General features: G+C 35.5%; 8 protein-coding genes and 1 long non-coding RNA gene across 25 annotated transcripts in view; 2 read left to right on the forward strand and 7 right to left on the reverse strand.

Annotated features, from left to right (window-relative positions):
* Window positions 1–1,032, reverse strand: part of LOC127062903 (vitamin K-dependent gamma-carboxylase) — a 3,971-nt gene extending 2,939 nt beyond the window's left edge. The window contains exons 1-3 of one of the 5 annotated variants that reach the window (XM_050991864.1): window positions 707–1,032; window positions 100–350; window positions 1–5 (exon numbers count right to left, since the gene is read on the reverse strand). The exon at window positions 1–5 is cut by the window's left edge and continues 317 nt beyond it. In XM_050991864.1, the coding sequence (XP_050847821.1) occupies window positions 1–5; window positions 100–331 (237 nt within the window). In that variant the 5' untranslated portion in view covers window positions 332–350; window positions 707–1,032. Of the gene's footprint in view, window positions 6–99; window positions 369–706 lie in introns of those variants that run through there. The other 4 variants (XM_050991860.1, XM_050991865.1, XM_050991863.1 and 1 more) reach the window with 4 other exon arrangements.
* LOC127062906 (uncharacterized) overlaps window positions 1–19,370 on the forward strand; it is a 24,368-nt gene extending 4,998 nt beyond the window's left edge. Inside the window, exons 5-8 of one of the 2 annotated variants that reach the window (XR_007781219.1) lie at window positions 2,160–2,412; window positions 8,599–8,769; window positions 18,153–18,300; window positions 18,467–19,370. This is a non-coding gene — a long non-coding RNA (uncharacterized LOC127062906). The remainder of the gene's footprint in view (window positions 1–2,159; window positions 2,413–8,598; window positions 8,770–18,152; window positions 18,301–18,466) is intronic. The other variant, XR_007781218.1, reaches the window with a different exon arrangement.
* Window positions 19,371–20,055: 685 nt separating this feature from the next.
* Window positions 20,056–23,465, reverse strand: LOC127062970 (basic helix-loop-helix neural transcription factor TAP). 2 transcript variants are annotated; one of them, XM_050992036.1, is made up of 3 exons: window positions 23,399–23,465; window positions 21,896–22,093; window positions 20,056–21,606 (listed from the first exon to the last, which is right to left on the reverse strand). In XM_050992036.1, the coding sequence occupies exons 2-3, from the start codon at window positions 22,079–22,081 to the stop codon at window positions 21,085–21,087; spliced, it is 708 nt and encodes a 235-aa protein (XP_050847993.1). In that variant the 5' UTR covers window positions 22,082–22,093; window positions 23,399–23,465; the 3' UTR covers window positions 20,056–21,084. The 2 variants fall into 2 exon arrangements, with proteins under 2 accessions (XP_050847993.1, XP_050847992.1); XM_050992035.1 differs by lacking the exon at window positions 23,399–23,465 and adding an exon at window positions 22,241–22,478.
* Window positions 23,466–29,801: 6,336 nt separating this feature from the next.
* On the forward strand, window positions 29,802–41,565 carry LOC127062969 (cadherin-23). Of its 2 annotated transcripts, XM_050992034.1 has the most exons (15): window positions 29,802–30,450; window positions 33,360–33,528; window positions 33,606–33,912; window positions 34,099–34,370; window positions 34,461–34,625; window positions 34,819–35,257; window positions 35,344–35,585; window positions 35,691–36,215; window positions 36,292–36,644; window positions 36,719–36,933; window positions 37,424–37,983; window positions 38,065–38,373; window positions 38,437–38,731; window positions 38,814–40,458; window positions 40,663–41,565. In XM_050992034.1, exons 3-15 carry the CDS (start codon window positions 33,615–33,617, stop codon window positions 40,868–40,870), a joined length of 5,526 nt encoding a protein of 1,841 aa, XP_050847991.1. In that variant the 5' UTR covers window positions 29,802–30,450; window positions 33,360–33,528; window positions 33,606–33,614; the 3' UTR covers window positions 40,871–41,565. The 2 variants fall into 2 exon arrangements, with proteins under 2 accessions (XP_050847991.1, XP_050847990.1); XM_050992033.1 differs by lacking the exon at window positions 33,360–33,528.
* Window positions 41,566–42,161: 596 nt separating this feature from the next.
* Window positions 42,162–46,939, reverse strand: LOC127063186 (uncharacterized). The gene is made up of 5 exons (XM_050992588.1): window positions 46,512–46,939; window positions 44,381–44,793; window positions 43,875–44,279; window positions 43,341–43,754; window positions 42,162–42,696 (listed from the first exon to the last, which is right to left on the reverse strand). Exons 1-5 carry the CDS (start codon window positions 46,689–46,691, stop codon window positions 42,162–42,164), a joined length of 1,947 nt encoding a protein of 648 aa, XP_050848545.1. The 5' UTR covers window positions 46,692–46,939.
* A 180-nt stretch (window positions 46,940–47,119) lies between these two features.
* On the reverse strand, window positions 47,120–57,007 carry LOC127062930 (uncharacterized). 10 transcript variants are annotated; one of them, XM_050991927.1, is made up of 5 exons: window positions 56,894–57,007; window positions 50,735–50,901; window positions 50,386–50,606; window positions 48,895–50,277; window positions 47,120–48,855 (listed from the first exon to the last, which is right to left on the reverse strand). In XM_050991927.1, the coding sequence occupies exons 1-5, from the start codon at window positions 56,894–56,896 to the stop codon at window positions 47,435–47,437; spliced, it is 3,195 nt and encodes a 1,064-aa protein (XP_050847884.1). In that variant the 5' UTR covers window positions 56,897–57,007; the 3' UTR covers window positions 47,120–47,434. The 10 variants fall into 10 exon arrangements, with proteins under 10 accessions (XP_050847884.1, XP_050847888.1, XP_050847887.1 ...); XM_050991931.1 differs by having other exon boundaries at window positions 48,895–49,701; window positions 49,966–50,606; XM_050991930.1 differs by having other exon boundaries at window positions 48,895–49,734; window positions 49,966–50,606.
* A 5,284-nt stretch (window positions 57,008–62,291) lies between these two features.
* Window positions 62,292–63,203, reverse strand: LOC127062964 (glycine-rich protein-like). The gene is made up of 3 exons (XM_050992020.1): window positions 63,131–63,203; window positions 62,580–62,733; window positions 62,292–62,503 (listed from the first exon to the last, which is right to left on the reverse strand). Exons 1-3 carry the CDS (start codon window positions 63,146–63,148, stop codon window positions 62,445–62,447), a joined length of 231 nt encoding a protein of 76 aa, XP_050847977.1. The 5' UTR covers window positions 63,149–63,203; the 3' UTR covers window positions 62,292–62,444.
* A 1,874-nt stretch (window positions 63,204–65,077) lies between these two features.
* LOC127063456 (uncharacterized) lies at window positions 65,078–67,696 on the reverse strand. Its single transcript, XM_050993283.1, has 3 exons — window positions 67,671–67,696; window positions 66,787–66,853; window positions 65,078–66,419 (listed from the first exon to the last, which is right to left on the reverse strand). The coding sequence occupies exons 1-3, from the start codon at window positions 67,686–67,688 to the stop codon at window positions 65,194–65,196; spliced, it is 1,311 nt and encodes a 436-aa protein (XP_050849240.1). The 5' UTR covers window positions 67,689–67,696; the 3' UTR covers window positions 65,078–65,193.
* A 547-nt stretch (window positions 67,697–68,243) lies between these two features.
* On the reverse strand, window positions 68,244–69,831 carry LOC127062925 (uncharacterized). Its single transcript, XM_050991911.1, has 3 exons — window positions 69,816–69,831; window positions 68,837–68,939; window positions 68,244–68,604 (listed from the first exon to the last, which is right to left on the reverse strand). Exons 1-3 carry the CDS (start codon window positions 69,828–69,830, stop codon window positions 68,363–68,365), a joined length of 360 nt encoding a protein of 119 aa, XP_050847868.1. The 5' UTR covers window position 69,831; the 3' UTR covers window positions 68,244–68,362.
* Between the last annotated feature and the right edge of the window lie 680 nt (window positions 69,832–70,511).

Raw genomic sequence — 70,511 nt, forward strand, 5'->3', positions numbered from 1 at the left:
CAAACCTATTTGAAATGATGTGATTTTGTATTTGAAAAAAATATATTCTTTGTCTTTCTTTTTCTTTCTCAGGTACATACATAAGTTAAGAAAACTTACCGAAAAGTGCTCTCGCTATACCCAAATTTGCTGGATCCGTCGGCCGATAGAGAAGCCGCACGAAATTTTCGAAACTTGATAATTCGACGAATTTAAAGCCGCAAGCGTCTTCGAATTTTTCGTACGACAAACGTTTCGATCTTATCCCAAATTGTTTTCTTTTCAACGTTTCTACATTCTCCTCGTTCATCGTTCGATCGGAAATTACAGATTTCGAATTAGTCGGTTCCATACCGATGTTTTTGGAAACTCTAAGATAATGGAAAATTTTGGCTATGTATAATAAAAAAATAAAGAAAACAAAGAAGAAGCCAAAAAGTTATCTAGATAATAAAAAAGTGAAATGTAAATTAAAAAATCTCACGAGTCCAAAATGATCACCTTTGGCTTTCGTGTCAAGTTCAAAAAACATCATTCGAATTTAGTGATTCTCGATGGAACGTATCGCACCGTGAGTCGAAGAGGAATTAATAGCAACGCGATTAGATACATGTAAATTATTGGAACGCGACGGAGTAAACAAGAATACGTGCTCGAGATTAAAATCGAATCCACTCTTTGAAAAGTAAAGTAAATTTATAGGGAAAGAAGTTTAGTAGGTACTTACATACTCAATACTCAGGTAGAATGTCCATTAACACGTGCTCGAGATGTTCCCAAAGAGAAGCCAGTGTGAAGAGGCTGATCTTTATCGTGATCACTCAGGTGAGATGAAAGCTGATCGATCTCGAGATCTATACCTCGAGAGATGTTCTTACAAAAAGGAAAGACTTTGCTGGGACTTGCTGGGAAAGGCCGGTGTAGACTTTGCCTTTTCTTCTTTGCTTTTTCTTTTCGCGTGCGTACCGAGCGCGAGTACGGTCAAAGAAGGAAGACAAGTTGATGTGCCGACCGTGTTCCAGAGTTCGAGAGAATACGAAGTGAGAGCGTCGCCAGGCAACGTGGCCGACTATTGACCCGCGCCCGCGCAATAATTATATATTATCGGCTGTCCTTCTTCAACGTGTGTGTATATACGATTTGCGCACCGCCACGCACCCTTTCACTCGACTTTCTCCACGTGCTTTTATTTTTCCCGGCATTTTCACAGATACGAAAAAATATCGATCTTAGCGAAAAGATCGTTTCTATTTTTATATGATATTAAAGTAGTTATTATTTGACTGATTTCAGATTCTATCTATCGGATAAGAAATAAGATTAAAGAGAGTGAAGGTGGTTCACAAATTTCAGAAAGTACGGAACATGTTTTATAAGGGATTTATTTGAAATAAGATCATTTGTTAGATTAATTATCGTAATTCTGGTATCTTATATATTATTGACTATCTTCTTTCAATGTGCGTGTATACAATTGAAGCGATGCTACGCACCCTTTCATTCGACTTTCTCCACGTGCTTTTATTTTTCCCGGCATTTTCACATATACGAAGAAATATCGATCCTAACAAAAAGATTATTTCTATTTTAATTTGATATCGGAGTAATTATTATTCGACTGATTTCAGATTTTAGAGGTTTAATAAGAAATAAGATGTGTGTGTATATGAATTAAGCAACATTACGCACTCCTTCACTCGATTTTCTTCACGTGCTTTTATCTTTCTCGGCATGTTTACATATACAAAGAAATATCGATCCTAACAAAAAGATTATTTCTATTTTAATTTGATATCGGAGTAATTATTATTCGACTGATTTCAGATTTTAGAGGTTTAATAAGAAATAAGATGTGTGTGTATATGAATTAAGCAACATTACGCACTCCTTCACTCGACTTTCTTCACGTGCTTTTATCTTTCTCGGCATGTTTACATATACAAAGAAATATCGATCCTAACAAAAAGATTATTTCTATTTTAATTTGATATCGGAGTAATTATTATTCGACTGATTTCAGATTTTATCGATTTCGTTAGAAATAAGATTGAGGAGGAAGAAAGAGGATTACTATCCTCGAAATAGCGGGGAAAATATTTTATAAGGGATTTATTCGAAATAAAGTCATTTGTTAGATTAGTCATCGTATCCTAACGAGACTCTCTTTCTATCTTTCTAAGAAAAAGGGAGAGGATGATCGTCAAATCCTGAAGGACATTCTACGATGCGCTAAATTCTTCCCTTTCATCGAACAACTCCTTAGGGATCGTGATCGAAGCCTAGGATTTCGTCGGACATTAATTCGAATCACTTCCAGTAGGACGCATAACGCTTAACCCCTTTACTTCATCAACGAGACGTCAACGTGATTGAACATCTAGAGAGAAGGATTTCGAGGATGCCAGATTGTTGTCCAGGATGAAATTTAATCGAGTACGTATTTGAATATTTCTCATTAGCGATGGTTTTCTATATGGGATTATTTTAAGAGATTATTTTTGCGAATATTATACAACACATAAGCTGTTAATTATTTTGTGTGACGTTTGTGTTGCAAATCTTGTTAAAAATAAATTGCTGACAATGAGATCAGTAGAAAGAATTGATATATAGAAATGTGACGAAGGATAATTAATAATAAATTATTTAAGTAGATATTTATTTTTATCTTTATGTTTATATATATTATATTATATTATATTATATATAATATATAATATATATAATTTATTACATGTATTATATATATATACATATACTATTTTATTAATATATATTTTATTTTTGTAATTATTGAATTCTTTGAAATATTTTTTATTTCCGGATATCTTTGTCCCATCGATCAGTTTCACGATTATATATATATGTATACATATATATAGATTATTTATATTATATGATATATATAATGAGAATGTTTTTTTTTACTTTTGTCAAGTAAAAGTAATTAAAATTTTCCAAGGAGATTGAACTTTCTAATCGTGTTGTACGTTCGAGAGAAGGACTATTCTAGAGTTTTTGAAGTAGCTACGAGGCCTTTTCGTTCTTGCAGCTGGGGTGTTCTTATGAATGGACGTCACTTCGCGCTCCAAATCTCCAACGGCCGTTTTAGGGCTGTAAAACAAAAGGCTGATTTATTTCAGCACGCCCCTCAATCTGTCTCCGCGGACCACATTCTGATCAGGGTTGCCTCTTCAAAATCAACTTCCTTGAAGTACGACACTATATATGCGTATAGATATCTAAATATACATGTGCGCGGGTGTGTTTGTCGGTGATTATGAATCATATTTAATATTTTTGTTTTCGTTATATATGATTTTTAGAATTAGAAGATAATATTGATTTGCTTTAACAGAATTCAGCTGTTAATATGCATGGGCAAGCGTTAAAATTAATGCTGATATTTGTTCGTCGAAAAAACCCATCGACTGAACTAGGGGTTTATGTTATTTGCACTTCGTATTTATTTGGGTATTTGAATCGTGCACCTGGATGTGCTAAGAGATGAAGTCTAGAGAAGGAGAGAGAAAGAGAGGGAGGAATGATAGCGACGGACATTTTTGGATTGTCCTGTGTATTTGCTTGGCTATTTATCACGGTTTATTATTTCCTATTGTTGGCACGAGTCACGCATTGTTGATAGAGTAGAAGGGCCATAGCGAATTTCTAAAACCGTGTCCGATCGAATTTGCATATTATATTCTGGATCGAATATCGGGACTCCGATTACAAGGCCCCCAGTTAATTGCGGTCCTTCATTGTTCTCTAGCATCTAAGGGTCGCTACACAATCTCTCTTTTTCTCTCTCTCTTTCTCTCGCGCTTATGGATATGAATATTCTTCGCCCTAATGTGGATCTGGTTACGGCTTTAATGCATTAATACGAATAATCCATTTTATTGCGATCTTAGTAATTAATACAAAAAATTATATATTTAATAGGATTACAATACTTAGTAGGTTAAGCTTCAAAAAGCTTTCATAGATATAATTAATTTATACTTTTTTTTTTATGACACTATTGCACACGAGACGATTTATTAAGTTTTGATAAAAGATAAACACTTTGTAATTTTTGCAAGTTATAAGAATGCTAAAAAAGAGAAGTAACGATCAACTTCTTATTTAAGATAAAACAGTCAGGATGTTTGTTGTTAAAAAAAAGGGGGTAGAAATATGGTAACGGCTCGGATGTAATACTTTCGACGTCTGTGTAGCAATAGTGGGGGTAAGATGGAGTGGACAAAAAATCGGGCATAAAATTAACAATATATACAGGCTGCAGAACCCAGTTTGTTGCTTGGCAGTAATATTTCACGAAGGTTTCACCCCGCGGGGCGAGAGGGTTCATTCTCCAGGGGGGTGTTCACAACAATGGAACCCTTTACTCAGCCCCTAGCGCCCAGCCAACATCCATACATCATCATTCATAGTGGAAAAAAGCTGGGGGCACCTTTGCAATGTACGTTGGAGGGGTCTCTGATGTTTCCAAGTGCCGAGTAGGCATCGAGTGCTTCCTGATACTTCCGAGAAATTTTATATCGCGTTTTCGAGCTATCGGAGATATTTTTTTTCACAAAATTTAAGCACTTGCTGAAGATTTTAGAACGAAGAAATTCGCTGATATGAATACTTATCGTTGATCGGAATAAAATTGAGACTAAATTTGTTTGTAGGATATTTGGACTATTGACTATGACGTAACATACAGTTGGTGAAGAAAGAGAGAGAGAGAGAGAGAGAGAGAGAGAGAGAGAGAGAGGCGGATCTATTTTATAGGTACAGAGACAAGCGTGACGGCTTTGCGGTCATTTCGTTTTTCGAAAGCCATTCGGGAACCCCTTCTTTAAATCGCCACGCCCCTTTAAACGTCGCAAGGGCCTGCTTTCGCAAACAATGACGAGTAAAAATACGAGGAAGGGTTGAGAAAAAAATATAAACGATGAAACCAACTTCCACCAGTTTCCACAAAGTTTATGAAGAATCTTTAGAGAGCATGGGTCATGATTTTTTCTGTTTCTTTCTTTTTTTTCGTGCGTTCGTGATCAACGAGAGGAGAAAAATGTTGTTTGATATTCTTTTTCTAAGATCATCGATCAAAAAACCTTGATCCCATACGTCGATTCGATATCGACTTGCTGAAAAGTGTAAAAAAAAAGAAGGCGAAACGTAATCCGCTTTAACGAAACGAGGCAACCCTTCGACGACCCATCGGCCATGTCACAGCACGGGTGACTGATTGTAAAACCATCGAGTAAGCCACAAAAGGGTTGCTGCAGGACTGAGAGAAAGTTATGGAGAACGGCTGAGTAGTGGAGAGATTTAAAATTGAGCCTCGTAATCGACGTGTAATCCTCTAAAACCGTGACAGTCCATAGATAATCGATGTGATACTCGATGACGGTTGGTCAATCCATTTCTTTCCACGTCATATCGCGTCTATGTCGTCTCAACGTCAATTTCAAAACGTCATTACGTTTAATCATTTTTAATTTCGATAAATTCCATAAACGATGACGATTCAACGATGTCGATCAGTTCAGACACTCGTTTCGTATCCAAATTCGATTTTAAAAGCATCGAAGTAAACACCTGATCGATATTCCATTCGGTTTGCATAACTTAAACCAGTCTTCCAGAAATCTGACTCTCCGTTAACTTATTATTTACGGTCTGTTAAATGCAGCTGCCGTAAGGATCGTTCTCAAAAGTGGTAGGATTTTTTTCGCGCCTCGTAGACGAGCCGGATTTGCGAGAGATGTTTTGTCAATAAACGGGGACGAGGATTTTCACACTCCTAACCTTTCTTTTCTTTTTTTCCCGTTTTTTCTTTTTCCTTTTCCCCCGAATCTTTTCATGCGCGAAACAAGAGAAACTACGCTCAGGAGAAATTTTCACTTCTCGAGTTCTTTTAATCGTTCTTAATCCTTAAAATATTCATCTATCCCAGGACTGCAGATTCGTCGGATGAAAAATTCTTTACGTTAGCTCGTTAGTCCCCTATTTTTTTTTTGTCGAAATGAATTAAAATGTAATTAGCATGGGTCGACATAGACCATGGGAGTTCATATTCTTAGGATAGAACAGGATTGACACACTCGCGATTCTTACGTGCGAGCAATTTTTATTCTTCTGACGCGTTCATCCGAGAGGACGTTTTCGTGAAAGGAACGAGAAGAGAGGGGTGGAAAAGGAGGAGAAGAGGAAGGGAGGGAGAGGAAGATAGATGAAGGGGGACAACGCGAGCTAGGGCTACAGGTACCCTAGTTACTTATGTTGGGGTAGAAATAGAAAAAAAGCATCCACGCGGCTCGATCGTCACTGCGAAGGGTCCTTGCCGTTACTGTCATTGCTGTTGGTGAAACGAAGGGGATGGGTTCGATGTACTTTCTCTTTCTCACACACACACACACACACTCTCTCTCTCTTTCTTTCTGCCTTATTTTCGAGCAAAACGTTACGATTTTTATCAGAACTCAGCATCCAGCTGGACTATATCTCTCTCTTGGGATTTCGAGCAAGTTTTTCGTTGATCGATTTCAATTGAAAAAGCGTCATTGTTTTCAAAGAATATCGACAAAATCCGTATTAATTTATTAGTTACAAAATTCTCAGATATTTCGAACTTAAAGGCGAATTTATTTTTGTCTTTCGTTCGACGAATTTATTCAAAGGCAAAACCTATTCTCTGTTTGTAATCGTTAAGTGGAATATCCATAGGGAAGCAATGGCGCGTGTGTATACTCTCTTTTTACTTCCTTGATATTATTTTACCGCGCATGGCAACTGTTTTACTTGTGCTCAAGCAGCGGACATAGTCGGTTGGCTTGATATTCGAGTGGTTAGGCTAAAGCATAGTCCGATAGACATCTGCGATAATCGTAGTAGGCTCAATGGATTCTTCGAATACTCCGCACGAGTTCTTCTTTTTATTTGAACTTGAAAAATTTAAGTATTGGTAAAGTTTCTAACATCGTTTAGATAGATTATGTTTTATAGGAAATAAGAGAATATATGATAGAGGATCGAAGACAATAGAATATGAAATCATCGAATTATCGAACATCCTTTCATTTATTTTCTAGAGGAAGGGAACATGAAAGGATAAGTAGAGGAGGATAGACTCTTAGATCTTAGGTTGCTAAAGAGATAACGATCGTTCCTGTGAGAGGGCTATGTAATGCCCTAAAATTCCCTTGGGACGCAAAGAGAAGACGAAGTTTCAGAACCGACGAACAAAGAGGTCTCCCTCGTTGCAATTTAGCTGCATGCTGAAATAAGATTTGGGAGCATTGAATTGAGTCGACCGATCGTACCACTATTCCTTGCGATTACCCGCAAAGGCGATTTTTATTTTACGAATACTGACTCATCGTTCTTTATAAAGACTATAAGAGCAAAAAAAAATATTATTTCTTTTAGTTACTTTATATCTTTATATTTATGTATACTTATATATATATAACGTTTATATAAAAAAATATATATGTAATATAACTAAAAGAATATATATATATATATATATTTATTACTAGTATGTACGCACACATGCGCGTATTATATATATATAATATATTATATATATATTATATATATTATATATATTATATAATATATATACATACTAATATATATACTAATATGTATATATATTTGTAATAAATTTTAACACGATTAATTTTAACATGATAACAATGTTAGTATGTATAAATTATATATATATATATTATATATATTAATTATATATATATAATTTATTACTAATATATATATAAAATATATATTAGTAATAAATTTTAAAGATCTTGCGAAAGTTTCTCGATACTTTTCGCGATAAGAGGTAGTGTCTAGTCGGTAGATCGGAGTGCAAACATAATGGTAATGGTCTCTGGATAACAGGGAAGCAAGGCGGAAGATTAAGATCTAAGCATTGTTGTCGAGTGCGTTTATGGTGCGCGCACACACAAGAGTACTGGCGTTAACGTCAAAAGGCGTTATACGCTCGAGCTGGCTCACCTGGCGGCCTCGAAAGGTATCTGATTATCCGACCTCGATGAGATTTACAATAGATTCTAATGTGTCGTCTTTGTTTCTTCTTTCTCCCCTTTCTTTTTTCTGCTGGTCGGATTCTTTATCGTCTGCTAGCCCTCGGTTAGATCATCATCAAAAAGAAGAACAGATATCGTTGCTATTACTAGCGAAAGGATACTACTTTATTTGTGTTTATGGTGTAGGAAATATTTTTCAAAGTATTGAGTAAAATAGGAAATAGAATAAAAGGAAATATAATTTAAGACAATAACAAAAATATGTATTAATGTACCTTTAGCATTTGCAGGAACTTGTATAGTAATTCCCACAAATTTTTTCTTTATTTCTTTTTTTATAGTATCCATACAAAATAATATATGTTTATATACAATGAATATATTTAAAAGTATATATGAAAGTAGAAATATAAAAAGAAAAAAAGAAAAGAAAAACAAAGCAAATTTTCTTTCTGCTCATTTGTAAAAAATTTTATAATAATTTTTACAATATTATAAAAATATTCAAAAGAAATAATATTATACACGTATATATTTTTAGATACTAAAAAATAAATTAATTTTGCAGGGTGGACAATCCATCGATGCAGTTGAATGAATTTTCCCTTTGAAGTTGGACGGGTCAATCGAATTGTCTTGTTCTCCATCAAGAACTCGTCTCGAAAGGAGAATACACTAACTCGTTCTACGCAGCACGTTGCAAGAGGAGATTTGTTATCTGGATCAGATTTAAGTGCGGGTGCGTATGATCATCTACATGGGGGTAAAGCGGGCACCCTTTTATAGGGGATTCGAGGACGAAACGACTGAACTTTTCCTTTGAAAGAAACTGAAAAGGCTTACATAGCAATGGCGAATCATTTGCATTCATTGCAAAAACGTTATTCCAGTATCCTTTCTAGGGTTCGATTGTCTGATCGTCTTTGTCGTCATACACGAGTTTTTGCAGAACCCCAATTTCTGATAGATTATCTTTTAAAAATCTGTTCTTTTACGTAACGTGTAAATCATTTTTACAGAGAAGTTTAAACATTCATAGGAATAAATTAAACTTTTCTTGAATCATCGTTTATGTTATTAATGTATTAAGTACGTACGTTGGTATACAAAATAAAAGATGCAACTCTTCCATAATTTTATTTCAGAGATAGACGTGTTTTAATTGAAAGGTAGTGCAAATCGCTACAGGCAATTCACGTGATGCAAACATTTACCAACAAGCAGTACCCGAATCAATATCCTCCGGCTGTACTTAACGTTTCGTTTAAATGGAACCCTCTCGGTACACACTACGCAATACTTCAACGTGCAGTTGCCGTTTTTTTCTTCTTATGTTTTTTCTTTTTTTTTTGTATAGAGTTCTTTTTATTTTTATTTATATTCTGTAACGATGAATCTTTTTTTGAAGAAAATATTTGACAGTCTATAATGTCGTGTAACTTCGAAGTTATATATTTTTATATGTATTCATATTTTTTAAGTTTTATTTCATTTCATGGTCAAAACAGTTCGAAGTTTTTATTGATTTAATATAAGTTAATATATGAATAAAAATATAATTGATATATTATATAAAATTAGATAAAATTCCATCTTAAATTGGACAAAAATAGTAAGTTTTTGAGAAATTATAAACTGGCAGATTAAGGCTTCTATATTAATAACAATATATAATAATAATAATAATATATATTATATCGAAAATATATTATATTAATATATATCTATGTAGTTTCATAATATGATATATATATATAGTTACATATATTATAGTTTATTAGCTGATATATCATATTTATATCATAATATATATGCAATATAATAATATGTATATTATATATTATTAATATTATATTATTATAATATAAATATATACATATAATGTATGGTTGATGGAATACTTACAAACATAGTTTATGAAAGATATATTTACAGTTGGAACGTGAGAAAACTTTCCGATAATTCATGATTTTCAGTGGGAAATACAAACAACCTGTTTTTTCCTTGATCATGTTAATTTGTATCGAGATCTCCGATTATCGATGGGTTTACCCTCCGTAGAAAATGCATCGAAGAAGAGGATAGAATTTATCACGCAAATATTAGCACGCGTGGGCGTTCGGTGACAAACGTCGGAGAACGGCACGTGTCGAGGTTGATATCGCACATCGGGACGACACGTAATGTTTGCCGTTTAGCCGCGGAGCGTCGCTTTCATTTTCCGCTTCTTTTCGAAACGATTGGATAATAATCGATCACGATTAAATGGCCTGCCTGTTTATATAATCTACGTCCGAATAAATTTCTCTGGAAATTAATCAATACTGTATCATCATTTGAAGATATTTCAAAAAAATATAATCGTTCAAGATCGAACTAGTATCTTTTTTTTCCTTTTTTTTTTCTTTTACATTTACAAACTAATTTATTTATATCATTGTACAGAAGATAACTGATAGATAGCTGATTATAATTTGACTAAAGATAACTAATAGGTTTTGCAATCGTTAAATTCAATGTAAGATAGGAAAAATAAAAGTTATACAACAGATATTTTTGAATAAATCTTGTGGTTGAAAAGAGGATTTTAAACGGAAGCACGTGTACTTATATTCAGGTGGCACGTGTCCTCGTCACGGAATTAGTTTAAGAATCTGTCGTTGGCGTGAAAGCGATCATGATATCTCAATTACGAGGGCACTTTTACAGCCAAGTCGTAGAGCACGTGTCGGTGGTGTGAACTCGGTCGAGCTATCAATTTCTCAGTAGGCTCGTCGAAAGGCGTTTTCCCTTCCGATAGTACATTGGGAATCACGTGCGTCGATGGATCATGCACGCGACCACCATCACGATGTTCAGTGTTCTAACTTTTTTCCTCTACGATTAAGGATCAAGCCCATGTAAGATTGATCGGTGATGGAAGTGGGTAAACTTGTGGGAAAAATTTTGGCATCGGTAGTTATTATAATTTATATGAGTATAAAAAACAAATTGTGTAATCATAAGAAGTTAATGTTAAGATATATAATATAAGAATTTAGTTTGAACTGATAAAAGTTTAGAAAACTTATTTGTATTTCTTTTCTTTAATTTTTAATCTCCTTTCTTTTTTTTTTACGATTTTTCTTAATCATTTTCATTGAAAAATTTCAATCTACTCGAACGATTAGCAAGTGATCATTGATAGTGATAATTTTAAAAAATTTTATTTTCGATGGATCAAACTATGAAATCGATCGCTGATGATAAATGGATACTCGCGGAAATAACTCAGAAACGTTAAAAATTATGCGATCGCAAAGAACAAACTGTTCGATCGTTTTTAAAATAAAATGTAAATTATAATAACTTTCAGATTTCATTTAAACTGTGATTTCAAATAACATGGAACAAATTTTACTTTCAATTCTTTCTCTTCTTTTCCTAGAATTCTTTGTTAACCATTTACATTTAGAAAGGCTTGATATCTTTGAATTAAAAAAACAAGAAAAACCATAATCTTCTTTACACGTACTATCTTTTCTAATGTTCTCTAAGCTACTCGAGTTAGCACGCGACTTCCTAGCGAACGATCCGATTATTATTTTATTGTTGTTATCTTTTCGAACAACGTTTTTTCGTTCCAAGTACAACGAACGAAGGACAGTTGTTTTCGTAGAACACTTTGCTCCTTTTAAATGCAGCCAAATGCGCATAAACGCGCACATGTGAGAGCCATCAAGGCGGTCACGTGACCGGCACGTGCCGAACGCGATACCTTGGGTGTATGCGAAACTACCCTGTAGTTGGTTTTTCATGCAATTGGTTGGAAAGTATCGAAGAGATACTTCGTTCGTAAATCGTTTAAACGTATCCGTAAATATAATTACGAGGGATAATTCCAATAGAATTTTTATCCGATATTTTCAATTAGTTTATAAGTAACAAGTGCCTAATCGTTAATATTGCGATTGATTTTTTCGTAATGTACTTGACGCTCTTCGACTTAGTGGTCGGATATAACGTCTTAAATCTTTAGACTTAGATCTTGTTAGATGTAACCTCAGGTTTCAGAAGCCCTAGCTTCGTAGTGGTGTTAGAGCAGCATTGATTATTATCGTGGCGAAGAGGTGTGATTTTATTTAAAAAAAAAAAAAAGGAAAGAAAGAAAGAAAGAGAAAAAAGAAAAGAGATTTTCTCTTTAACGATCTCTTTAAAGATTTTTTACTATATTTATTATTTCATTATTTCATTAATTAAATTATTTTAATTATTATTTAACTAATTAATATAACAATTAAATGTATGAAATATATAATTGAATATATGGAATATAATGAAATAAATTAGAAAATATCGTAAATGATTTCTCGTTAAAAGCGACACAAAGATCTGATAAATCTCTTTAGAACTGTTAAATAGCTTGAAATTACAGGAGCCGGTGGTCTAAACGTCTCTTACTCACCCTCGAAAGCGAACTTTTCGTAATGCATTAAAATCGATTCGTTATGGACGTCAGGAATAGACCGAGGTCGTTTGATTTTCCTATTTTCTCCCTGCTTAAGCCGATTCTTTGCGGTGCGAACAAATTCGTCGAGAGGATGTTGCGTTCATGGCTTATGATTTTTTCTTCTTTTACTTTTCTTTTTCCTCTATTTTTTCTTTTTTTTTCTTTACGTTACAACGACGACGCGGAAGAGTGAGTCGATAAAAAAGTTAGATCAATAAACATCGTGATACTAATCGATCGGTCGGTTTCCTATTTTTTTTTTACTTTTCTTTTTTTATTATTCAAAGGTTTTACCAACGATTAAGTGAACTTCCGGCAGACGGTCTTATTCGTCTGAACGATTTTTAATCGATTATTCGTAAAGAAAAAAAAAAAATGTTTTCACTTTCCCTCCTTTTTCATCTCCTTTTCTCCTTTTCCCTTTTCTCTTTTTACTTTTTTTTTTCTTTCCAAGTATCAGGAAATTTACCGTAGTCGGTCTCACGTTAGCGATCGTCAGATCGAAAGATCAAAGAAGCGCAGGAGGAATAACTTTTCTTTTGGGAAAGAGTAGAAGAGAAAAATGAAAATATCGTTTCGAGTGGATGGTAGCCTATTTGAAGGGTCAAAAGCGCGAAAATCCTAGTCTTTGCAACACCGACTAACCGCGATGTAGGTATCTTAGATGTTTGCCGCAAAGAGTGGTGGATTTCAAAGGGACCGCTCTGATTTTTTTCTCTTCTTTTTTCTTTTTTTCTGAACATTACTTTTGGAGAGAGAAAGAGAGAAGGGAGGAAGGAAAAAGAGAGAAAGAGAGAAAGAGAGAAGGAGAAGAAGCGTGAAAAATGGGCGCACGCTTCGCCGAGAATTTCGGGGTGGCCGATATATCCGCGTGGTGGTCCTTCCGGAAAAATTTTTCCGTGAAAACGTGCTTAAACGTCTAAGTCCCAACATTTTCTATGAGGCTCACGTGAGAAATTCGAAGTTCGTGTGAAAATTAAGAAGCAAACGTAACTGATTGATTTTATTTTTGAATTTCTTTCGAGTTTCAAGATATGTGTATAATGTTTACTCAAACGTAAATACACGGTAATACATGAAAACAACGTAAATACATGGTGTGTTTACTTTCAAGAGTTTCCTAAACGTGAAGTACAACGTCTTGTCAGTTACCCTTGAGAAATCGATAGAGACGGACGTATGGAGACGTACGTTCGTATAGAGAAGGTATCGTTCTTCGTCGAGTGGATTCGTTCGTTTTTTTTTCTTTTATTTTTTGTTGACTACGCAAGGTAAAGAGTTAAATGGAAATTAAAGTCGTTAGCAGATGATCAAACAGTAGAAACGGACCACTGGACAAACGGACGAACGAACCATCGTCCACCCTATCGTGTTTCTTTTGCATAAAAAAAAATAGAAAAAACAATGGATTGATTAAAACGGACGAATCTTCCAGTCAATGGGATCGTCTTTCATTTAGACGTATTTTTTTAATTCAACGTAACGTTTATCGTTCGTTTTAAAAGTTTTGAGTCAAGAGATGGATATCGACAAATTTTTTTAATCTGTTGTTAAGGCGATGACTTATCCTTCGAAGCGTGACGGCCATCGCGTGATAGACCATATATACTATAGTTATCATACCAGCTACGGTGCGATTGTTATGAAATAATAATGTACATGTAGGGTTTATGCGGAGTTGGAACGTGAGGTGGCCGAAAGTAGAAGGGGAAATGTTGAGTGAAGGGGAGGGGGTGGGGGAAACAAGGAGGAGTATGCTGGGGTTGAAACGATCACAATCAAAGCTGGTGTACCGGTCATAGCGGGACACGTCAATTCTTTCCTTCCGGTGGTGCTCAATATAACGAACGATTTCAGTTATAGTAATGATAAATCATGAGAGAAAAAGATCTCTCGTATACATAGTTTTGACTCGCACCTGCTTTTTATATAACATTATCTTTTATTTTTATGTTTAGATAGAATCTAATATATATATATAATACCAGGTGAGGCACTTAATTTGATCAGCTTGAATAACTTTTAAATTATGCAAAAAGACAAAATTATTTGTGATAAGTAATTAAAAAAAAATATAATTTATTTACTGAGATTACATGGTATTAAGAGAGACATCACGTGGAATATATAACTTTCTTGATAAGTAACAGCAAGGAGATTTGAAAGTCAACTTTGTTTTTTTAAATGTAATACTTTCTTAGATGCCTCATACTATATATATCACCTCCATCGTGTATATACATATATTATATGACAGAATACGTTCAAGAAACTTTGTTTTATTTATTTTATTTATGTATCATAGTGATTTAAGAGAGTTAGATTTTCGCACAGTCTCAATAGGAAATTACGAGAACTTGGATATTCAGTGAACGTTTTCTTAGTTTATATAAAATTCAAAGAAATCGAGTCGATTCGAGTGGAGAGCTTGTTAACGAATCTACCCCGAGGGAGGATACGACCTCAACAGACACGTGTACCCTCTGCATTCTCCGACTAAATCTCGTTTTCGTACCCCTCCTTCTCTCTCTCTATCTTTCTCTTTCTTCTCTCGTGCATCAAAGTAAGAACCACTGGCGTTCGTAGGTGGCTCTTGGAGTTGGCGCGAATCGAAATACGGACAGATGGTCGAAGTTGCCGTCCCTCGACGATGGCGAACGCGTTCGCCAGTCGAAGGTGCTGCCATCGTTGATGTCGACGACGATCAAGCATGTGTGTACATATGTGTGCGCGTGTGTATGTGTGTATGTATTTGAAGGAGCACGTACGTAATACACAGACAAATCGAACAATAGTTAAATCAGGGTGAGGGCTCGGCCCTGCCCGAGGGCTGCTGTGGGTGTTTAATGAGCTGCCAGCCAGTGTCCGAAGGGGGAAACGGAGGGTAGAAGAGACGACAAACCGAGGGATTTTTACTTGGGTGCGAGAAGGATAGAAAAATTCAAAGACACGAGCTTCACCGGCATTACCACTTGACTGCTTATGGGACCGGCACCGTGTAAAGTGGAGGAATAACATTGCATATATTTTCTCATCTTCTTGAATAATTATTTTTTAGAACGTTGACATGATTTTTCATAGTGATTTATATCTGTAATACATGAAACTTTAACGAAATTTTTACATGTTTGTGAAATTTTTATTTTACATTCGTATATATTATATGACAGAATACATTTGAGAAACTTTCTTTTATTTATTTTATCGTAGTGATTGAGTTAGATTTTCGTATGGTCTCAATAGAAAACTAAGAGTATATATATGTTTGTTATATATATATTTCATAGTAGGTGTATAAATTTTTACAAATGCGTTTGTTACATATATATATATCTTTTTTTGATTTTAAGAGGTCGTAACATTGAATGAAATTTATGGCGCGTACTCAAACGGTCCGAGCCCTCATTATTCCGTCATAAGTTCACCGAACGTCCTTCTCTAGCGAGTTTAAAATTTTACGGGCAACTGACCGACCGTTCGCCATGGCAGCGTACGATCGGTCTCGCCATTCACGTGAGTAACGCTTGCGTGAAATCATTCTACCATTCAATAGTATTTTCTTTTTTTTTGTCTTCTCTCGAGGAGAAGCTCAAGCGATATTAAATTACTATTTGCTGGCTCGCGGTTTGCTCATCAATTCGAACCGACCCAGTTATGATATTAAGTTACTCTTCGTCGACGATTTAGGGGATTATGCGAGAATAAATGTGAAATTCAATATTCATCGCCGTTACATTTAGCTTTTCAATACCTTTTTACGAAAATTACACTTTTTCAAGCTTTTCAAATATCAAATTTTTACGAGGTACATACTTACTTAAATTTCAAAGAGTCTTCGATTTTGCATTGAATTTGTATTTTTATTTATTTATTCTTATTATTTATTCGACCGAATAAATCATTTTCATTTGGATTCTTATAGACATTGCTTCACCTCCGTTTCCTCGTACATATATATAAATTTTTTTTTTTAGTTAAGTCCATACAAGGAACCAACTCCACCCCTGATTCAAATAAAACTCATACAAATTCACCGTTCGAGATCAAATGCGCTTTGAGGCACGCGTGTAATCCTACGTAAGCTCACCCCATAGACCCAATAAAACGCGTACTTCCGCGAACGATCCACAATGAAGCTAAATCAATGATTTGTCCAAGGCAGTTCCAACATAGACTCTAATCCATGCTCTTGTATGTGATTAAAGTCTGATTCGAGGGCGTCGATACGGCTCATTGCGATTAATAACATGTGCATGTACCATTCGAAGTTATTCAGAAATGTAAGAAGATTTAACAGAGATAGAAAGACAAAGAGAAAGAGAGAGAGAGAGAGAGAGAGAGAGAGAGAGAGAGAGAGAGAGAAAGTAAAAAAGAGTAAATAATTTTATATCCCTTATATCATATATTTTATCTTAATACTGAATTTCTCAATATTGTATTCTTTAATATATTTCAGTGATCAGTATATGCATTTCTATGTCTACGTTTGCAACTACTGTTTATTTCTTTTCTTCTTCTTCAAAAAAAAAAAAAAAAAAAGAAAGAAAAGAAAGAGAAAAAAGAAATAGAAATAACTGAACGAACAAAAGAGACAGATTTTATTGATCAAGAGAAACGCTAGTAAACGTCGATCGTTAATTCGTGGTGTTATCGCTTATGGTTTGCAAGCTAGGGACGAACGATCGACTCCGAAGAACTCGGAGGTTCGATGAAGCAGGGACCAGCTCGCGTCATCTCGTGATGAATGCCTAGCTAGGCCGGGCATTCTTCAAGTAAATTATAGTCTTGAATGGCAGCACAGTGGGGGGTTGGTTGGCACGCGTACGGTGGGGTACACCTGCCCCCCGTAGACATCTGTCCCCTATATTTCCATCGCGAGTCAAAGTACTCTGTATTCTGGCTCCAGTACTTGTATTTTCGATAGTCACTGTCAACTTTTTTCGATGTCTCTTCGATTTCGACGAAAACGCTGACGTTTTTGACATCTGACCGTAGGACGTTCTTCCTTGATATTGATTTTTTACCTCAATAGATTTTAATCATTTTCCTCGATGAAGAATCTTTTTCAAATAAAAGGGCTTTCCATATTTTAGCTAACCAATTCTCGTTAATATATATGTACATATATATATATATATATATGTATGTATGTATATCCGATGAGAGAAAACTTAGAGGACGAGTTCCATGACGCACTGTTCGAACGTCCATTGTTTGTGGTTTAGCACAAAAGCCTGCAAATGCCAACTCACAATGAAAAGCCGTCTTTCTACCCCACGCATATATGTACTACCAACAGCAAAGCAGTACTCTACGGTAGCTACGGTAGCACGAGCTAAACAGATGCCGAAATACGACGCTGAAAGATCTTTCTCGAGTTCTCTCTCTCCTTTTTATTTCGTATTCGTGTTGGCCGCCCGTGTCCGTCTCTATCGATAGTCTTTTAGGGTAAACACGTTCCCTATTCTGTTTTATTTTCTAAAAAAAAAGAAAAAAAAAAGACAGAAAGGAAGAGAAAAAGAATTATACCACCTAATAGGTATAACGTTGTAACCGATGAAATTTCATAGTTTTTTATTCAACAGAAATTGAATCGAACGAGCGATTGAAAACGTTTTCATTGTGCTTTTCAGATATTTAATATTGTTTAAAAATATCATCAGGGATCGAAGTTTTGTTCACGGACAGAATGGATTCCTTTCGATTAACAGCAGGGTGTACGATCCTGCTTCGCAGTCATGGCCATTAATCTTCGATTAAGTGCTCAACGATTCGGTCAAGGTAATTTCACGAATTTTCGTGAATTAGGAAAACGTTCCCCTCTCTTCTGTTTTCGGATTCGTAGCAGAGTTATCCTCTCTCTCTCTCTATCTTCTTTTATATAGTCTCCCTCTCTCTCTCTCTCTGTCTGTCTGTCTATTTCTTTCTCTCTCTCTTCTCTCAACAGGGGAGCCAAGGCTGTCAGCCACCAGTATGTCACCGTACAGACCAGCACCCCAACACAATGACGGCCATGCATGCGATCGATATGTGCACTCGACGGAAACGACCCAACGAAAGGTCGATTAAAGTGAAATCACGACTTGCCGTGAGTTGTCTGCGTAAGCTGAAAAAGGTTCTATACTTTTGTTATAAAACGATGTTCTCGCGATTGAAAAAATTGTTTAAACCGTTTCATTGCCTATTATTAAATTAATTTAAACAATCGCAGACTGCAATAGTTTTTCTTTTTTCTTTATTGATTCTTATCGATATCATTGTAGTTAGTTTGGATGTTGAAAGATTTGATTCGGGGAATGTTTGATTGGTTGTTGGGAGCGGGGTACATGTATCAACAAAAACCGATCGAATCCCCTAAAATTCTAGATCCCAATAGAATCTGTCTGGATCCTGAACCTTCTGTCGCGTTATGCACACAGTGATATATCGTCGACATAATGGTTCTATTGAAGCATTACCATTATTGGCAAGATTTGGGGAAACGATCGAGCGTGCTAACGGATTCGTCGCAGCTTGCTAGCTGTTTGCAAATAGCTTCTCTCTCTTTCTCTCTCTTTCTCTTTATACGAAATTATTGATCGAATGTTAAACTACGTGACGAATTTCTATGATGTATATCTAGTAAATTACCTGTAAAATATATTTCTAATTGTCTTTAAATTTACGCGAGCGTGATATCATTTTGAGGAATTTTCAAAATCAAAAATGGCTACGACGATAACGATAAGAATCAATGAAAAGCTTTCTAACAGACGATACAATACATTCTTACGTTATTTTAAAATTATTACCTACTTTTTCATTTTTGTTTGTTCGGATGGCACCATCAAATTCGATTAGCAACTGTTGTCTTAACATTTTCCAACAATTCTCTATCATATTATTCGACGTTAGAGAAACGAATGTTGCGAGATCGAAGCAAAATATTTTCCTTCGATACTGCGCTTTTCACGAATGTTTTGATAAAGCCACTCTCTCGGGTTGACTTTTCCATTTCGATGAAGTATTCCTATTCAGTTATTTATTTTTCTAACACTTGCCACTTGGATCACAAAGTGGGTGACGCCTACTTACTTTTATCATGGAAATGGTCTAACGTTGCAGTTGCCATTTTTTGAATAGAATAGATATAAAAGATAGATATTCTACGTGTTTTGCATAGTCGCTAGCAGTTTCGATTCATACATTTTACGTGAATTATTACGAATACCATTTTGTTGGGGAATCTTAAAGATGATTTTGCGGTAGGAAAATCTGTTTTTCAATTGTTGCTTTTTCTAAGCATTTCAAAGTCACGTTCCTGATGTAATCCGTTGGATTAGTTGGGTAGGTGTAATCTCAGCCACGATTTGTGATACATCTGCCCCATGCTCGTTCTTCTAAAGGACACGTGCCGTGGCACGTGTTCTTTCATTCCAAATAGGAAGCGATTTCATTCCTGCAAAGTGGTTCCTTGGCCAATTTGGATGGAGATTATCTCGTAACGTTAAATGAAGGATAATAATAACAATGCATAGGTATGTATATATGATAAAATATGATTTATTGATGTAAGTATAAAGTCTGTACAATATATATTCCCTGAATGGATAAAATTCCGTATTAAGATAAGGACACTGGCGTGGGGGAACATTATTTTATATCTAATTAATATAAAATAAAATAAAAAATTCGATCTTTCCCTCGATTATACGTTATGGATAAAATGAGATCAAGCGTTCGAGATCAACTTAAAAACATCGATGACTAGAACAATGAGGAACGCGTGTAAAGATGTATCTATGAAAGAAGTCCGATAAAAATGATAATTCGGAACTATCGAGACCGAAGGATTTAGAGGAGATTACTGATAATGGCGGCATGTTTATAATAATGATTAACTTATAATTAGCTTAAGCGTTCTAAATTCAATTTAAATAGATTACTCTCTTACAAAGTAGATAACGATAACCTTTTGGTATTGTTCTTTAATTTTTTTTTCTTCTACGACTTCTAATCGACTATCGACTTGAAGTCTCTCGATTAAACCGGTTATACTGATAATAGTTACGAAGGAGAAGAAATACGATAATAATTATCGCTGAGTTTTGCTTTCGTACGTAATAAATTTGCACTATTATTACTCATTGATTTTCAATTAACTGTTCGAAGTTGGACAACGATCGCAACAGTAAGAAAATAATTTCTCCATCGTATTTCTTCCAAACGTTTTCGTTATTGCATCGTAAATATATACCGACGATATTCTACGGTAAATTCTCTCTCTCTCTCTCTCTCTCTCTCTCTCTCTCTCTCTCTCTCTCTCTCTCGATTAAATTTATCGAAACGTAGCAAACACTTTGGTATTATTATCACGCGATAGAAAGTTCGCGCAAAGAGAACACATGATCGGTAGAACCATCCTAGTATTCGATATATTCAAATACGATAATGGCTCGATACATATATTCGTAAAAATACATTCGATGTCGATGGCACAGATAGATCAAAGGATTTCGTCTGTTATTTCGTTGAATGAAAATCTAATACGAAAGAGAACAGACGATACAATACGATGTCCAAATCTTAAAGGCACTGATACATGCTGTTGTGATGAGTCATGTGATGATGTGGCTGAGAAATTTGATGATGTGGATACATCCTTTGCTCGTAACATGGCTGATATTGTTGTGGTATCGGTGGACTGACACTCTGATCGCTATAGCAATCATATTCTTGCCATTCCGGCACGAATCTTTCCTGAGGATAGGGAAATGTCGCTGCGTGACTCGGTCCAAGTCGTTTTTGTGCAGCTACAGCACAACTTCCGGTCGAAGACGTGATCATGTTACCGTTCTCACTGATGCTGACTGTTACATTGCCGACGTTGACGGTTACCTCACCGCTTTCAGAGTTTCCTAAGGTTTGAGAGAGAGCCCATATGTAATTGTGAGCGAACCGAAGGGTCTCGATCTTCGTCAACTTGGTGTCTTCGGGAAACGTAGGTAAAGCCATCCTTAGTCTTTCTAGTGCATCGTTCAGCGTGTGCATTCTGTGCCGTTCTCGATCGTTTGCCTTTATCCGACGATTCCTTTTCAATCTGAGTACCTAAAGTATCAAAGAAAATAGGATTCTTTCACTTTTGCCCCTATCTCTTTATTTCTTTTTATTTTATTTCGTTTTATTTTATCTGTTATCATCCATGATCTTTCTCTTCTTCTCTTTTATCAGATTGTATCTTAAGATCTTACATCTTTTTTAACCTTTACGATTTTTTAAATGGCACCAACATTAATTGCGACGAAATAGAAAGATTCATTGGATACGATTGGTAAGTAAATAGTTAGTGAATTTGAATAGAGGCAATTTAGAATCGTCATTGTTTCGAAATATTTACCTGGGTTGGACTTTTGCACCGCGTATTCCGAGTTTTCTTCCGTTTGTCTTCCTTCGCAGGTGGAAAGAGACCATCCGCGGATAATTCGTGTTTCGGAGACTCGAAACTGACATCAAAGCCGGAGTCGGATGAACTGGATAGTTCGTCGAAGCCTCCCTCGCTACAGAATGAATATTCCGATGACATCGCGGTGATTCACTATAACACGAAGACAATCACTCTTACGTGATAATCGAGTAACCGATGAGTAATTTTCTTTTTTGGTTTTCTTTGTTACTTTATCAAACAATTATACACTGCAAAGCTTTTTATATTTCGAACAAACGATATATCTCTTCTGTATACCTTGAGTATATTATCGAAGATGACAATAGAAATGAATTATCCTTTGGAAAACACAGAGAATGTTTCACGAACGATCACACAGAATCACAATCGAATTGAAATAAAATTGATAATATTGCAATTAATGTTCGCGATCGTACGTTCTCGTCACGCCATCATCAAGTCGAAAGAGACGAATAAGAGAATAGGAAAGAACGCAAAAGCGAAAATAAGAATCGAACGAGCGGACTAGGCGGGGTACAATTTGGTACTGTGCATGTGAGAAGGGGCTCTTAGAGCATATATACTGTCCCGGGGGTATTTCGCCCCCTCCACAAGACCCGACGGCCACCGTCTATGGGGCACCGTACCAAGAGTTCACCCCATAATCACTGCGGAGGGGTACCTAACGTTCCTATCCCTTCGTCTCTCTCTCTTCTCTATACTCCTCCCATTTTCTCTCCCTTACCCCCACTTTTCTCTATATGCGTTAGACGCGTGCCATAGAGAAAAAAGGAGAGAATGAGAGAGAGATAGATAGATAGAAAGAGAGAGAGAGAGAGAGAGAGAGAGAGAGAGAGAGAGAGAGAGAGAGAGAGAGAGAATGAAAGAGACAGAGAAGTATGTAGCTGCCTTGTTAGAAGATTAGAGGTTTTTAGGGTGATTACACCGCTTTGAGATTTCGCGTACAACCGAGCCCTTCTTTTTAAGTCCGTCTACCGAGAAAACAAAACGATTTATCTCGAACCATAGTCACGGAGAATTTCATGTTTCGTTTCTGTTGTTTTCTGTTTCGGAGTCTTTCATAGTTTACTTTGTCCCGTTTACAGATCAGATCTGTCATACGTATCCCTTGTCTGTATGCTTACGATCTAAAAAGATTTTCTAAAAAATTGTTCTCAATTAATTTAATCGAGTTGAATTAATCTGTCTTTTATGTCTTAAAAATGATGTCATCTTTTCTTCTTTTTTTTTTTTTTATTAAATACGGCTCGTTTTCGTATCGTTTTATATAACTTTTTGTAGATTAATGTCGGATTAGCTGCACGGCATAAAGGATTGCCTATCATCAGGGGAAGTAGTTATTGCAAGAGCGAATCTTATAAGACCGCGGATCTATTTTTGTAGAAATTTACTTTGTAGATTTTGTAATAGATCAATTAGCGTTTGTTAACTTACCTGAAAAGGAAAATGAAAGTTTTGTCTATATATATAGAAATCTGCACTTTCAAAAGGTCTCGACTCGATCGCGACGTTCAATGTATAACTAAAGCATAAGTGGCAGGTAATCTAATAAAGCCAACTACGACCATATGTCGTATCCGCTAATCAGTTGATAATACCTATGACATTGCTATAGAAACCATCGGTTCGACGATGTCATACGACGTAAGAATGACGTCGAATTGCAAATTTGGTTGATCAAACAGATTTCGTGTCATTTCTACTTGCGAAAGGGTTTATTAGAAAACACCTGATAATTCGTATCTTTTGAAGGATACAAATTTGAAAACGTCATACATACATATACACGCACACACACACCCATATACATATATATATATATATATATATATATATATACACATGTATACATACATACATACACACACACACACACACACACACACATATATACATAATATAGATAATATTTCTTTAAAAAATTTTAGTATGGAATTTTCTTATTGGTTTTAAAGAAGATATGGAATTAGGATAGATTTATGATAGAAATTATAATAGATTTCTTTTACGAATTCGAAGTTAAAGTGTGTAAAGGGATCAACAGAAAGATAGGGCATACCGGTGACGAAGAAAACGTGTAAACGTCCATCAATCATGTTGTCAATTACGTAAGACAAGTAATTTAATAAAAAATTCGAAGATCGTGCCTTATGAATTCTAATAATTCTATCCTTACATCCCCGTCGTGTGTAGCTTCGATTAATCGTGTCTCTTTGAACCGTCACGAACAATATAAAAGACACCGAGGTGACATATATAGGAACGAAAAATATATCAGGACCCACGTGTGGTCTGTTTGCTTAACGATTTGTTATCATGACATATTCACGCTATTCTGAGTGCACTGTCAATAATTTCTTCAATGAGAACAAACAGAACTTCTCGCGCTGGTGGTGCAAATCACCGTCGACCCTTTTTTCACGTCGATTCGCGCTCTTTTCCCTGTTGAATCGATCGTAGCTATTTTTTTTTTCTTTTCTTTTCTGTTTTTTTCCTGAAAAATATTACAGCGAAATTATCGCTAAAATCCATATGATAATTCCTTTGATAGTTTCGATAGGATAATTTTTTTCTTTCTTCTTTTTTTATTTCTCCATCCGTGTTTTAAAATATTTATTTTGCTCGATGTAGCCATTATGTAAGGTCAAACTGACGAGGCTACGTTTCTTCGATTTTTTGATTTCTTTTTTTTTTCTTTTCTTTCCTTTTTCTCTATGCAATTTACTTTTACGTCCAATCGATCAAAAGAAACGACGAAACTACTTTCGAGAAAAGTTCATGCGGTTTTGTTAGGCCATTGGATGTAGCGAGTTTTCTTTCTCATACGATTTCTCGTTTAACGACTTTAGGTAAATTAGTCGTCTCGGAGAAAGTAAAAGAAACGTTTCCTCTATATCATCGAGACGAGAATTTACGTTCCAATGTCAGGGTTGGGATGGAGTATAATATAATTTTTGCGTAGAGGTAAAGAAAACTTGTCGTATAAAGATAGACACGTGATATTATTGGACACGAATGTTATTAGAACGTATACATTAATTGTACATTATTTCCTGTTACGTCGATATTTTCTATTCGTTTCCTTGGAGAAATGCTTCTTTTTCACAATTAGAGACGGTCGCTTAAACATGATCACTCTACCGTAGACTTTCGCGCTTTCTCAGAAACAATTAACGTCATATAACTTGTTTACAACATTTCCTTTCAAATGGCACTTAACTGATCATGATTAATTTCATACTGATGATTACGAACGTAGCGATCAAGTGCATTTATTTTAATACGATGAGGAAACTTCTATAAAATTTCACGCTACAATACGATATGTACTTTGATTTAATTTTAAAATTTACGAAGGGTGGAACGTTAGAAGAAAATAAATTTTTTCGTTCCGTAAATTCGTTGCATTTCGATATATTCAAAGACCCTACGACATTCGGGTCTACCCTTTCCATAAAAAAAAAAAAAAAATAGAAAATATATCGACTTTAACGGTAGCAACCCTTTTCACACTGAAAATTCGTACTAGTCGTCGATAAAAGATCCCCGTGAAATCGAAACCGCCGAGGACACATGTTCGATCGAAGCTATACGGAAATATTGGAAATTACACGAAAGATTTGCTCTTGGGGCGTGAAGAATCGAAGATCAAATAAAAAAAGAAAGGGGCGTGCCCGGTGTTAGCAAGAATCAAGAAGAGAGAATCGTTGTCTCGCAAAAAGGGTACCGAACACACGCTGAAAAACGATTCGCTCTAATTGGATAATTTATCGATGACTACGGCAATAAATCGAATTTCGACACTTCATCGAGTCGAACGTTCATATTGGTTTTCTTTAACAAGAACGAATTAATTTTATCTAAATTCATTTTCTTACCTTTGCTTATTTTTATATATTTCTTTGACGTTATCTCAATCTCTTTATTACTCAATCTCTTTGTTCTGTCCAAATAAAAATTATATCACGTGAAATTTATAAAATATTATCGCTTATATTATTTAAAAACTATTACCAGATTAGTTAAGATTAGATATCAGAACATTTGTTTACGAAGTAACGATAAATATTTTTTTATCGATAAAACGAAAGAGAATGTTTTTAAAAATGCGTATATATACAAGTAAGTATGTAACTTTAAAGTTACGCGACGCTATAAATAATTAACCCTTTATAACCGAGCTTTTCGTCATATCTACAAACAAAATTATATAATGAGAAATTTTACAGTATTAGTTGTACTAATATTAATATAAAACGTAACTTCAAAGTTACATATTAAAAAAGAATTAACTCTTTATAATCGAATTTTCTTTTTCCTTTCCTTTCATCGTGTCTACAAACAAAACTACACGAAATTACCTGTCCTTGTACTTGTTAAATAAAACTTATATAATCAAAATTAAATGTGTAAGAATGAAATGAAATGAAATGAAAATTAAAAAATAATAGACGCAAGTACGTCACTTTAAAATTACACGACGTTAGAGAGGAAATTGCTAATTCGGATTTCCTCAACGTTCAAGAGAATGTAATACTTGTTCTCTTTTCCTATACCTTTTCGTTACGTTAATTAGCACGAAAGAAGCGTATTACGAGTGTATCGGTATATACTATGTGTTACCGCACACATAAGCGAACGTTTACACGTGTAAAAGGTGATCTGGTCTCATGCGTAAAAGGTGTATGGCGTCGTGAGAAGTGGGTTAACCGGCATACGAAACACATTCTCGTTCATTTACGATACTATGTATTTATACAAATGTAACTAGACAGAAACATATATATGTGTGTGTGTGTGTATACATATATATATAGATTCACGTTCACGAGAGAATTCCCAGGATCTGAGAATTACAAGAGTCGATCGCAAAAATGTCGGCCAGTCGTGAAGAAGAGATCTTACACGATGATCTTTATGCAAGCAGATTTATATGCCTCTATCCCACGCCTTTCTAGTTTCTTCCTCGTGGTTCATCGTACTTTTAAAAGTGCATCCGCGTCTATGCAACTTCTCTCTGTCTCTATCTCTATTTATTTCTCTCTCTCTCTCTCTCTCTCTCTTTCTGTTTCTGTCTACCTATCTCTATCTCTCTTTCTCTTTTTCACACACTCGTCCTTTCTCCTTCGACTTATCCTCGTATTTAGCACACGACCTACCACCGTACTCAGCTTCGTTCTATTATAAACGCACTTACGCTTCGTTAACTCGCTGTGACATAATCAGCTTGGCACGTCATTTTTATTAATCAACGTTCGAAGAAGCGAGTAAATATATACTTACGTTAACATTCGTTTCATACGACGAAGGGAGAAAATGATTAATTCGTTCGTTGATGGTAAAGCGATAAAATAAAACTAAATCGTTCTTATGTAATTACGATCACTTCCGTGATAAATACGATCAAGATTTAACAGTCTAATTATGATCTATCTATTCTGCACGAATGACAACGTCTAAATGAAAACATTAAAAAGTTTCAGTGAAAGTAAGAGTGACTTGAGATTTGATAAGTCGATTCTTTGATATAAATCGACTGTTCCTTCATCGGGTAAGTATCGAAGTGATAAAAAAAGAAGAAATCGTTGTACCAACGGATTATATCCTCTCTAACAGAAGAAAACGATCTGTGTCGTGCTCGTAGAATTGTTCGGTACTTTATCGTTAAAGGTGGAGCTGCTTGAGTTGGTCTTTGCTAACTGTACACGACCCCTTCTCCGAGATTCGCCAATCTCTTCTCTCTCTCTCTCTCTTTCTTTCTTTATTTCTTTCTCTGTCATTTTCTTTCTTTCTAGCAATCTCCCCACTTCTTTCCTTCTTCTTTCATTTCTTCATCATTTTACTTGGACCACTTGGAATATTCGTCCTTTATTACTTAACTCGATTCACGAAAATCTTCTTTTCTAGTGTCCTCTTTATTTTTTGAAAGTGAAAAAAACTAAGATAAAGATAGATAGATAGATAGAGAGAGAGAGAGAGAGAGAGAGAGAGAGAGAGAGACGAAGGTGAAGATTGAGACAGAGAAAAGTGGGGAGAGCCATCGGCATTTTAACGTTGCTCTTTCGCAGTCCATACTCTGTACGTGCTGCTTACCTTGGCTCTAGTCAGAGTACTGCTGGTAAAAGGACCTTTTGAACTATTCCAAGAAACAGCCAATGAGAGAGGATCGACTTATGACGAGGCGGCCGAGTTATCCAAGTTGCCTCATCGACGTGTAACCAACGCTAATACAAATGCGATTCGTGTTATTGCGGGATTGAGAAAATGGAGCAATTCAGCGGGAAGAAGTTTGATGATAAAAGGACGATGCATTTTTCTTTTTTTATTTTGTTTTTCCCGTATTTTTTTTTTTTTTTAATTATGTTCCCTTCACAAACGAGAATCGTTATTAGATTGGACAGTAGAATTATAAACATATGTGAGTATATGTTTGCTATATTTTTTAGAATTTTATCGTTCAAATAAGATAACAAAATGTTTTCTAGCGTAATCGAAAGAAATTTTATAAATTTTTAGGTATTGAGATAATAATGTTAAATTATTCTTACGAGATAGTTATTCGTTAGTAACAATTGTTGTTTGTAATTATTGTTGTTTGTAAAATATAGTCGTTAGAAGTGATACAAGTGATACAATATAATTTTGTATTGCATATTATCGTATTATTAAAATTATTTGTTTTCAGTTATTGACAAAAATATCGTTGAATACATAAATCATAAATTTTAATGAAGTCTAGATAAAATAAATTTACAATGGGACATTATTAAAGCTATGCGTGACGATTTACACGTTAATACGTTCCTCACGTATCTACGTTTTACGTTCTGTCTGGTAAGATAAGCATGCATTCCGATAGTTCAGCAAATTAAACCGACGCAGACGGGTTCTTCACGAATGAACTATCATTTGGATATTTATATTAGAAGTGGCATTATAACGATCGAACAAATAGCCGTTCGTTCGAGGTTATTGCTCGTACGAGCAGTCGATTCGCTCTATTTCCACCATCAATCTTCAGTTATGGGTCTTACCGAGGTAGAACGAAGAAACAATAGATTTTCAGCATTGACTAAATCGAGAAGACTTTTATTAATACGTTGAATCTGTGTCATCGTCCTCATCGAATTTCAATAGATACCGTTTAGAACGTTTTTAAGATTTCTTTCATAATGTCAAAAAAAGAAAAAGCAAAAGAGAAGATTAAATTTTATTTATACTCCCAGATGTAAGTAAAATATATCATAATATTGATATATTTCTATGAGATATCATATATTATAACATCACATATATAATATCATATATTGATAATTCTATGAGAACAAATTTCCTCCAATCCATCACGGAGATACAAAAGTTAATCAATTTTTTAACCATTAATCGTGAATTGCATTCCAGTATTTTTTTTTCAAATAAATTGTTGAAATTAATTTCAAAAGATGTTACTTTTTCTAGATACGGTTTCGATTAAAACAATCACGCAGTCTTGAATATATATATCTATGAAAATAGGTTTTTAAAAAAAAAAAACAAGAAAAAAGTACAAAAAAAAGAAGCAAAAAAATCAACAAAAAGAAAATCGAAAGAAAAAACCGAAAAAAGGAAGGAGAGATTAAGAAAAGGATAGAGGGGCAGGAGGGACGAAAGGAAGGGCTTAGGTGGGAGCACCGGTGCCCCTTTCGCGCGCACAGTTACCGGGGACTGACTGTAGCCTCTCCTTATTCCGGCTTGGCACAGCTTTCTCTCTCTCTCTCTCTCTCTCTCTCTCTCTCTCTCTCTTTCTCTTTCTCTCTTCCGTCTTCATTCCTTCCACTCCCATAGCGGAGGCCACATACCTCCTTAGGATGCAGTGTAGACCTGTCCATTGGCTGGCAGACACCGCTTCGTTTTTCGAAAGATCGCCAGTCAGAGTCTGTGTACATCTGTGTATGTGTATGTGTGAAGGAAAGGAGAAACAGCAGACAGAGAGAGAGGGAGAGAAAGAGAGAGAGAATAGGGAGAGCAAGAATACTTGCTGGCAAGTCCTCTCTCATCCAGTCTGCGTCATGCTTTTCGAGATTCGTGTACTCGCGCGTTTCATTCCTTTAACAATAAGCATCTCGAAAGGCAAGACAATATGTCGTGAGACGTGATAAATAATGTAAATTATTACATACATACATATGTACATACTTATATAGATGATTAGTTATTAATAAGATTGATACCTTTGCTGGACGTAATATTTTTATGTTTTAATTTCGTTGGAAAGTTAAAAGGACATAAAAGTAATACGTAGGTGAAAGGATCCTTCGAATGGATCGTAAAGGTTCGTAAGAAAAATCTTACGAAAGTAATGAAGTTGATGAAGATGATGGAGAATTATGTTCGCGTGGTGCGAAGCACGTTTGTTAATGGAATTTGCTTTTGCTCGGATTCCAAGTGATTCCCAATTGTGATAGATCGATTTAAGGATATACGAGTTTTGTTCTTCGTTATTCAAGGTACGTCATTATCTTTTTTTATATTTTTCTTGATATAATCGAGATAAACATTAATGTTTCAATAGAACGATTAACAATTTTAGCAAATGAATAATATTAAATCGATTAAATAATTAATAATTCTTTAGGACGAATCTTGACCTATCCTATATATTGATAAACTTTAAACTTAGGATACGAAGGTCATGGTCGTTCAATTGGATATTTTACATTCTTAATAACCGATATATCGAGATATATCCAGGTTAACTCGTATTTTCGTTTCGTTTCGTTGCTTCGAAGATATTCGTGTATCTTGCCAAACTCGTGGCTTTCGTCGTCGTTTTCGCTGGTTCGAGGAAAACCAGTCTGACCAGCGAGAGTCCATGACTCTATGGGGGCGCGGGATCGCCTCCAGTGTTCTGACTTACGAGGAACCGGTGTCAAGTTCGTTGATAGAAAATACGATCGATATTCGCATATGTCTACGTAGTCTTGTTGATTGATCGAGCTTAATATTTCGACAGACGATACTTATTAACAATGATTTCTTCTAACATTAGATTTAACAGACTGCTTGACTGTTATGTTTGAAACGATATATACCAAATTATCCTTCACAATAGCTGAATTAACAATTAACAATTAACAAAAGAATATTAACGAATAATTATTTTTGTTTATTTATCGTCGTACGATTAAATTAATTAATTAATTGCTTTTTCCATTCGAGTATCTGTTAAATTGACAAATGGCGTTTAAAAAACATGAGATAGTTTTAGTGTTAAATGAGATATCGTTGGGATATTTTTTATTTTATATCTTTTATTTTTACTTTTTATTTTATTATATATATATTTTTTTATTATGATATATTATATTATATATATATATATATATATATATATTTTATATATTTTAAGACTTTTTATTTTTATCATATATATTACCTCTAAGATAATTTATTTCTTTTTAATAATGAACGAAGAAAACTCGAGTTAAATGATTATTAATAAATCTAAAAAGAAAACGAATAAGGAAGTACTGCAACGGTTGAGGTTTCTTACCGATGAAAGTGACGCGAGGTATAAGAAGAGCGCGTGGCAGGATATTCCTTTTCTTAGTCATTCATCCTGGCATCACCTGGTCACGCGGTGTCAGGATTCCATGCGCGTAACGTAACGGAGGGGTGAAAGGGGAGGTGCCGTAACGGTTTTTTTTCTCTCTTTCTCTCTCTCTCTCTCTTTTTCTCTCTTTCCCTCTCTCTTTTGCTTCCTCTTTCTTCGTCGACGATTAACGAGTCTAGGACGTTGAAAGAGACTCGTACAACCAGTACAAAACAGTTACCTCGATGTACTAGTTTCTTTTAAGTAATGTAGTATCGATTTTTCAAACGATCCTTTGAATAAAACGTGGACTAGATTTTTAATGAATGACTTTTAACGAAGTTTTATATATCCAATGTTTCTTCGATATTTTATTTTTTCGAATAATATAATAGTTTATTATTAGGATCCGTGAGGATTCAGTTATCGAGAGGTACAGTTTCTTCTACTCGAAATGATTTGATCGATCTTGTATATCATTTTGTACTTGACCGATAGTAATAGCCACTTCTCTTTGAACGTCCACATTCGTCGGTCATCGTCGTAATGCATTTGAAGTTGCTTTTCCGCGTTGCACGATGAGAAGGTGAAATCGTCTTTAAGTGTGAGATAATAAGATTTCATATACGTTTATTGCATTTTTCAACGAAGGCTGAGTCATTGCTCGGTTCGATGAATTCTTCGGCAGAAGGATTCTATTTTTATTCGGTTACTGTAATATTGATATAGATGCGATTAAAGTGTCGATTTATTTAGTTAGACAACGATTTTGTTCGTTCGTTTGTTTGTTTTTTTTTAAACAAATTGTCAAAAACGATTTATTTCGACGAACGATAGAAATTTTTAAGTTTCGAGCGACATGCAACGTAGATGTCTATGTACGTGGTAAATTCGTTTGATTAACAACTACCTCTTTCAGAGACCATCCCTGATAACAGGGTACGAAATGCGGAAGTACTGTCTAAGTGCACGCACGAAGAAGCCATGAAATTATGGGGAAGTTACCTCATAGCTGTCGTTTCTCCTGACAGAATCATTTGTTCTCACAGTTTTACGAATGCTATTCTCTTGACTAATCTTGATCTTAAAATAAAGACGAATGATGGTTCTGGTCGAGGTTCTGTATAATTGAGAAAAAAATTCCGATTATCCACTTTCTAAATTTTCATCATTCAGATTTCAATCTTCTTGTCGTAAGGCGATAATTATGACGGAGAATAAAACGAATTTAAATGCATTCTAGCTTTATTCCCCCGGTTAATAGAGTTGTGTAAGACTTTTGTTCGACGTTCGGTGGTACGAGGCGTTATAGGTACTAGAAAGTTGGCAGCTTGATTCCAACAAAAGGTGCAGCAACGCCGACGTCTCTCTCTCTCTCTCTCTCTCTCTCTCTCTCTCTCTCTCTCTCTCTCTTTTTGCTTTCTCGAATTTCCACCTAACGCAATCAATGATCATGGAACGTTGTTGATCGTACATGTCGGGAATATCTGAAGCAGCCAAAGCCAAAGAAATATTTCGATCGTGTTAACGAGCTTATGGATCGTTTTAATTCTCGATTACGTTGCTCGGTACGCGAGCATTTAACATCCACGAGACTCCTGAAATGGAATCTGATTTCTAACGGCTTTTCACTAACCGCACGTACTCGTTTGAAGTCATTGAGACACCAAACATAGATAGCCACGGTATACCGGTTGGTGGTTTGCTTCAAGGCATTTTTCTTTTTTTTCTTCTTTTTTTGTGTTAATACCGAGCAATAACGCAAGAACGCAGAAGCCAAGGAGAGTCTCCTCTGTTATATGCAGACACGTTTTTCCTATATAGGTATGCAAGGAAGCATCCTTTCGAGCACGCGAGCCACTTCCTTTCTTCCCACTCCGTCTGCGGTTATCCGGCCGTAACTCTTAAGATAATGGGTCATCGAAGTTGAACGTTCTAACGATTCGTTTGTTTCTTCTTACTTTAATAACGTCGTTTAATCAATACCTACTGTGTAAATATATTAACAAAATTGAAAGTTTGGTAAACATTTAGTTTAGAAAATTGATATAATAATCTATTTACTTTCAGACGGATACAATGTGGATGGTTTTGTTTTTACTGTGGGCCACGTGCTCTCTATCACGTGGTCAAGTGATCAATAGAGCACCACATTTTGTTCAAGGAGGAGACATGGCCAGATTGGCCGTTTCCGAAGGTACACCTTCGGGTGCACCGGTTTATACTCTCCAAGGAGAAGATCCGGAAGGTTCTAGATTACACTATTCTATAAGTGGAGAGTATTTCACCGTTAACAGAGAAACCGGCGTTGTCGTTCTTCGAAAAACGCTCGACAGAGAGACGCAAGACTTGATCGAAGTGATCATCAGTATAACGGGTAATCCTCCATCGTAGCGTGATCTCGAGCGCTATTTCTTTTGTAACTTATTACGGTATTTTACACGCTCGTGCGTAACCAACCGCGTTCGTGATTCACTGAAAGAAGTCATTGAATAAAATTTCTATAGACGAGGCTTCGAGGATGTTATAAGAAATGGATGATATAAAGAAATATGTGTTACAGATGAAGGTATCGCAGGATCGGAACCAAATACCGTATCCCTTCGTCGAGAAATAGCAGTCCTAGATGAGAACGATAATCCACCGATGTATTATGGTCGACCTTATGCAGCGAGGGTGCCTGAAAGCGCACACGTTGGTGGTCTATTGCTTCCTGTAGGAACGATCACAATAACTGATGAGGATGGTGGTGTCAACGCTGACGTTCACGTTGAATGTGTCCCAGCATCGCGAGACGACGATGTTTGCAATACTTTCGACGTTTCGACCGAAAAGGTTTCCTTCGATATTTTATATTTCCAACTGATCTATTATCTTGTATTTTACGCTCATCCGAGTGTTGTATATAGCATGTTTATTTTTTAGTTAGCAGAAGGAAAATACGACGTGCAAATAACTTTAGCGAAACCTTTAGACTATGAAAAGAGAAATTCTTATTTAATTAATCTTCTGGCGGTTGACAGTCCGAGTGACCCATCGAAGAGGCTACAAGCTAGAGCTACCGTCGCAGTCGACGTCCTCGATGTTCAAGTAAGTAGGTCTCTGTTCAGAGTCATGAAAGTAACCGGATGCTTAACGGCTCTTGCTGTCTATGTGCCTGTTAATAAAGAAGTAGCCAACGTGGTCTATAATTACTAACACTGATCAAAAAGATATAACTATGATCGATATAATTTTTTCAAATGAACGAGGATCATTAATGATAAAAGTATGTATTTTGTAGGATCAACCGCCGGTTTTTTTGAATGCACCATATAGTGCAGCTCTACCAGAGAATACAGCAGGTAATCACACGGTATTAACGATCAGAGCACGAGACGGTGACACGGGTGAACCGAGGCCATTGCTCTTGACTTTGGAGGGCGAAGATTCGGGTCACTTTGGCCTGGAAGTCGCACGAGAGGGTGACGTCACTCTAGGGAAACTCGTCACAACGAATGTGTCTCTTGATCGAGAGGATCCTAGGATCCTACAGAATGGAGGGATTTACACGTTTCATGTCAAGGCTACTGAATTGATCAATAACGAGATACCAGCTGATTCTGCCACGTCGATAGTAACCATTGTCGTCACTGATGTCGATGATCTTGCACCGGTTTTCAATGAGAATCATTTTAGTCTGAAGATTTCTGAAGATATTGGAAAGGATACTCCTTTACCTGGTGAATATTTTTTCCTAGATAATTGTTATACGTTTGTTGTTAATTATATTAGTTTAATTAAAAAAAAAAATCTTTATTCCGTTAAGGTTTGAACATGATCGTTAGCGACGGTGATGTCGGTGATAATGCTAAATATTTTTTGGCTTTACGCGACGTACCAGAATACTCTGGAATTAGTAAAGCTTTTACCGTTAGTCCTGAGGAAGCACAAGGTAGAGTACCTGTCGTTGTCAAAGCTAAAGACGTTCGTGTGCTCGATTATGATGTTGATGATGAGAATAAAAGAGAATTAGAATTTGAGGTTGTTGCAATGGTCGCAAGCGAAGTGGTGAGTGTAGTATCAATAAAAGTCCTCACAAAGTACACTTGACACCAACTCAAATCAATTAAATTGTTCACTCAATTGAACACTCAATTCAATTAAATTGTTCAGGTTGCAACGTCCAGAGTGCATATTCAATTATTGGATGCCAACGATCATAGTCCAGAATTTTTACAATCTGTTTATAAATTGACCGTCCCAGAAGATGCCGAACCAGGAACTCGTTTTGGAGATATCTTTGCTAGAGATTACGATAGCGGTTCGTTCGGCGAATTAACTTACACATTGCGTGGTTTTGGTGCTGATAAATTTTCAACTGATCCCGAGAAAGGTGGTATTTCAGTTGCGAAGAAATTGGATTACGAGATGCAAAAATCTTATTCGTTGACTATGGAGTCAAAAGATGGCGGTGGTAGAGTTTCCGCTGTTAATATTCTCATCGAGCTGGAAGATGTTAACGACAATAAACCGATCTTCGAACAGATTGAATATTCTAGGACGGTGCGCGAAGGTGCTACTAGTTTCGATCCACAAATGTTCGTCAGAGCCACGGATATTGATGGACCCATGCAAGGAAATGGAAAAGTAACTTACACGATCCATCAGCATAACAGTATGATGGAAGATGTTTTTATGGTATGTGCGTTACTGTCAGTAATACATTTAAAAAATTTCGAAGTATTTCGATTTAAAAAGAAAATTATTATTACAGGTGAATCCAGACAGTGGTGAAGTGACAATGTCAAGACCTGTGAGATCTGGAGATACGGAAAGAGGAATTTACGAGTTGATCATTCGTGCCACAGATGGTGGAACACCACCGCTCTATTCCGAAACAAAACTTTATGTTCGAGTAGGTGTGCCCGGAAATCAAAAGCCCATATTTCGTGGAAACTACAAATCTAATCTACCCGGACCCAGTAGTTATAGAGCGAGATTATTAGAGAACGCTTCACCGGGAACAGAAGTTATTAGAGTGGTAGCCAATGATCCGGATGGTCGAGATAATTTATTGCAATATCATATCGCATCAGGAGCCAAAGATAATTTTGTTATCGATTCCAGGTGATTGAATATTTTTATTAAAATCTATCTCGTAAATAAAATTCTGTATCGACACGGTATATCTGTTTTTATAGTTCAGGTATCATCACAGTTTCTCCAGATGCTCGTTTAGACTTGGAGACTGGAGGTGATAAATACGAAGTGATAGTTTACGCGATTGATTCTGGTACACCGGTTAGAGAAACTGCTAGTACAACCGTTACCGTGAATATCGTAGATGTGAATAACAAACCACCGATGTTCAACGAGTCTACATATTTGGTTTACGTGTCGGAACGTGCAGCTATAGGTATATTAAATAAAATACTGTGCAGAGCTCAGAAGTTTGTTTCTGGAAGGAATGCGGGTTTAATTGGTTGAAACGTTCCAACCACTGTCCCACTCTTGTTTAAAGAAACTTTATATTTTCCTTATTGGCAAAAAGTATCACATTTACTAATGCGATGCGTAACAAAGAGAGAAAATGGAACGCGTCGGAACAGAGTAGAATAGAATGATAAAACATTGGCATGAACGTTCAAGTGTTAAATACTACTTATTAATCGTAATAACCAATGTAAATATAGAAATTTTATGACTGTGCCATTAAGATCCTACTTTGTGAATTTCGAAAGTGTAAAAGGTGGGAATAGGCGGAGCGAATGAATATTTCTTCTTCTCCTCTTGCTCCTCTGTCGTTGGGGGGGCAAATACCTGAGTTCTGCATAGTATATATTACATATAATGTATTCAAACAAAAACTGGATCCTATGCATTAAGACGATGTACATGCTTTGCAGGAGAGTCTGTTCTAAAAGTAGTAGCCACCGACCCAGATTCGGATGCATATTTAGAATACTCCATCGTGGAACCAATAAGAGCAGTCGATAAAACTGGTGTAGCACTGAAAAACACAACACCGTACGATTATAAAACAGCTTTTCGTATTAATTCCAATACCGGATTGATAACTGTTAATCGGGTATTGGATTATCAGGTTGCAGCTGTTGTAATACTCACTGTTCAGGCACAAGATTTAAATGCTGTTGTTGATAAAGATAAACAGATCGCCAATGCAGAGGTGACCATATATGTTCAGGCGTACAGTGATGATAATCCAACTTTTACTAATCCTGGATGGTCTCCTAATAATCCGATGATAAGAGTAGCTGTCCCAGAGGAGCAACCACTTGGCACAACACTTTTGATGCTATCAGCGAAGGAACCAACAACTGGATATTCAGTCCAGAGATTTGAACTCGTTCGAGATGATGATGACGAGGGATACGTTAATGTCGGTGTTCAAAGTGGAAATGTCGTTTTGAGTCGAAGACTTGACTACGAAGCTTTGAATCAAAAGGTAATCAAAAAGATCTTTCCAATTAATCTGAATGTAATATCTGTATGTAAAAATATAATTGTACTTATTATCTTATTTCAGTTTATTCGTTTCAAAGTGCGTGCTCTCGCAAGGGACTACGAGATAACACGAAAAATGTCGGAGGCAAATATAATTGTTGAAGTTCAAGATGTTAACGACAATAGTCCCGCTTTTACTCAAAAAGATTATAAAATATCGGTGCTGGAATCGGCGAAGCCATCTAAGATCGTTTTGAACGTAAAAGCAACCGATATGGATAGTTCGAACACAGAGCAAGAAGTGAAAAGAGGTTATGGCGAAGTGAGATATTCATTAATAGGCGAGAATGCAAATATGTTCGAAGTGGATTCGATTACTGGGAATATACAGGTAAATTCAAATCTATCATTAATGTTATATAACTTTACTGGATCGTTCAACTTATTATTTCAGATCACAGCCAACACGACTCTTGATCGAGAAAGACAATCTGTTCTACGGTTTTATGTCGTCGCATCTGACATGCCCCAGGGTGGTGCAGAACAAAGAAGTACCAGAGCTTTGGTCACTATTGATATATTGGATGTCAATGACAATGCACCAGTCTTCCCACAAGAATCTTATACTGCTGTTATTCCTGAAAATGCTTCAACAGGTGTCAGTGTAGTTAACATCACAGCGACGGATCCAGATGAAGGGGAAGGAGGCCAGATTCATTTCGAGATTATCGACGAAGGAGAAGCCAATGGTAGTTGTTTTAACTTTACGTTTTTTTTCTATCTAATCTAAATGATCAGTCTAGCAATCTAATATTAATCTGATTCTCTAAGGACTTTTCAAGATAAATCACACAAGCGGAGAGATATCTTCGGCTCGAGCATTAACAGGCAAAGGAAGAACAGAACCATACAACATGCGTGTCCGAGCTCAAGATGGTGGTATACCAGCCCTGTTCACGGATGTAATCCTAACTTTATACATCGGTGACGTAGTTAGCAACGATGGAGTTCCTTTGTTCATCAGACCAACCGTTGAAGAAATAGCATACATTTCTGAAAATTCGACGATAGGGAGTCCTGTTTTTCAAGCTGTAGCATCCGATCCTGATGATCCAAATCTGCCAAATGGAAAGATAACTTTCAAGTTTTTAGAAGACGGCAATTTTGGCAAAGATGCTAGTGCTTTTAGGATCAACAGTGAGACCGGTTTGATCACGACGAGGAAACTACTCGATCGAGAAGTTAAGGATAGTTACACTTTGATTTTAGTAGCTCAAGATTTAGGCGTTCCTCCGCAGCAAGCTACTAGGGTACTTCAAGTAATCGTGAACGATATCGATGATCACAAACCACACTTTAAGAGAAGTCTAGATAGTCCACCGATTGAATTAAGTGTTTCAGAAGAAACTTCAAATGGTACCAAAGTGGGTATCGTCGAAGCCATCGACGAAGACATAGGCGAGAATGGAATGATAGATTATGCTATTATTTATGGAAATGAAGCTGGATTATTCACGGTTGAACGTTTGCAAAATAACTCTGCTGTTATCCGATCAAACGGTCGTCTCGATCGAGAATCCATCGAACGTCATTTATTAACAGTGAAGTGTTTCAAATATTCTTCCAGTAAATCCGACGTTGTTCCTAAACCTTACAATCGACAGGATCCGTCGGAGAGACAGGTCCTTATCAAAATTCTTGACATCGATGACAATCGACCTAAGTTTAAAAAAGATAACATTACTCTTGGGGTGAGACTGAACGTACCGATCGACACCAGTTTGATAACGTTGGAAGCATACGACGCTGATTCCGCTGCTCTGCCGATAAATTATTATATGAGCAATGTATCCTTTTTATCTCTGGTAGATCCCTCGATGTCATCATGGGTCACTCCGTCACGTCTTTCTTTGAACTCTCAAACAGGCGAGCTTAGAACCATCGGTTCGATGTCCGGTTATGCCGATGGATACATGGAACTGGTAGTGACGGCTAATAATTCTGCGATATCTGGCAGGGAAACTAACATAACTTTGAGAATATTTTTGTTAAGAGACAGAGATATGCTGAAGTTTGTATTCTCGAAGCCACCCGTCGAAGTTAGAAAGACATTGGAGGATTTTGAGAAAGCTGTGCAAATGGCACTCTCTTTACCAATCACCGTAAACGTTTACGATACTCAGTTTTATTCGAAAGAAGATAATTCTTTAGACTTTTCCTCGACTAGTTCTTGTTTCCAAATGGTTGGTAAAGAGTCTTACGATCTGGACGAAATGAAGGCTTTATTAACCGATTCGAAGAACGAGGAGTTGAAGAAAGTTTACAAGACGTTTAACGTCGAGAAAGTGCAACATTGTGCAGCTGTTGTTGCACGGGCTGATGCATCCATGACACAAATGTGGGTGCTTGCTATTGCCGTTCTTGTTGGTATTGCAGCCATTGTGTCGAGTTGTACGCTTTGTTGCATGCACGCGAAGTAAGTTCATACTTTCTTGCTTTTATCTTTTCCTTTTTTTCTTGTTGTATTTCATTATCAAACAATTAGGAGTTTATTTCTTAAGTGTCATTAATTTGAGTTAGTTAGTTCTAGCAATTCTTTTAACACGTTCTGCTTCAAGAAATCGTAATATTTAGAAAGGAGGTCAGAAAGAAAGAGATCTTGAAAGATTTTGTGTTTCAGATATAAACGACAAGTAAAACACGCACGTTTACGTGAACAACCGCGTCCACCTTTGAGTTATGTCTCGTCTGGCCCAGGAATGGTCAGTGCAGCTTCCCATACAACTTTGGGCCCTGGAACTATGGTTACTTTGGGCCCACACGAGGGACCTTACGAGTGGGGTGCTGATACGACTCTTTATCATCCGAGTACACTTTCTAGAGCATAGGACAATCCTTTCCCTTTTCAAAATTTATTTTTATCTTGATCCAATAAAAGTTACGAACAACTGGATCTCGAAAAATGATATTAAGGACACAAATATGATTTCGTTGTATAGTGTTCACATTTATTCACGATGGTGCATGTACAGGATCTAACTATATTTTATCGAAAGACTTTGAAGATCGAATTAAGAGTTGATTCCATAGAATCGATTCGATTCGATTCGATGAAATTATCGAATGGTGCTATATCTGTATAAAACGAAGTATTGTTATAATATGTAATAACGTTAACATTGATTTAGGATACTTTTTAAGACGTTCGTGCCAAAATACGTCGATTTATCGTAAAGATAATAACTTTTGTACTTTATTTTAGAAAATTTAATTCTAAGGTTGTACATTTTATTGTTCGAGTAGTCATTACTCACTGGTAGTTAGGACTAACTGTGCTAAGAAAATGAATCTCACTTGTAATATAAATCGTATTTAAGAAGAAGTAAAAATTGTACATTCGGTACTACTAATGATAATTAGGGGAAAAAATGTAATGTACATTGTTACGTAAACTATTAAATAGCAATCGATCGTTCTCTTTTGATATCGAATAAAAAATCTTTTCAGGAATTAATCAAGATGGCCAAGTTATCAACGTGATTAGTCTTCTATGAAGTAATACATCCATGATCTCGCCTATTCCGTTAAGTAGATAAATTTAGTTTGTTTCTTTGGTTCGTATAAAAAAGAATATTTTATTATATAATTATATAATTCTTTACTCATTAATCATCATTTTAAAGTCATTTTCATGAACTCTGAAGCAATAACATGTTGGTCGAATATCTTTTGACTTCACGCAAATATTCATAGCGAAAATGTCAAGGTAACAATTTGATCTAATAGACATTTTAACACGGTAGTTAAAATTGAGTGGACGTCTGGAAAGATAACGTCATATAGTAATGATGATGATAATGATGATGATGATGATGATGATGATGATGATGATGATGATGGCAGTGATAATATCGATTCATGGAGAACTATAACATTTATTAACCTTTACATGCGAATAATACTAAAGAATTTCTACACAAATCGCATTAAGTTATTGACAAATCTAATATGCATTTTATTTCTTCGTTTCTATTTTCTTTTTTGTCTACTTTTTTTTTTCTTTTTTATAACGACATCCTGTCATATATATATATTTTACATATATTTATATATATATATTTATAGTATAATAAATATATATATATACATATATATAATATAATATATATAATTCGTATCTTAGTTCGTACGAGTAAAGCCACGATCGAAACGTTCAAATCCTTCTAACGTATCGATATCCGTAGAAAGGTCGATGATTTTGTTTTTCTCGGTCGTTGAATTATCCTCCAACATGGTTGTATTCTCACGATTGTCGCCATCTGTTGTTGTTGTCGTCATCGTCGTCATCGTCGTCGTCGTCGTGACGATACTTTTTTGTGCCTCGTATTCGTATTTCTCCGTACTAGCATAATCTTCCTCCAAGCTAGATTTATGATTAGAAGGTATGATGATCGAACCTCCGTACAGTTCGGTCTGATCGATCGTTTCGTTTGCGTCCTTCTCGTCCTTGATCATCAAAACTTTCTCTTGTAGACGAGTGACAGGTAATGCTGTTACTTCATCTTCTTCTTCGTTCTCATCTTGTTTAGAATTTTCGATGGAGGAATGATCGGTAATATGTTTGGCGATTGATTCCAACGGAGTCATTATTTTTTCGATGATGTGTTCACGTTCCTCGGGTTCTATGATCTCCGATCTATGGATCAGTTCGTGTCTGAAAAGTCCGTTTAAAAATATATATACATATCATATAGTTTCTTTCATATCCTAATACGACAAAGTGAAATATTATGTTTGTTCTTAACGGAGAATTTTCAATGACCTCGAGTTCACCAATACGACGGGGTCTCCAATTCAGACCGTGGCATTTCGTGAGATAAGTTCTCGACGAGCCCGAGGCAGTGTTCACGACGACACTCACTACGAGTGACGTCTTTAGATTTAAAAGAATCAAAGAATCAGCGTCTATCTTCGCGAGTAAGTATCAAGTGTAGACATTGTCAGTGAAAGTCAGTCGAGTTTATAACCGTTCAAAGAGGAGTCCAAACGTAAAAGCGTATTACACGTCGTTTACAATAATTTCGTTTGGTTGTTACTGATGCACGACGTGAGTTAGAACGCCGATTCATTAGCCGACGTCAAAGGAACGGATTTGAGAAAGCAACTGAATACCGTTTATGCAATAACGTACTCACGACTCTTGACTCTAACTTGAAAGTTTTACTATATAGAGGAAACCATTTCTATGATAATGATTATCGTAACGATTTATTATTTTCAAGGAGGGTCCATTTAAATCCATTGTGTTAATTAGTTAAAAAAGAAAAAAGGAAAAAAGAGAAAGCACTTTATTCTTACCTACTCAGTTTATTTTTTCGTCTGGGATAAAGATTCAAATGAAATATCATTTGCTGTCTTTCTTCTTCGTCTGTCAGAACCTGCTGATTAGGTACAGCCACTATAGGTTGAGGGTTAGACGAATAAAATTTTGGATTTCTGTTAAATTGAATCGGTCTTCTAGTCTCGTAATCTTCCAAAGGTATTTGCGGCTTTGGTTTTCCATTTTTTTTATTCTGTTCCACTATATCGGTGATCGGATATATGTCCAACATCACACTGAACGGCTGTGGTTTCTTTCTCTTTTGATAAGAATTAGATATGTATGAATTTTGTAATTGCGATTCTTCTGTCGGCGATGGTTTGTTAAAAGTTGGTCGTAGAAAATATGGATCATAGTAGGGATTGTATCTGTTGATACCAGCTGGTGAAAATCTAAAGAATGATTGTTAGATCTTTCTTAAAAAAAAAAAAAAATAGAAAAAAAAGGAAGAAAGAAAAAGAACGAAACAAAAATATTCGATACCACAATGCAATTATTTGATAATTTATTACCTAACGTTAGAAGTAGCTAAAAGATTTACGTCAGATGGGTGTTTAGGTTTATACTGATAAAATGGATCTCCGTTGTAATTCATAGGGTAGTAAGTGTCATCGATCTCTTCGGATCTATCGGCGTTTAAATTACTATCAGCCATTTCTGGATACACATCGTACTTTTTAGGATTTACGTAAACCCCGGTAAACTTGATACCCCTGCTAGGCATTTCTGCGTCATTCGTTAGATACTTTATGATATCTTGTATGTTTCTCGATGCGTGGGGGTATCGATATTGCGTTAATTGAGGAAATTTCGTACGTTTGAACGAACTCGGATGCGGGGTCCTGTATTCCCAATGAAATGGGGCAGGTCTTCTATCTCCCAAATTATCTTCTTCCTCCGATTCTTGATGTTTGTATCTATTAGAGATATTAACGAAATATTTGTAAGAGACAAATTTTGAAAGATGTAATTATATATATTATACCTTATCGTATATAATGAAATAAAATTGTTTCACCTTTGTTTAACTCTATAAAACATCGCATGATTGTCGAACAGCTGTTTATTCTCTGGATCATCTTCCTCGTCGTTACAATCGTCGATAGATTTCAACAATCTCTTTCGTAGTTTAAAATTACTCGGATTTTGTGATCTCGATTCTGCTTCGATCAATTGTTCCACAGAAGCTTCATCAGTAATTTGATCGGATGTCTCATTTTGACGTATTAATTTTTCTTCCATCTTATCGTCATAGGAACGATCTTCTATCGGCTGTATCGTCGTCTCAGAAGATGTTTTAGAATCTATTATCTTTTTCGAAACATTCGGAGCTTTTCTCAGTGCATTTTGAAGTACATATATGTGTTTCGTTTCTTGATTTATCTTATTAGACGATGTCGCGGAAGTAAAGTCGTATAGGAATACTGCCACCTATCGAAAAGTTCACGTGCTAATGTTAGAAGAGAAAGAAATAGAGAAAGGAAAATAATAATTTTTACATTAATCCAGAGAATCCATAAAGGTTGCAGCGTAATAATAAGAGTAAAAGTATGATCGTTCGTGGAATAGAATATTTCTGTCGATGGTAAAAGCAAATAGAAAAACGAAAAGTTTATATAACCGAAGAAGAAATTGAAAAATTATTGGAACGTTGTTACGTTAGCCAAGGATGATGAATCTCGAACAATTAGAAAAAAAAAGATTGTCAATGTTGGAATATTCGACAGAGAAAAGTCATATATAGCAGTAACTTCCGCATTGTTCGAAGCATCGGCCATGTAATATATTCCTTCAAGCATCTCGATAATATATATTAATTGTACGTTTCTTTTCTTTCTTTTTTCTTTTTCTTTTTTCTTTTTTCCTTTTTCTTCTTTTTTATTTATCCGTCCATCTCTTGAGTCGATGAGTCCGTTACTTTCTCCTCTTCACACCGATTATCCTTTCCCTTTCGTTAGAATCGAATAAAAATTTTCTCTGCCCTTTCGTTGAATCGATCTAACAAGAATAAAATTTTCTAACGTCTACAAGTGAAATTAATTAAGATTCGAAAGATGGACGGACATTGTTAATTCGATAAATTTGCACGATAACAATTTTCTATGTTGCGCGTTATAATTATTATTTCCAATGGAGATACAGCGAACGAGTACAATGATTAAATGAATTAAATATTCTTGTGATTAACCCTATTTCGATTTCTCGCGTGTTAGAGTAAGACTTAAATCCGCATAAAAATTACAACGGGCGGCCCATATGTGAAGGACGCAGAAATCTCTTTGACGCTTGGCTCGCCATGCATAGAAGGTGCTACTCTCTGGATCTACGGTGAAATTTTAATAGTTCATGTCTCTATTGTGCCTCTCACATTAATCATCAGAGAAAACGTTCGAGAAATACATTATTGTACCTTGATTGTTTGTTCTCTGTTATTTATTTTTTTTTTCATTTTCTAATTAAATTTTGTGAAAATCGCTGTATTTAACATATATCAATATCTTTGAAATGATCCTTGCGATCTACAATTGCGATCTAAATTCAACAATATTTTTCTATTATATAATATATGATAAAATTATTTTCGATAATATTAGATATCACATTAGAAGGGAATCAAGATAATTTTCATTATGGAACACATAAACGAGATGTAATTATTCGTCGATTATAATGATTAACCGTTAACGAGGACATTCAATGTTGGACTATGATTCATGACATATACATAGATAAGCATCTATTTTCTCATCGTAAAAAGACCGATATCAATCTTTACGTATTATACAAGAGAAAAACGAAGTTTAACGTTCAGTAAATCAAGTAGCATTGTTTTTAGGCAACAATATCTCGTTAAATGATATTTCATTATTCATGTCTATATTTTTCAATAATTTTTTTTTCAACTTAATTTATATCGTTAATGACATAGAGACCATGATAATAATAATAATAATAATTGATTGTAGATAATAATAATAATAATAATAGTAATAGTAATAGTAATAGTAATAGTAATAATTATAGTAATAGTAATAATAATAGTAATAGTAATAATAATAGTAATAGTAATAATAATAGTAATAGTAATAACGATAATAATAATAATAAGAAGAATAGTAGTAATAATAATAATAATAATAATTTCTTACCAGTATTACCGTTATAAGCACCATTATTCCAATGACAAATTTTCTGACGATCGAATTGTATCGATTTCTGCGATATCGATCGCTACGATCGAAATAAAGTCCAAGTTCGGATATACTTATAGCACTTCTTCGTCCAGGATGCAGCATTTGTTTCCGTGAATTAGATTTATCGGTGTCCATTATTATTATTCATCGATAATTGCTACCATAATCGAATAAATTAGGGATGAAACGTTGTCTAATATTCATTTTATATACATTTATCTATACGTACATTACGCGAATCTAATTCTTTAAAAATTCTTTCTAAGTTCGATATTCTGTCAGATTAAAACGTCGAATAACTGATCTCTTTTTAACACACGAGATGCTATTCTTACGATGCTTTCTATGCTACTAACAAGAGTCTGTTCTTTGCCACGGAGTTTTCACTCGTGATCCTATCATGTAAATAGAAATTTTCTTTGTTCGTGGGGGAGGCTCGTTATGGTAGGAGGAGACAAGTACTTTTTATGGGCTACTTACCTCAACAAAAGTATGATGTATTTATATCGCGTGTTACGATTTTAAACAAATAATTCGAGGATATTATTTTTTGGAACAAAAAAGAAAAAGAAAGAAAAACATTTATTAGCTTTTTACAAATCATTACGCTCTATATACCGCTTAAATTTCTTCTAAATTCTAACATGTAATAAGGATGGTAACTCGACAATATTCCTATAAATTTATTTTATGCGAAGAAAAAAAAAACTTCGCTGACTGCGCGATTCCTTAAATTAACGGCGATTAACGTTTAATTTCGTGTTACATACAAATGTATAAAAATAAAAGGAAGGCAAACAAAAAAGAAAATTATAGAAAAATTTCTTTAGTTCGTCGCATTTAGTTCAGACTAAATCGCACGCGAATTTCAATTTTGATCATCGCTTACGAAAATCAAAGGGGATATCTGGAATCGGATAATTGTAACCTGTTGTTCTGTAGGTCACTGGTGGTAGGGTAGGAGTAGGTCCTGGACTTCCCGTTGGGGTTTTGTACGTTGTTGTGCTAGGCGTTATGCTGTAAATCGGTGTAGGATAAGGAGGTGGAGTTACAGTGATATAAGTCGGCCTTGGGGAAGATGGTGGCAGATAAGGAGGAGGCTTACTACCAGGCGTCGTGCCTCTCGTTGAAACGGATGAAGTTGGCGGTGATTGGCTAGGTGTACCATAGGAAGGTGTCGTGTGAGACACAGTGGTCCTAGTGGTTTCCGTTATATCTGGTGGAAGATAAGTGGGCCTCGTCGTTGGCTTTGTTTTTGGCGTTGTTTTAATTGAAACGTATGGGGTTGTCGTTTCAAAGATATGAGATGACGTTATCGTTGGTCTCGTAGTTCTTTCCGGTGGAAGATAGGATGTGGGTTGGGTGGTACGTATGTGAGATGTTGTTTTGATAGTAGAGAAAGTTGTAACTGTTGGCCTTGTTGTGAATCTTGTTGTAAATTGAGTAGTTGAGGTTGGACGACTGGTGGTAGTTTCTGGTGGAAGATAGGTCGGTGGTTTGTAAGAAGATTTCGTTGGTGGTCTAGTAGGTATGGTAGGTCGTGATGTTGGAGGTAGATAGGTTGGCTTAGTAGGAGGTTGAGTTGGTGGTTGGTATGGAGGTTGTCTGGTAGGAGGTTGCGTTGGTGGTTGATATGGAGGTGGTCTTGTGGGAGGTTGTGTTGGAGGTTGATATGGGGGTTGTCGTGTAGGAGGCTGCGTTGGAGGTTGATAAGGAGGTTGTCTTGTAGGAGGCTGTGTTGGAGGTTGATATGGTGGTGGCCTTGTAGGAGGCAATGTTGGTGGTTGATATGGAGGTGGTCTAGTAGGAGGTTGCGTCGGTGGTTGATATGGAGGTGGTCTTGTAGGAGGCTGCGTTGGTGGTTGATATGGAGGTTGTCTTGTAGGAGGCAACGTTGGTGGTTGATATGGAGGTTGTCTTGTAGGAGGCAACGTTGGTGGTTGATATGGAGGTGGTCTAGTAGGTTGCGTTGGTGGAGGTAAATAGGTGGGCTTAGTAGGAGGCTGCGTTGGTGGTTGATATGGAGGTGGCCTTGTAGGCGGCAGTGTTGGTGGTTGGTACGGAGGTTGTCTTGTAGGAGGCTGTGTTGGTGGTTGGTAAGGAGGTGGCCTTGTAGGAGGTTGCGTTGGTGGTTGATATGGAGGTGGTCTAGTAGGAGGTTGCGTCGGTGGTTGATATGGAGGTGGTCTTGTAGGAGGCTGTGTTGGTGGTTGATATGGAGGTTGTCTTGTAGGAGGTTGCGTCGGTGGTTGATATGGAGGTGGTCTTGTAGGAGGCTGTGTTGGTGGTTGATATGGAGGTTGTCTTGTAGGAGGCTGTGTCGGTGGTTGATATGGAGGTTGTCTTGTAGGAGGCTGAGTTGGTGGTTGATATGGAGGTTGTCTTGTAGGAGGCAATGTTGGAGGTTGATATGGAGGTGGTCTAGTAGGTTGTGAGGGGGGAGGTAAATAGGTTGGTCTAGTAGGAGGCTGCGTTGGTGGTTGATATGGGGGTTGTCTTGTAGGAGGCTGCGTTGGTGGCTGGTATGGAGGTTGTCTTGTAGGAGGCTGTGTTGGTGGTTGATATGGAGGTTGTCTTGTAGGAGGCTGTGTCGGTGGTTGATATGGAGGTGGCCTTGTAGGAGGTTGCGTTGGAGGTTGATATGGAGGTTGTCGTGTAGGAGGCTGCGTTGGTGGTTGGTATGGAGGTGGTCTTGTAGGAGGTTGTGTTGGTGGTTGATATGGAGGTGGTCTGGTAGGTGGTTGAGTTGGTGGTTGATATGGAGGTGGTCTTGTAGGGGGTTGTGTTGGTGGTTGATATGGAGGTGGCCTCGTAGGTGGCTGCGTTGGTGGTTGGTATGGAGGTTGTCTTGTAGGAGGTTGCGTTGGTGGTTGATATGGAGGTGGTTTTGTAGAAGGTTGTAATGTTGGAGGAAGATAGGACGGTTTAGTTGGAGGTTGCGTAGGTGGTCTAGTTGGTGGTCTTGTAATTGGTTCTTCTGGTGTAGGATAAGGTGGTCTCGATGTTTTGGGTGGCAATGGGAAAGGGATTTTTGGCGTCGATTTAGAATATCCTGGATGTGGTGTTGTTTCGTACGGTGGTCTGGCTGGTGTCTGTGGTGGTTGATATGGAGGTCTGGGTGGAGTCTGTGGTGGTTGATATGGTGGTTTGGTTGGAGTCTGTGGAGGTTGATATGGTGGTTTGGTTGGAGTCTGTGGAGGTTGATATGGTGGTCTGGTTGGAGTCTGTGGGGGTTGATATGGTGGTCTGGAAGGCGTCTGTGGAGGCTGATATGGTGGTCTCGTTGGAGTTTGTGGAGGTTGATATGGCGGTATGGATGGTGTTTGTGGGGGTTGATACGGTGGTCTGGTTGGAGTCTGTGGAGGTTGATATGGTGGTATGGATGGTGTTTGCGGTGGTTGATATGGAGGTCTGGGTGGAGTCTGCGGTGGTTGATATGGTGGTATGGATGGCGTCTGCGGAGGTTGGTATGGAGGTTTGGATGGTGTCTGTGGTGGTTGATACGGTGGTCTGGTTGGAGTCTGCGGTGGTTGATATGTTGGTATGGATGGTGTTTGCGGTGGTTGATATGGTGGTCTGGCTGGTGTTTGTGGAGGTTGGTACGGTGGTCTAGTTGGTGGGCTCGGTGGTAATGGGAAAGGGATCGTTGGTGTTGATTGTGGATATCCTGGATGGGGTGTCGTTGGATGAATTGGTGGTTTAGTTGTTACCCTCGGTGTAGGTGGAAAGGTGAGTGGTTCTTCCGGAGTTGGATACGAGTATGGTGGTTTTGTCCTTGGCGGTAACGTCGAAGGAACAAGTGGCGGTTTGGTCGTCACCCTCGGTGTAGGTGGAAAAGTTAGTGGTTCTTCCGGAGTTGGATACGAGTATGGTGGTTTTGTCCTCGGCGGTAACGTCGAAGGAACAAGTGGCGGTTTGGTCGTCACCCTCGGTGTAGGTGGGAAAGTTAGTGGTTCTTCTGGAGTTGAATACGAATATGGTGGTTTTGTCCTCGGCGGAAACGTCGAAGGAATAGGTCGTGTTTGGATGGTCACTTTCGTTGTAGTATCTCTGTTTAAAGGAAAAATTCTTCACTAAATAAAAATATCCACTGTCACGTTTTCCCTGTTACTTCGTACGCTTACTGAAAATTTAGATAACTTTTTAATGATGATTTCTTTTTTATTTGATTTACTCACCTACTAGGAGGTAAAGTGAAAGGCTTGCTCGGCGTCTCGTAATGATATCCATCGAATGCTCTTTGGGGTATTGGATAATTCTCTATCGCTCGTTTATCCCTTTCAATATGCTTAGCATTGCACGTGGAGAGTACTGCCACTAGGGTGGCAGTCCACAGCAGCTTCCACTGTGAACAAAAAAAGAAAGAAACAAAATTGAAATAGAATTTATATTAACCAAACTTGTTCATCTTAAAAGATCGCGATAGATCGAACGTCATCTCCGTGGGATAATCCCATGCCCCACCCACAAAGAATTTACATAACGACATCGTGCGATCCGGTGACGATCGTGAAAGGTTTGTTGGCATAAAACACGCCGTACGATCAATGCTTTTACTGATTAGTAACTTGCTAAACTACTAGAGATAGCTATTGGTGGTCATTTCTATAGTCGTATTAGCTAATCGATTTTTATAAACCGGTGATATTGATTAACGAGGTGCTAAATGAATAGTATATATATATATATATATATATATATATATATATATATAAATTCTTCCAAGAAGTTAGTTGTAATTTTCACATTTATACGTCATAAAATTATCGATGATTTCATTGAATTTTAATTATTTTTAATCAGACTATCCTGTATCGATTGAGAGTTTGCCAAATCTTATCTCGTTCTTACGTGATATCCTACAGACACGAAGCGACGAATGACGGATTCTAGCTCGAAGAAACGTCCAGTGACCTTTAGGTTGTATAATTTATATGGAAGGATCGCACGCTTGTAGGAGAGAGAATATTCTTTAGCATTGGTGTCCGTCAGTGATGTGCAAAAGGTTTTTTACAGTGTTGTTTTCAAGTGTCGGCGTGTATCTCCACGGTCTGTGAAACACGCGATACACATTATAGCAAGGTTGCACTCGTCTTTCCTTGCATAGCTACTTAATGCACTTGGTATAAATATTCATGATTCAAATGTTTTAGAAACGCAAACAATACGATCCCTTTCATTTCCTATATTTTTAATTAATTTAAATTTTCTTATAAGTGAAAAATTTGATCTTTTTTCTTTTTCTTTTCATTTCTTTTCTTTTATAAAATTAGATCGAAGAAATCAATCGATCGTTATGTACTTGACCGATTTATTTACAATCGGAGAAAGCGATAAGATGTTCCATGAGATAATGAGGAACCAATATGATGGCTTTTATAAGATATCTACTCCAGGACTTCATCGCTTATGGGATGTGCAAACTTTCTTGCATCATTGCACGAAGAAGCAGACGCAATCCATATCCAGCGTGTTATAAGACGCAAGTCGATGAGTAGCTCCGAAGAAGTCGTACATCGTTCGTGATGTAATCTTTGAGAACACAGACAGCAGTAAAACGGAACACGTTTTAAATTCATAAAGATATGCTATTCGGTTTAGTTTAATACATTTTTATCGGATACGTAAAAACGTAAGATAAACGATAAAAATTGCCTAATCTCTTAAATCATATGGTTTTTTAGAAAAATTTAATTGTTTATCATGTAACAGTTTTATATATATAACAGTCGCTATATAAAAATTATTATTGGAAGGTTGACAGATCGATTTCTTTTAATTTATAACTTTCATGGTGGATGATATGCTCGTATCGTAAATCAATGGAGTTGGATACGGCGCCTTCTTTCACTGTCGAAAGATCTATAGGAATGAAATACACGAGATACAAGCTAAAATAGTTTCTTGCATAATGTAAACGCGTGTTGCAGTTACGCATTACGACTTTGGTACTAATAAAGCGTAGAGACGAAGCGAGATGAACAGGCGCGGACTAAACGTCACCGTTCTTACGTGCACTTTCTAATTATTTGCTGCTCTATACGCTGATAATGCACGTTATTATATCTATGAAAAATGAAGAGGGACGAAGATAGCGATATTGTGAAACGCATTAGAATCCGCCTATTGAGATATGCACGAGATAGGATTTCTATGATTAACAAATCGAATTTTTCGTCGAAACTTTCTATGAATTTTATCAGATTTGTTCTTCGCATCTTTGATGCTTCAGAGGAAAAGAAAGAAGAAGAAAAAAAAGAAAAAAAAAGAAATTGAAAGAACAAATCTTTTTTATATATTTATTATTCTCGAATGTTAGCACGGAGAAAGTTCTGTTGGCGAATGTCGGAAAGAATCGGAATACGTTTCAACGCTACGTGATTGTTCTTTATCTCTTTTGCTCGTTAACAGTTATCGTTAAATCCTAGAAAAAAAAAAAAGAAAAAAATATCTGGTCATGCATACAAGTATCGTCGGTATGTAAGACATTCGCTCTTAACATAACAAAGATCCGCCTTGTTTTATGGAACATGCAAATGGAAAAATCTATTCTCCGTTTTTATCTCGATGTTATTATACGACAAGGACGTTGCACGCTCGCGCTAATATAGAAGATAATTGAACGTCGGATTTCTACTTTCACTATTAATAAAAAAGTAAAGTATCGAGGCATCGTTTAATGATTTCTTCTATGTATTTATAGAATCTCTTTACTTTTTTCCTTTTCTCATTCTTTTCACAAATCGAATACACCTGCGGTATAAATTTATTGCTTAAGAATGAAGATGCTTTTCTGAAATTCTTAGTCGTTGTTAATAAGTAAGAAAGAAAAAGAGAAACGGTAAAAAAGGATACAAAAATAAAGAAGGAAAATAAAAAGAAAGAAAAAGAAAAATCTCATGCCATCGTCTCGCCACAAGGTAGAGGTTCCAATTATGACGAAATCGAAAGTTAAGTCGGCCGATCACTAAAGTAACTGGGGAAGGAGTACGTAGGAAGAAAAATAAAAAAAAAGAAAAAATCAGAAGAAGAAAAAAAAAGAAAAATAAGATGAAGAAGACGAAGAAGAAGAAAAAAAATCAAGACAGAAAAGAAGAACGACAAGGTATTTATCATTCTTACGAAAGGCCGCGGGTCATCTTGAAATTTACTGACCAATTTGGCTTCTCTCGATTACACAATCAAAATACCTCTCTTTTTTTCTTCAATATCTTCTCCTTTATTTATTTATTTATTTTTATTTTTATTTTTATTTTTATCTTTTCCTTTTTCTTTCTGTTTCTTTTTTTTTTCTTCGTCTTATCTCAAAGTAATAACGTATACGATCGTAGTCGAGAATAAACTTTTTTTTTCTCGACAAGCGTTCTCGTATCGTGCGGCTTACGTCAATTCAAAGATAAAAGGAAACACGTGGGCGCGTGAAGAAAAATACTACAAGATGAATCCTCCGAAACGACTGTAGTACTACCAAAGGTAATAAACTTAGGTGATGATAGTTGGTTGTAGTACGAGGTAACGAGTAGGTGGTTATAAGACATAACCACAGAGAAATTGAAAGTTCTTTAACGTTGTAATAATCGTTAAACCAACGACGAATTGTCATTGACCTTCGTTTACTTAATTCTCATTCGCATTTGAAAAATACCATTCGAATGATTTGTCTTTGAATTCATCAATAAATAGGTATGTAATAAGTTTCAATAATAATCCTACGAACAATAGTACGTACATAAAGAATTTCAGAAAAAAAAAGGGAAGAAAAAAAATTCCATCAACGCGCGCGTCATCTCGCACCAAACTTTAATACAACGTTTAATCATGGATTTTACGGTCATACCCGCTCTTTGTTAATCATTCGTAATAAATGTCAGCTACGACGGATTAGTCGAAGGTAATAAATCGTTTCGCGAATATAAACGAAACGATCCTTGAGTTGAGAGGAAAAAGAAAGGGAGAAGGAAAGAATGAAAAGTAAAAAGAAAAAGAAAGAAGAAAAAAGAAAAGAAAAAGAAAAGAAAAGAAACAGTTAAGAGATGGACAAGTCGAATTACATTTCTGACTCCCACGACGAACGTTTTCTCTTATACGATCGATTTGGAGGAGTGATCCATCATTCTGTCTTTATTATATTTGTGTGTGTGTGTATGTGTGTGTGTACGAGTATATATCGATCCTCTAAAGCATACAAAAGAAATCTGAAAAGATTAAGACGTGTGATTATTTGCTTATGTAAATACATTGAAATTTCGATGCATTCTTATCGCAATTTTTATTTCTATTTCGATTTCTAATAATAAATATATTTTTTGATAAAAAATTAATCGTAACATTTACAAGAATCAATATTCTCGAGTTCGTATGCTAATCGAAATAATCGAGTATTCGTCAAAGAAATATACAATGTTGTATAAACGAAAGAGAATCGAGAGTAAAGTTGGTTTGATCTTTCACCCCTACGTGAATTAACGATTCACGTAGTTAAATTATCACTCGGTAAGTTCGTTAAATATCGATGTTTTCTAAGAATTTATTTGGCTTTGAAACTAACCACGATTTAATTAAATTTTCATGAGTTCAACATACGATACGATTAACCAGTTTACACAACGATCAGATCTAATACGGTTTCTACTAATTAGACGATAGCAATCGAGTTCTAGCAATTGTTAGAATATAAAATAGAAAAGAAAAAAATAGGATGGTATTTTATAAATTCGTAAAACATTTTTTTTCCAAATAATCATTATATTCATTTTAAATGGAAAAATAGGAAACGGTTTAGGCGGAGAACATCCTAAGATATTTAAGATCTACTAGAATGTCACGTTACGTCACGGATCCTCACGACTTCTAATAACGCAGGAGTCGAGCGATTCGATAGCGTCTTTTATTCGGAACGTATAAAATTGACCTTTAACCGTTTAGAAATTTCTCTATTGCGCTAGTCCGAAAATGAATGGACGTTGGATTAGACCAAACGATTCGTTGCGTGACGGATCGTTTTTTTTTTCGAGATTGCATTTACGAAAATTGCTCGGGAAGTCGTTTTTAACGTGAACGAGTATGTTCTGTTTGGAAAACGGGAAATAAGAGTACTTTGAGGACTCAACAAATTTTACGGACGTTGTTTCGTACTCTCTCTCTCTTTCTCTCTTTCTCTTTCTCTCTTTCTCTTGTTCCGTGAAATTACGTAAAGAAAAAAGAACAAAAAGGAAAATGAACATACGAAAGTTTCTACAACGAAGATAAGATGATTAGAAAAGTTTTTATAGTGTTTCCTAATGTCGCATGATTGAAAGGGAGAACGAAGAAAGTATTGTCGAGAGTAAACGTCGTTGGAATATGAAAGATGGAAAATGTGCGCACACACACACAAGCACACGCACATACACAATACTCACACACGTACACATACACAACGATAATGCAAATGGTATTTTCGCGCGCATTTTAAAGGATACCTCTCGATCTTTGAATCATGGTTTGAGAAATCAAGTTCGAGTAGCTCGATCAGACGCATTTTATAGTACCATATTAAGTAAGTTCTTTTGTTTATGTCGCCGTAAAAAAAAGAAAGAGGAAAAAAATAAGAGAGAGAAAAAATAAGAAGAAAAGAAGAATTCCATCAGATCTATCGCGAGTTAAGAAACAATGATAACCTTTGACATTTATGCGCCAACAGCTGGCTGCCGTTCGAGTCTTGCTATTAATTCCTAAGAGGTTGTGAGCACGGCCGCGCTACGTGCAAATACCAACCGCTAAGCTCACCATCGGAAATATTATTTTACAAGCGAATGAAAGTGCGAAGCGACGAAAGTTTCTTCGTCTTTTTCTTCTTTTTTCTTTTCTCTTTGTGGCATAAAGAATGGAGAAAAAAAGGATAGATGATGACAATAGAAAACGAATATATCAGATGATCGCGATCGAGCACGTGTTCGTTCGATAGATCAAAAAGGGCACACTTTTCGACCTAAATTCTCATTTCGAAGAAATTCCTTAAAAATCCGAGAAAATTCATAGAACACGTAACAGTTCTAACCGCAGATGTAATTTCTCTCCCGAGATAATATAGATTCTCACACGAGTTTCTCGTCGTTCCGACGAACGAGCTAATCAACAATTTTTTCACCAAAAGAAGAAAAAAAAAGAAAGAAAGAAAAGAAGAAAATAATAAAATAAAATGAAATAAAGAAAAAATAAAGAAAGGATTATCCACAATCGCACACTATCGTCCCTTCCGTTGTTCCAATACCATTACACAACCCTCGAAGGTGTTATCTCCGTTCACTCTTAAAACGTACGTGGTCACTAATACACAAAACTCCTCGATTACTTACCATCTCACTAATTCTACGAATGTGCTCTCGTTAACACGATCAACCGAGCGAGGGGCGAGTCAAAACGAACGCATGTCTCGCGGGATCTTCGGTGTCCCGAGATAGAGTTCTGACTTCTTCGTCCCGAGCAAACGTTGAGAGCATTTATAGGATTCACCTGATTGAGTTGGTGGTGGTGGTGGTGGGGGTGGGGGGTGGGGAACAGGATTGAGGAGAAATGTTCGGTCCATGCGATTATTGCGATCCGATGTGTCCAAGAGGATGCTGTAATTCTTCTTCTTTCGTGTCGCACTCGAGTGGGAGAGATAGAAAGAAAGAGAGAAAGAGAGAGAGAGAGAGAGAGAGAGAGAGAGAGAGAGTATTCATGTGAGTAAGGGGGAGCCAATAGCACACAAGATAACAAGAAGGATCGAGAGAGAGAAAGTGAGAGTTCGCTTCGAGAGAAGAGAAGGAAAGAAGGACGATGCGAGCCAAGTTCTCTTGAAAAGGTCCATCGAGTTGTGTGAGCCGACATAAGGAATCTCACGATCCATCGTTTCGGAGGATTCAAGGATAAACACTTTTTATCGAGCATCCGTGCTGGAAATTTTTGGATACGAGATATATATACATATATTCATTCGTAGTTATAAAACAAAAGATAAATAAATAAATAGAAAAATAGAAAAATCTAAATCGAACGTTTCCTATTTTTGATTTTTTTTCTCTTTTGGTCAAATCATTTCTGATAGGATCAGGATTCGTCATATATACTGGGAAAAGCCGGCTTTCGACTTAATATCGTAATACCTAATAATAGCTTATTCGTTAATTATATTACAAATTAGTAAAATGCGATTTAATTACGCGAATCAAGAAGGTTTTTAAATGCATTACTAGTCATTCGAGTACAATGATACTTGTCGCGACTACTGCATTGTAATTACAATGTGTAACTTGACTGAAAATGCTTCTTGGATAACGACGGTTGCTCATTGTTAACCGTGCGAAAAAGAAGGAGAAGAAGAAGATGATGAAGGAATGATTTGGCGGAACGGTATAATGGCAGAGTCCCTGTACTTGACTGTGCAATCTCTATAGACACCAGTTATCATAGCACTTATCTTCTCGCGAATTGATCGTACATGCGATTTTTCAATTAAAACTAAACGATTAATTAAAACATGAAAGATATTTACAGTTAGATTTCTATTTTGGAAATCGTTCGATCATCGAACTTTTTCTAATTAATTTCGATTATGCAATTTGAAAGCATCGTCAAGAGGAGGGTAGAACGAATATGTATTACATAAAACTGTTTGCAGGAAGTAAAGGTGACTGTCGAGCAAGGATAAAACGATGTTCGATGGTTGAACGGATCAACAAGAGCGTCGTACGAGTTCATTGACCTTATCTTTCCTCATGCATCTTCTATTTGCGTTAGCGTGTATGCAATGCAACAAGGAAGAACGATTTTTCTTTTTCTTTTCTTTGTTTTTTTTTCTCTTTTCTCCACCACACACAACGTTCGTTAGTTTCTTCATCAGCACTCGAAAATTTCTTTTAAATCTATCCTCTTCGTCGTTTCTTCGTTGTTTCAAGCATGCTAAATGGAACGGTAAAAGGATAATTATTAGTAGACGATGTAATTTAATTAACGTTCACCGAAGAGATGATATTTTCTCGATATACGCAATATCGACGTAACGATCCATCGAAAGAACATTAATATATCTTACCTTCACGTTTATTGCATATTATACAAAATAAAGATGCCAGGCTACTGTATTGTATTTGTATTACAATATATTATATCTGTACATTACGTGCTAATGTGCTATATTTTTATATAATAACATCGATAGAAAAATGAAGCTAAATAATCGTTTTCCTTAACAAGTGTCAAACGATCGATAGATTTAGATTATAGATGAAAATCGATCGAGGTAAAAATCTCATCAAATATATTCGATCCTTCTCTTTCTCTCATTGATCGTATAAACAGCATAAAGGTCGATTTCATGGTTTATACGACCTTCTAATACCGGACTCGCGGACTTCGATCAAAATTTATTATTCTATTCGTGAATTCTCAAGGCCAACGTAGTCTTAACGGCAATTATCTATGAATGAAATCCTTCTACTCTCGTAGATCTTAACTTTCTCTCTCATGTGTATTCACTTTTCGTGTGAATGAAGGGATTTACGATGTCGTGTTTATCTATGTTAGTACATACGGATGCAAATATATATATATAAATATATATATATATACATATCTGTATATATTTATATATAATATATACATAAGTATACATAAAAGGTCATAATCGCGATTTCTGTTCGACCTTCGATCTTTAATTACTCTGATATAAATCTTTAGTAAAGACGTCGTGTTAAACGATGATAGGAGACGTCGAATAATACGGCATAACAATTTTTTCTCTCGACAGTATATCGAACAAATAAGGGAGATAGAATAAAAGGAGAAGTTTCAAAATCGATAACTACAACTATAGACGGACGTACGGAAATATTATGGTAGTATGTTAGTAAGTACCTTTCTCTCATCAGGATACGTCTTATTTATGTTTCCCTCGCTTATATTCCACGAAACGTACATCGGATAAAGAAAGATTTCGTCTCCCAGTGCTTCATTACGTTCAGTATAGAGATCTTTAATTCACTATGCGATGATTATCACAGATTCACACTACTAGAGTAGGCGTTTTCAACGTGGGAGAGCACGTATTTACGCAAAGCGGAAACATTTTCGAAATCACTATGTTCTTTCAACGAAGTCACTCGTTCATCTATCATTAAGACATTCGCTATTCGAATCATGCAAATTCTTGCAAGTACTGATGTTATTTTTACGAAAAAAAGAATATTATTATGCATACGAAGTCGGTAACTAAAAAAAGAAACTAAAAGAACGATTAAAAAAAGAAAAAGAAATAAATTACTTTGAACGATCTTTCAATCAAAGAAATTCACAGTATTTTTAGGTAAAAAAAAAAAAGAATTAAATTAAGAAGCAATTAAAAAAAGAAAAAAGAATGACAAATTACTTTCAACGATCTTTTAATCAAAGAGATTCAAGGTATTCCTTTCTCTCTCTTTCTTTCTCTGTCTGTCTGTCTGTCTCTCTCTCTCTCTCTCTTTCTCTCTCTTTCTTTCATCGAGTTACCGTGATCTTTATGTGATTATTTTGAAGTTAAATAAAAGAAATCATTTCGAAGGTCGAGATTGATTGGTAAAGAATTTTTCGTTTGGACCGATCGTAGAAACCTTGGAGATACTTTCGGGAAAGATGACCTTGAGAATGAATTAGATTCGATTCGATTCGTATAGAAAAGGAAGATGTTCGAGCCAAGGTGAACTTGCTAAGAAAATGCGATTGGATTAGGATAACTAGCAAACAAATTTATATGAAATAAAGTATAATATTAACGAGATGTAGAAGATATTTAACGAATGATCTAACGAATATTCCCTTAGGTATTACATAATCGACTAATAATCGAAATTATCGATTAAATCTTACGAATTTTTCCTTAACTTAAACTTGAGGGTGAGAGATGATTGGCGTTAATAAAAATCCAATCCGTGAGTCAAAGAATTTTTACAAAAATTGTTACGATAATGTATGAACGTAAGGTAAATGCTGAGATGCTCGTTGACCTGAAAAGTTACAACCGACCTCAGCGACTCCTCTTCGAAGATACGGACACTCTCATTGGAACTCTCTTTTCCATAATTATTACGTAAGTATGAGTCGATTACGAAACTTGACGAATATTTTATATCGTCGCTCTTACTCATATCTTTTTCTTTCTTTTTTTTTTTTATTAGTTTTCTTACTCGAGTATGAGGAAAGAAAGAGCGAGAAAGAGAGAAAAAGAGAGGGGAGAGAGAGAGAGAGAGAGAGAAAATACGAGCACAAAGGACGATCCTTCGAGGAGAAGTCACACATGATCTATTCCATGAAAGTAAGACGTGTACTCTAATTTCTTCTTTCGCATCATATCATTGTTTCTTACAACTTGACTTAATCCATGCCGACGTAATTACATCTGTTGGTCCATGCTGTCATTCGAATAATGAAAATGTGCGAACAAAGTACCGATAAATTAGATAGAATTAAATTATGCAAATTATTACTCGATGCATTCCTCGTAGGAAACGCAAGCGTTTCGTCATTGGAAGTATACGAATGAGAGCAGAATTTATCAAGATTTTTTTTTGCTCACTAACAATAAAAAATATCAATTAGATTCAATTCGTTTCTATCGTAGAACAGAAAAGAAATAATCAAATTGTACGAATAAATCGTAACTTGTTCCAGAAGAAATAATTTCTTTCTTAATTAATGACATCGATTAGTATTCATATATTACTTCAATAATAGATGTGATAGCGTGTTGTACAATTGTAATCTTATGTTTAACGTTAATTAAAGATCAAAAAACTTGTAATCTTTTTTCCTCATACTCTGTTAATAAAAGACGATCCTGTGTGATAGATGATGCGCTTGATATTTCAGCTTATACACGGTGCTGCAATTTTTGTAATGAAACTCCTTTAGAAAGTGAAAATGTTCGATCACACTTATAATGGGATAAATTATATGCTCGTGATTATTCTATAGTACATGAATACATACGTTCTTATGTACCTATTTCATTAAACGATCATGCTTGGTTTTCCTTGAACTGGTCTACCTTTTCGGATATTTCTCTTTATCTCATTTGTTGTTCTTTTTTCGGTCATTCGTTACACAACAAAGTTTGACTGCTCGTTAAGGCCACGAAAAAAAAAAAGAAAGAAATAGAATGAGTAAAGATTCACCGTTCACTTGTTTGAAGAAGGTCATGGATTTAGGTCGCTAGGTTAAAGATGCGTTCTCGTATCATAACAAGTAGTATACGCGTTTTCCTTAATCCTTCAAATATTTTTGATTAATACGAGAGACCTGGAATTTCGTCTTACGAAATTACACGTATTACAACGTACGAGGAGAACTAAGAAAATTCTTGTGAGTTCATCGACCTTCTAAGCAATATATATCTGTAATAAACGAAAAAAAAGAATGGTCTTCGTGATCGTATCTTTTCGTATTAGGCTGGAAAAAATTTCGTCAAACGAAACGAATTTGCAAAGAAACGTGGTCATAATTTATTGTTATGTGTTTAGAAATTTTACATCGCTTGGGATCAGTTTTCTAATGCGACGTAATTTAATCTTATTTAATAAGATTTTGAAATCCTTAGCTTCGCCAAAATTCATAAATATCTTTTATATAATCGGACCAACGTGATGACTCTTTATTTCCTTTCGCTTAACTCTTATATATGTATATATATATTTTTTTTTTTATATAAATACAAGAAATCTTTGAAAAAGCATAATACAAATTTGTGAGATACAATGTTACGATGTAAAATTAATCGTAAGGGAATTTTCGAAAGCACAGACTTATACAGTTCGCGTAATTTGAAACACGAGAGAAATAAGATAACTTTCTTATTGATATCTTCCTTTTGAAATAAGTTTGTCACTGGAATGATAATCACAGATAATATCCATAATGTCCGAAACCATGACCGAAACCGTAGTATGGATAACCTCCTGAAAAAGAAATTAGAGTCGATAGAAAGCGTATGGGTTTACGTAAAATGATTATTTTTTAAATGTAAAATTTTACCATAATATCCGAAACCATGACCATATCCGTAGAATGGATATCTGTAGCCATAACCATAACCATATGGGTATCCAAATCCACCGAATCTGTAGCCAAGATATCCAGGTTTCGCAACGGCCATGCCGACGATGAGACTCAACAATAAAACTATTAACTAAGTTGGGGAAAAAAAAGGAACTAATAATATAAACAGACGTAATAGTGAAAGTTTATCATAAGAAAAAAAAAGAGATTCTAGGTTGCTATTAAATTATCGACAAATGACTACTGACATTTTCGAGGGTTCTTATAAATCTATTTTCTTTTTCTTCCGATCTCTATATTTTTTTATTTATTTATTTATTAATTTCGTTCTTTCTTTCTTTTTATTTTTTATATATTATATTTTATATCTATATTTATTTATTTATTTATTCATTTCCTTCTTTCCTTTTTTTTATTTTTTATATATTATATCTTATATTATATTATATCTATATATACTCTTTTTCTTTTTAATAAATTAATAAATTACGAAAAGAATACTAATACATAGGTAATGAATTACTCACGAGTTTTGAATAGGCCATCTTTTGTCTGTTCTTCGTCGATCGGATCGATCTAACGTCAAAGAAGACTAGAACCCTGTCGAAGGAAACTGTCGAGTTTGGATACGAGTAAACCTCTTTTATAAGAAAGCCGGTGGTGCTGTTCTCGAGATTTTTTTTTCCCTGGCTACGGTATTGGTCCGTTCTGGACGTTAATAGCAAAGCCCATTGTCAGGGAAGATTATACGAATGCAATGTAACGTTATGAAAGAATAATGCATGGCGTGGTCACACACGTGTGGCTGATGCCGAGGTAAACTCGATGTACATCGGGTGCCTTGACATCCAAATTTCTTCCCAACGACTATGTCGTCGACGATTCTTGATTAATAGCCGTAAATAGCTTGACTACTTATTATACCAAAGATAGATAGAGAGAGAGAGAGAGAGAGAGAGAGAGAGAGAGAGAGATAATACGTCGAGCGAAACCATTGCTTAATGCATCATAATTAGCGATCACTCAACGATATACGCAAGTGATATCAATGTGTTAGAGAGTTGAAAATGAAACCTTCCTGTCACGAGTATCGTAAGCGAAACAGAAAGAAGAGAAGAAAGACAAATGCTTGCTCCGCTGAAATTTTATGTAAGAATATTGAAAGATATAGGAAAGGGGATAGAGAGAGAAAGAGAGGGAAAGAGAAAGAGAAAGAGTGAGAGTGAGAAAGAGAGAGAGAAAGGGACAGAAGAAGGGAACACCCAATTACAAAATGTAGAAATTTGCCGAAGTCGCAATGATAACGCCGAGTATAATAGTATATATTGCGTAGAGTGCAGGGACGCGTGGAAATACCGCAGTGATGTAAGTCGACGCAAGCGATTAATGTGCAAGTTGACAGCGAAATGTCAAAGTCGATTTTATGGGCCGATTTTATTGGCTATATTTCTTTTCTTTTCTATTTTCTTTTTTTCCCGTATCTCCTTTTTCTTTTTATATTTTTTTCCTTTTATTTATAAATTATTTTGATATGAGTCATCATCATTTTTGATTTTCTAAGAGATATTTTGTAATTTAATTCGATAAAGAAGAAAAACTAGTTTCGTTTCTTTTTTTGTTTTCCAAGAAAAACGAAGAGAGGATTTGAAAAAAGAAAAAGAAAAAAAAGAAAAAATGATACATGATCGCATGTACTTTGTTGCATAAACGTTCTTACACCGTCGTGATCGACGACATAGATATAGTGCTCGGAGAGCAAGCAAAATCCCATGAAAGAAGAAAATTAGTAGACCGTATGTATTATACATTGTCGAGTTAAGTATAATCGCAGGATAAGTTCCCAGAATGGTGGGAACACATCGGATATCATTACCATGAGAAACGATTGCCATTGAGTCTGAGCCAAGAGATTTTAACGCGCCTTTATCGAGTATCGAGTATCGTTAAACTTCTCCATTTTCTACCATTTTTAGTAAATGAGTAAATACATCGTTCTGTCGTCGAATAGAAAAGTTATATATATTATATTATCATGTATATATTACTATTATCATTTATAAAATATAATCTCGAAAGTTATATGAAACTGTGAGATAGGAATGAAGGATTGATCATTATAATTTTTAGTAATTTTTATTTTTCTATTTACATACAAATAATCGATTTGAAAATGCATCGATGATAAAATGTGTTTGTAATATTTAATAATAGAATTTTGTTCAATATATATATATATATATATATTGTGTGTGTGTATTGTATGTGTACATATATGTGTATGCATATTGTGTGTATATATATTGTATGTATACATACACACACACAGACACACTCATTTGGAGAAAGATATTTATTAAGTATTAATAAAATTAATATCTTCCACTTCATCATCGATGATTACTATTTTTGAATCTTTCATTATTTTTTTAATAAAGATGAAATCATTTACTAATAAAGATGACAAATTCTAATCTATTTATTACGCATTAATAAAATTGATATTTTCCACTTCATCATCGACGATTATTATTATTTTTGAATTTTTTATCATTTATTTGGTAATAAGAGATGACGAATTCTAATCTATTTATTAAGCAGCAGGATCGATATGTTCCAAGTCATCATTGTCGATCCTCCCGTTTTCCAAACCATCTTCGAATAGAGTCGTTGGTATTTTTATTTTATATTCCGAATTAGAAGCGTCAATAGTCTTCTCCGCTTTTTCACTAGCCGAAAGTGTTTCGGTATCTTTGTTCTCCTGTGTTTCGGAATTTCCATTTCCATTACCATTTTTGCCGCCATTTTTGTTACCATTCTTTCGTTTTGGACCATAACCATATGGATGGAACGGTCCAGGAAAGAAATCGTCATAATAATAATCATAATGCTTGTGATAATAGTCGATATCGTCATAACGATAATCGACGGAACTTTCGTTATGGTTTCTATGATGATAATAACCTGGACCAAATTTGTAAGGGGGAAAATCGTAAAAAGGTCTGTAACCTCTGTAAAATGGTCGACGATCATCAGATTTTGGACGATCCGAACCATTTTCTTCCTTCGTTTCTTCTTTGCTATTATTATTTTCATCAGAATCCGTGTTTGGCCGTCGACCTGGGTAACCATAAGGATGTTTGTAACCTAGAGGATGATTATAAGGACCAAATCCAAAAGGTCCAAAGTAATGTCCATCGATTGGTAATGGACTATGGTGATATCTGACATCACCTCTTTGTCGATCTTCAAAGGAAGAGTAGCCATTGAATCCGTTTAAACCACTAAACGGTCTACCCACGATCCCATCGCCCGAAATTCTTTCATGTGGTCGATAAATAGAATCAAAACGACCCGGTGATTCGAGATTTTCAGCATTCGCAAAGTTTCCAGCATTAACGGGACGACCTAGGTTCAGATTTGCACGAAAATCGGTCCTATCACCTTGGCCGATTGATTGGAAATAATTATTTGGGATGTTGTAAGGGTCGTAAAGTTGAGATTGACGATAACCAGAATTTTCAGGATAATTTGGTCTCTCGTGAGAGTTATAAAAATCGTCGGCCTGTCTTCTCGTATTTGAGAAACGATTAGGTTCTTTGAGATTCCCTTTCTCTCGATATATCTCAGGCGTTGTGGCCTCGTCAACGTTGTCCTTAGAACTTGACAATGATCTTGGAGTCGGTTCAGAATTTGTTTTCGTTATCGATGATAATTCGAGAAAGGATCTATTGCCTCGGTTTGTCGAAAGTTCCCCGAGTAAAGTTGGAGTCAATACAGAAGCGACGTTCTTCGCGAAGGTCGTCAAAATGTCGGGATCTATGATAAAAGAATAGATTTTTAGAAACCACTGGATTTTTTTTTCTTCGAGGATTTTAAAGGTCGATTAAAATTTTTTTCCTTTTTATTTTTTCCTTTTTTTAAGGTAAGATATTTGGAAATTTAAATAACTTGTAAATTATCACGGCACGATCGAGGTAACGATCTAAAATAAGTTCCGGAATCGTAATGAGATAAAAATTATTCAACATTCCACGAAATCGTCAGATTTCGGGTGACGAGGAAAAAAGATTTTAAAAATACATCGGATGTACAAAAGAGGAATTTTTTTATCTTCAAATCGACGTTTGACAAAACTTCTTTCTCTTCTTCTTTTTTTTAACTCGAATTATACGTAATAACTTACTGATCGTGCTCTTTGCGACACTTCCAACACCCAAGACCTTCCAAAATGCTATGTAGCATAAGAATATCTGTAAAAAGAATTTAATCTCTTGTTTCTTTTCTTCTTTTTTGTTTTCCTTTTTATATATCTATTAGTTAAATAAGACTATAAAGTATTATCTATTTAAACTCAGGGAAGTTTCAAACATTTCTAACGAATAGAATGGGAATAAAATAAAATGACAAATATTATCAATGCACCGTGCAGCGAAGCATGAAAGTCGAATGAAAAGGACGAGGGAGATTAATCGTCAGTGAGTCCCTTCGTGCGGAACCTTCTTATGTATATATCTATTTTCGATTGCGTCCTTGCGGAAATAAAAAAAGGTCAAATTATTTTTTCAAAGTTGTTTAAGATCGTTCGCTTTAAGAGAAAGGAAGAAATATTCGATGCATTCGTCCATCGATCGGAAGAAATCACGATATGTTATAATAGGATGCATGATTAACATAATATCCGCATTTGTAAGTAATTTTCTAATATCTCAAAGAGTCATGCTTGTCTTCGATGTGCATTGGACTAAAAATAAGAACGATCTTATTAGGAAATATTTGTTAAATGGCCGAATCAAGGATACGAATCAAGGATACGTTCTAAATCATCTCTAAATCGATTATAAATGATCGAGCGTTATTATCGCATATAAAATATTTTGATTAAAATGATGCTGATATATTACACTATTTTAATTTTTATTTTTCATTTAATTATAGTTTTATTGTATATTTAATTTAATGTATTGAGCAACGTAATTACACTTTGACAAATGAAAGATTTTCAACGAATGCACGTAAATACAGTGTCACTTATCGTCGTTAGTATTAGTACGCACATTAGATACTCACGTGGAGACCGTAATGCATCGTGCATAGGATCGATGACGACTAAGGGATATGCAACGACTCCGATGTCATTTATACTTTCCTCTCTCTAAACATTTCTGTATCCCTTTGTTCTAAAAATATAATACGGATGTAACAATATATATAGGGATTTACGTTGAACGTATAGTTGGCATTCATTGATGCAATTATACGGTTCAATCGTTCGATGCTCACGACTTACTTAACGTACGAATAATCAGAACTCTGTATTCTTTCTTTCATATATATATTTAAATTTATAATTGAAGTCCTTCTTTTCTATCATTATTATTGCTATTATTATTATTATTATTATTATTATTATTATTATTATTATTGTTGTTGTTGTTGTTGTTGTTGTTGTTGTTGTTGTTGTTGTTGTTGTTGTTGTTGTTGTTGTTATTATTATTACTATTATTATATTCTAGCAAGTCGAAACGTACGATATACATTTGTACTTACAATAAATGCATCAATGTTTGTGTAAGCGGTGTTAATATGTAATTTTCGAGGTATTTCGTATTAATCTTTAAAAATTTCATTTACAAGATTAATTTCTTTTCGTTATTGAATCCTTGCGAAATGATACCTAACGAAGAGATTCGAAACCTCAACAAAATGTATTTATGTAACAGAACATGATTGTCAATGAGAAAATAATGAGGATGAATCTTTCAAAATCCAATTTGACTAATCGTGCCGATGACACCAGGTGCGATAACACCTGGAAGATTATAAATCTGAACAGGTCGCGTTCCATGGTTGACAGCCAATCTCGTTGCTCTAAAATTTGGCGTCACGATTACAGGTCGAATAGCTTTCACCGTGGATAATCTTCTTGATTGAATAGCTTGTTGAGATGAGAATCCAGGATATTTTGCTAGCATACCTGATACACTCCCGTAAGGAATACCACCTACGAATTAATAATAAAAATATTTTTTGATTTAAATCTATGAAAAAAGAAAAAGATAAAAATAATAAAAATTGCAAATAATAAAAATTTGTTAAATAGTTTCGGTCATTATAGAATTATGTCAAGTGGTGCGATCTATAAGGTTTAGCATGAAACGTATTAATATTGAATTATCAAGAGATATCGTTACAACAGAAATCTATAATATCGATTGTTCGAGCTTTTTTCTTACCGTATGCCAATCCGTTTACCATCTCAACGATTCCTGCGCTGTCCGGTAATGGCGCTGCTGTTGATAAATTTATCAACTGCATTAATCCAAATAAAAAGAGAATCTATATAAGAAAAAAAAAAAAAGTAAAGAATATATATGTATATTTAGTGTGTTCGAATAGATTCTAATATGATTCTAAATTGAATTAAACCTGATATATGCCTATGAAAACCGCACTTTCTAATCGTTCAAAAATGTAAACGCTTTTGGTCACGCTCGATAAGATTAATATATCGTTATACATATTAGAAAGTATACGACAAATCGATATAAAACGAATCGCCTTATAAAGTACCGAATAAATTATATAATATTTCGTAACAGACTCTCTTGAATATCTTTATCGTTGAACAACGAATAAACTTTTTCAATGTTTTCATTAAAAATCGACGAAATCAATAGTTATATAAATACATAATCTAACATGCCCCTTTCTTTTGTTCTAGGTGAACGCAACACCGTACTGTGATCACGAGTATTCATATTAGAGTAGCAAGAACACGCCCCGGATCGAATTGCATCGCGACAGATCGAGGTAATAAAAATAACAGCGAGAGTTTATTTGCCGTGGAAAGTTTCAACAACGTTTGATTAAATATTATCATGTTTTTTTTCAAGTTTATCGCGATCGTCGTTGTATCACCATTGTTACCATGGATTACACGGAAATTTCCTTTGTTTTTTCTTTTTTTTTTCTTTTTACGAAGAATTAACACCATCAGAAATATCAAACTTGAACTTCGTAAACTTATTTACACTTTCGACACATCGATCACTTCGCAAAATTTTGAATTTCATAGAATCGATCGTATCCAACTAACACTAATCGTTATTTTATTCCGCAAGATGAAAAGAAAACAAGTGAAAAAAGAAAAGATACATTAATTTCTTTGGAATTATTTGATAATAGTAATCTAAGGTAAATCACTTAAGATACCTTGGTAAGAAACATGTCGTCGTTTTAAATGATATTGCACGACCAACTGACAGGCAAAACTAGGGTACAAAGGCAAGGATCGAATTATATAGACGGCGTGGTATTACCGTTGACCAATCGTGCTCTAGTGTTCCCTTTCAATTTCCCGAGGACTTATTTATCGTGTTCTAGGATTTTATCAACGCGTGTCATTCCACGCTAACACGTTCTTTACCGCTTAGCAAGGATACGTATGTTCTCCTACCCTGAAATACCTTAACCTTGAGAAAAGTGCGGGGCGCCTCTCACATCGTATCTACGTGAGACATGGTTCTTATAACTTTTGTCTACAATAATCAAGGTTTAAATATTTCATTCGCATTCACGTTTGATTACGTTGACCTAACTATTATTATTATTATTAGTGTTATTATTATTTTCTTTTTTTGTCTTTAATTAACAATATTTCATCCCTTCCATTTAAACAACTTTCGATGTCCTCTAGAGATAGAGACATTTAAGAAAGAACGTTTCGTTAGAACAGGTTTCTACGAATTATTTTCATTTTAGTTATATGCTTACCCAACTACTTAATTAAGTACTTACGGTACCGCGAATACATTCCATATTACCAAGGTGTGTTCATGTCTCTTCGTTTAATGTAAATAATTAGAAAAATACGGATATATGAACAGATCAACATTCTTGATTTTTTTT

The sequence above is a fragment of the Vespula vulgaris genome, chromosome 4, assembly GCF_905475345.1.
Source record: "Vespula vulgaris chromosome 4, iyVesVulg1.1, whole genome shotgun sequence".
NCBI classification, from domain to species: Eukaryota; Metazoa; Arthropoda; class Insecta; order Hymenoptera; family Vespidae; genus Vespula; species Vespula vulgaris.

Bases quoted from the DNA above. Each gene is read 5' to 3' on its own strand.
- LOC127063456 (XM_050993283.1), bottom strand. The intron at 66,420-66,786 runs GTAAGTTATTAC...CTTTTATCATAG, and splicing joins TGTCGCAAAGAGCACGATCA to ATCCCGACATTTTGACGACC.
- LOC127062964 (XM_050992020.1), bottom strand. The intron at 62,504-62,579 runs GTAAAATTTTAC...TTTCTTTTTCAG, and splicing joins TCATGGTTTCGGATATTATG to GAGGTTATCCATACTACGGT.
- LOC127062930 (XM_050991921.1), bottom strand. The intron at 50,607-50,734 runs GTGAGTAAATCA...TCCTTTAAACAG, and splicing joins TTCACTTTACCTCCTAGTAG to AGATACTACAACGAAAGTGA. The intron at 48,856-48,894 runs CTCCATATCAAC...CTACAAGACAAC, and splicing joins TCAGCCTCCTACAAGACAAC to CTCCATATCAACCACCAACA.
- LOC127063186 (XM_050992588.1), bottom strand. From the start codon at position 46,691: ATGGACACCGATAAATCTAATTCACGGAAACAAATGCTGCATCCTGGA. The intron at 44,794-46,511 runs GTAAGAAATTAT...ACTTTTCGATAG, and splicing joins TGCTTATAACGGTAATACTG to GTGGCAGTATTCCTATACGA. The intron at 42,697-43,340 runs GTAAGAATAAAG...CGGACTTTTCAG, and splicing joins CGAAAAAATAAACTGAGTAG to ACACGAACTGATCCATAGAT.
- LOC127062969 (XM_050992034.1), top strand. From the start codon at position 33,615: ATGTGGATGGTTTTGTTTTTACTGTGGGCCACGTGCTCTCTATCACGT. The intron at 35,258-35,343 runs GTGAATATTTTT...TATTCCGTTAAG, and splicing joins AAAGGATACTCCTTTACCTG to GTTTGAACATGATCGTTAGC. The intron at 37,984-38,064 runs GTAATCAAAAAG...ATCTTATTTCAG, and splicing joins ACGAAGCTTTGAATCAAAAG to TTTATTCGTTTCAAAGTGCG.
- LOC127062970 (XM_050992036.1), bottom strand. From the start codon at position 22,081: ATGTCATCGGAATATTCATTCTGTAGCGAGGGAGGCTTCGACGAACTA. The intron at 21,607-21,895 runs GTAAATATTTCG...TTGATACTTTAG, and splicing joins GGTGCAAAAGTCCAACCCAG to GTACTCAGATTGAAAAGGAA.
- LOC127062925 (XM_050991911.1), bottom strand. The intron at 68,605-68,836 runs GTAAGAAAAAAG...ATTAATTCGTAG, and splicing joins GGTAAACGGATTGGCATACG to GTGGTATTCCTTACGGGAGT.